Source organism: Tachyglossus aculeatus, chromosome 9 (assembly GCF_015852505.1).
Source record: "Tachyglossus aculeatus isolate mTacAcu1 chromosome 9, mTacAcu1.pri, whole genome shotgun sequence".
NCBI classification, from domain to species: Eukaryota; Metazoa; Chordata; class Mammalia; order Monotremata; family Tachyglossidae; genus Tachyglossus; species Tachyglossus aculeatus.
In genome coordinates, this window is record NC_052074.1 from 11,389,305 (window position 1) to 11,448,005 (window position 58,701).

A 58,701-nucleotide genomic window follows, 5' to 3' on the forward strand; every position below is an offset into this window, starting at 1 on the left:
CCAGTGTGGACTTGGGAGAGTACAGTACAGCAGAGTAGACATGTTCTCTGCCCACAAGGAGCTTACAGTCTAGAGGGGGAGAAAGAAATTAAAATAAATTACAAATATAATAATAATAATGATGATGGCATTTGTTAAGTGCTTACTATCTGCCAAGCACTGTTCTAAGCATTGGGGGAGATACAAGGTTATCAGGATGTCCCAGGTGGGGCTCACAGTCTTAATCCCCATTTTACAGATGAGGTAACTGAAGCACAGAGAAGTGAAGTGCCAAAGTCACCCAGCTGACAAGTGGCAGAGCCAGGATTAGAACCCACGACCTCTGACTTCCAAGCCCGTGCTCTTTCCACTAAGCCACGCTGCTTCTCTACATAAGCATTGTGGAGTGGAGGGTGGGGTGAATATCAGGTGCTTAAGGGGTACAGATCCAAGTGCAGACGCAACACAGAAGAGAGAGGGAGTAAGAGAAATGAGAACTCAGTTGGAGAAGGCCTCTTGGAAGAGAAGTGATTTAAATAAGGTTTTGAAGTTGGGGAGAGTGGTGGTTTGATGTATATGAAGAGGGAGGGAGTTCCAGGACAGGGAGAGTATATGGGCAAGGAGACAGCAGCGAGATAGATGGGATCAAAGTACAGTGAGTAGGCTGGCATTAAAGGAGAGAAGCTCACGGGCTGGGTTGTAGTAGGAAATCAGCAAGATAAGGTAGGAGGGAGCTAGCTGATTGCTTTACAGCAAATGGTAAGGAGTTTCTGTTGGATGTGAAAGTGGATGGACAACCCACTGGATGGTCTTGAAGGGTCGGGGGAGGTGGACAATTTTTTTTAGAAAAATGATCTGGGCAGCAGAGTGAAGTATGGACTGGGGTGGGGAGAGACAGGAGGCAGTGAAGAGGCTAATGTAGGAGTCAAGGAGGGATGAGAAAAGTGCTTGGACTGGCATAGTAACAGTTTGAATGGAGAGAAAAGGATGGATTTTAGTGATGTTGTGAAGGCAGAACTGATAGGATTTGGTGACACAATATGTGGCTGAATGAGAGAAATGTGTTGAGGAGAAAGCCTAGGTTATGGGCTTGGGAAACAGGCAGGATAGTGGTGTTCTCTACAGTGATGAGAAAGACAAGGGAAGAGAGGTTTAGGGTGGGAAGATGAGGAGGCTTTTTTTGTATATATTAAGTTCACAGTGCCAGTGGGACAATTAAGTAGAGTTCTGAGGGCAGGAGGAAACGTGAGATTGCAGAGGAGATGAGAGGCAGATTTGGGAATCATCTGCTTACAGTTGAAGCAGTGAGAGTGAATGAGTTCTCCAAGGAAGTGGGTGTATATGCAGAATAGAAGGGGACTCAGAACTAAACCTTGAACCCCCATAGAGGGTGGGAGGCAGAGGAAGAGACTGCAAAAGAGATTGAGAAGGAATGGCAGCAAATAGTGGCAGAACTGGGATTAGAATCCAGATCCTCTGACTCTTAGGCCCATGGTCTTTATGCTAGGCCACGTGGCTTCTCAGAAACCCTGAGAGGATCTCCCTGCCTCCTTCCTCTCCTTTCCAACCACATAGGTAAATTGGAATCCCCCAGCCCAGCCAAGTCTGCAATTTGAGACCCAGATAGGGGGTATGTAAAGACTGGACCAACCTGTACCAAAGGATTTCTATTCTCAAACAGTCCTCTTGGGAAGCAGCATGGTCCAGTGGGAAGAACCTAGGGCTGGGAGCCAGGAGATCTGAGCTCTAAATCCAGTCTCTGTTCCCAATCTGCTGGTTCATTTTAGGCAAGTCACTTAACCTCTCTGTGCATATTTTTCCTCATCTGCAGAATGGGGATAGGATCTGCCTTCTCCCTACCTCACTGGGCTGTTGGAAAGAGATAAAATGAGATAATTGATGTAAAAGAGGTTTTGGGAGGAAATGCTGAATAAATTGAAGGTAATGATTACAAATAAGGCAGAGCCGGGGGCAGAAAATCACTGCCTTATGGGCTCAATTCAAGTAGAGGGAGGTTTAAGGACCGGAACTACTATAGCAGTTGTTTTGAAACCCTCTTCCTTCCTTCTCCTCTCCAGTCCCCTCCCGCACCGCCCCCTGAAGAGTTAGCTGTACAGCCCACTTTCCACCCACAGCCTTTCCTCCAGCCCCCTCCTCCACCAGACCTCCCACCCAAGACCTAGGTTCTGAGGGAGGGTCTGGGGAAGGTTAAGAAATACAGTCCAACTGCCCCTGGTCCCCACTTCACTGAACCAACAACCTCAACACAGCATCGAACTTCTGATTCAAACCCAAAGACATGCAGCAGTGCCCGTTCTCATAGCAACACGGTTGACTCCCAGCACACGGATGGAGCGTTTTGGATCCCCAGCTAAACTGCTTTTATGCCTTTCATTGTGCAGTACTGAGGCCCCCATCTGTGGAAGCACCTGATTCCTTAGTGATTTCACTGAGGGGGCGGAACTCCTCCCCAGAGACAAGGCTGACTCAGTGGAAGGGGTCATGGTGACTCTCTGCCCTCCATTAATGTGGCCATTCACACTCTTCTTGGCACGAATTCCACCAACCAAAGCTTGTAGAGAACGTAAACACCTCTTTCTTTGCGTTGTGCTCAGAACTGTGCTGGGCACACAGTAGGTGCAGAAGGCAGGCTTTGGATGGAGATTTGCAGGCTCGGTTCTTTAGTCTGTCAGGATGTTGACCAGCTGAAAGTGTGCTTTGCCTGCCCTTAACTAGCCAGCTCTGGCTGTAGCTGCTGACTGGTCTGTGCAGTGCTGGGACAATATATCTAGTTGCATAAATAGCTATTTTAGCCAGCTTCTGGGAGTGCCGTTTTAAAAAAAACAAACTCTGGGCTGGTAAATCTTTTGTACTTATTTGCAAGGCTGTTGCATTGCAGGTCCCCCAGAATGCAGTTCATTTTACAGTGTGATCTGGGGGGAGGCGCTTTGCCCATTTTAATTTGCATTATGCAGCATCGAACAGTTTGCAAGCCACGTCCTAAAAATTATTTAAGGAAGATCCTCCCCAGGCTTCTCATTTCCTTCGTTGAAATTTTTGTCCCTCTCACCAAAAGGAAAAATAAGAAGTACTTGCTAAGGCTCACCATTCTCACCATTCCTTCTCTCCATTAGAGAAAGAGAATGTTCAAAACTAAGAAACTCTGGGTTGACTGGACAGCACGGCTAAGGGACAGTTTAATGCAGCTGGGCAAATTTATGCCTGAGTCTAGGATCTGAAGAAATCAGGCAGTGGGGAAAAACAAATGATTCAATCAAAATGGAAAAATCTGATTCCTCCTTTACTCCTGTCATCCAGTCCCTGGGCAAACACAATAATTGGGTATTTGTTAAGCATTTACTAGGTGTCAGGTACCATATTGAAGCGCTGGGTTAGATACAAGATAATCATGTTGGACACAGTCCCTGCCCCACACAGGGCTTCCAGGCTCAATCCTTATTTTACAGATGAGGTAACTGTGGCACAGAGAAGTTTAGTGATTTACTGTAGGTCACCCAGCAGATAAGGGGTGGAGCCAGGATTAGAACCCAGGTCCTTCTTATTCCCCGGCCCGTACTTTATGCATTAGGCCATACTTCTCTAGGGTTTTTCTATTCCTGTTGACTGAATGCCCTGTTGTCATGACAGTGGAAAGTACAGGGAAAGCTGGGGGACACAGTGCTCTGTACACAGTAAGCACTCCTGATTGACCCTTTGGTAAGCTAATCTACTTTTCAGAAATTTCTCTGCCAAGCTGTCTATCAGGGAGAGGACCTGCCTGTAATAACATTGCTCATTTCCTACCTCCAGATGGCTGCCTCTCTATTCCTGCTTCAAACTGACAGCCTTTCAGACTCACAGGAACCCCAATGTGATGGAGTAGAACCCCAAACTATAACGAGGGGCAAGGTTGGAGCCCCTCACATTTCACCCTCCCCTGCTAGATGCCTCCAAATGACGCTCATCCTATTCGTGTTTCTTCCGACTATAAAAGCTAAAGCTAACCACACCATGGCAGCAATCTGCCTAGACAAACCTGGAGGGCTTCAACTCAAAAGGAAGAGTAAGAGGAATATTTCACATCAATATAACCAGAATGGGCTGGGCTCTTAACAGCCTTAAGGAGAGCACTTGCTTCGGCTCTCATTCAGCTAGCAAGAAAGCAAAATCAAGATGCCAAGCCCACAGAGGCAACTCGGGTGCTGGGGGTGGGGGCGGGGGACAAAGCTGGGAAAAGGGAGCCACATTGTTCCATGATAACCCACTAACTGCTTTGAGTCAATTGTCACTTAAAGGTTGAGTGGGTGGGGAGGGAAAGAAGCCTTCGGTTGGAAGCCATCCAAATCATAATTCTCTCAGCAGCTCTGCTTTTGAGCTTCCTTGCTGTCCCTGTTTAAAGAAACTGTGCGATCCCGACTGGGTTGGAGCAAGGGTAGAGGGAGGAGGTATCCATACCCAACCTGGGCAGGGCCAGTGTGGAATTAGAAAGCCCTACAAAGGAGACTCATGAACATGGAAAAGAGGGGGAAGGAGGCTGGAGGGAGTTGTGTTTCCATTTTGTCCTACTAAAAACGTTGGCAGGAAGATTGTCATCAAAGCGATATCCAAACAGGGCCATGATTCATGTCCCAAGGCACAGCAACCACTGCAAGGACCAGGCATCACTCGTTTTGGAGTCACAGTTCATGTCAGCCCCTCAGGGTAACAGACACTTACTTAAAGGCAAGGTGGCTGCCAACAGATAATAGCTTTAAATGTAGAATTACCAATCAGTATGCATAATACGAAGCAAACTGCAATAAAGGCACTGGCAGTATTTTACTTAGACGGTGTCTTTGCCTTTCTTTCACTGCCAGCCCTATTCAGAGAAACCAATAGAGGCCTCCCAGGCCAAACTTTCTTATCCTTCCTCCTGGGCGAGGGAACGACCATGGAGGATGAATCCCACCCTCTGAAGGCCTCTCCCACTGCCGGGAAGTGTGGGAATTCCAGCTGCCCCCCGGGGTTCCTGCTTCGAACAATGATTTCCTCTTCCAAATGCTATGCGGTCCATGGAAGCCTAAGGTTTCCCTGGGAGTTGGAGCAGGGAAGGTAGATCTTTTTTTCTTCCAATCCAGTCCTGAAGACAGTCACCCTGCTAGCTGCCTGGGGAGAAAGGAGTAAGGAATTCTGGTATCTTTGATTTTAGCCATCAACGGGGGCTTCCTGATGGGGAGGTCAAACTTGTCCCTATGGCTTCTGCCTTGAAGGTGGCTTCAGTGGCAAATTAGAAGAATCGAATTCCTCTTTCTTGAGGTTTTTGGAGAAGTTGGAGAATCAGCTGTCAGTCTCCAAATATTAGCAGAGGCTGCAGAATGCTTAGAAAAAGGATCTCCGTGCTTTGAAATAAGTATTGCCTAATCCCTGCTCCCAAGCCCATGAGATTCCCCCCACCCAGATTCAGCTCTGCAACTGAGAAGCATGGGCCTGGGGGCCAGAAAGACCTGGGTTCTAATCCCAGCTCTGCCTTTTATCTGCTGTGTGACCTTGGGCAAATCACTTCAGTGCTCTGTGCCTCAGTTACCTCATTGGTAAAATGGGGATTAAGACTGTGAGCCCCATCTGGGGCAAGGATGCATTTAGCTTTTATCTACACAGCACTTAGAACAGGGCCTGTCACATAGTAAACACTTTAACAAATACCATAAAAAAAAATTGTCAGGAAGCCTGAAACAAACAAAAGTGAATCAATTTTTACATAAACCTACATATGAAAATGCTCCTCCTCCTCTCCCCCACCTCGAAACCTGATTGACCTTCCTTTACCTGCAACTTTCATTCCCAAAAGTCTGCACTTGTAGCCCAAAGTGTTTCCTATACCTAGAAGAGGTCATCTCTAGGTGATTTTGGAGCGCTAGCCTAGAAAGGAAAAGAGAGTCAGAGGTTCAGGGTCTTGGTCTCAGGACAGGGAGACTAACTTGGAGAAGGGCATCATGAAATGGTAGTGCGCCCCAACCCCCCCCCTCCCGGGGGGCCTGACTGGTAGGCCCCTCAAGGGAAATACAGCCCTTTCCTCTGCCCTGTCAAGCTGGTTCACGAACCAAGGTCCCTGTTAGTTCAGGGAGCTTGGAGCTTATGGGTTTTTTATGCCTTTGGCTTTGAGGGAAAAGAGGAGCTTTCTCTAGGCCTTTACTCTGAGAGATAGAATTAAAGAAGAAGGTCGGATCCTGCTGAACGGAGAGAAAAAAAGAATTGCTCCTTGGACAGTGAGAAGGAAGGAGAGAGCTTGTCTCGTTTCTTCTCTGTGAAACCCTTGGAGAGGGTTGTTCTCCTGGACTACAGGATGGGAAGCCTCTTAAAGGTGGGAAGATCCAATATATCACCCTGTTTGCCCCTCCCTCAGGGTGGCCAGGCCCCTAAGGGCTCTGAACCTCTGAGGATGAGGAGAGGACATTGGAACAAATAGAGCTGATTTCCCAGGAGCTCAAGGGATAAGGAAAGCAGGGACTTCTGGGGCATGAACTCCTCATTCCCCAGTGAAAAGTCTCAGCATGTGCTCTCAGCTCTATTTGTCTTCCTACGACATCCCAGAATGGACTAGAAAATATTGCAAAGGAGACTTGCTGTATTTCTCAAAGAGCCAGCCCTTGACCGCTCACCTTCACAATGAGCTGAACCACATGAACCTACCGTTGACCTGCTTTGTCTAATGAAAGCACACAGTCAATTCCTAACAGTGATAGCTGCCATTAAATCAATAGCACGCATAACCTCTCATTCTGGTGTTTGTCATACGAGCACATGGGTTCATCTGTTAACAAGGCCTGCCAACCCGAAGAGCTGAAAAGCGGCACGTTAGCTGGCTACTTAAGCACCCTATAAGCGATGGGAAGCTTACCACCAACTAGGGCCCGTGGCCATGCCGGGCTATGACATGGCTACAAGTCACGGTGCCCCTGACAAAGATGCAAGGTTTTCAACAGTCATCGGTATTATCTTGTGATGATCTGAGCCACGAGAAGCAGCATGGCTTAGTGGAAAGAGCCCGGGCTTTGGAGTCAGAGGTCATGGGTTCAAATCCCTGCTTCACCACTTGTCAGCTGTGTGATTTTGGGCAAGTCACTTCACTTCTCTGGGCCTCAGGTACCTCATCTGGAAAATGGGATTAAGACTGTGAGCCCCCCGAGGGACAACCTGATCACCTTGTAACCTCTCCAGCACTTAGAACAGTGCTTTGCACATAGTAAGCACTTAATAAATGCTATTTTATTATTATTATTATTCTATCAGATGAACAGATTCATTTTGCTATCGATTGGGATTCTCTCAGAGCAGCCATGAATGAGGCTTTCACACCACTAATCAATCAATCATATTTATTGAGTGCTTACTGTGTGCAGAGCACTGTACTAAGCGCTTGGGAAGTACAAGTTGTCAACATATAGAGACAGTCCCTACCCAACAGTGGGCTCACAGTCTAGAAGCCTGGGCAACTGGCAAGGAGGAGCAGAGGCAGGACTAAAAGTGGGAGGCTTTCACAGCTTAGAACTTTCTCTGCAGAGGTGTAGTTATGCTGGAGAAAAAGAGGGCAGAAGGGGTTGGGAGAGTGAAGGAGAGGGAGGGAGTAGTCTAAGCAAGTTGGAGACTAAGTATGGGTACAGGACATCGGACGCTAACTCCATAGGGGGTTAGGGTTCCCAATCAATCAATAGGTTTGAGTGCTAACTATGAACCGAGCAGTGTATTAAGCGCTTGAGAGAGTACGATATAGCAGAGTCGGTAGACATGTTCTCTGCCCAGTCATTCATTCAATCGTATTTATTGAGCGCTTACTGTGTGCAGAGCACTGTACTAAGCACATGGGAAGTACAAGTTGGCAACATATAGAGACGATCCCTACCCAACAGTGGGCTCACAGTCTAGAAGGAGGAGACAGACAACGAAACAAAACATTTTAACAAAATAAAATAAATAGAATAGTAAATATGTACAAGTAAAATAAATAGAGTAATAAATATGTACAAACATATATACAGGTGCTGTGCGGAGGGGAAGGAGGTAGGGTGGGGGTATGGGGAGGGAGAGGAGGGGGAGAGGAAGGAGGATGCTCAGTCTGGGAAAGCCTCCTGGAGGAGGTGTGCTCTCAGTAGGGCTTTGAAGAGAAGAAGAGAGCTAGCTTGGTGGATGTGTGGAGGGAGGGCATTCCAGGCCAGGGGGAGGACGTGAGCTAGGGGTTGATGGTGGGACAGGTGAGAACGAGGCACAGTGAGGAGGTTAGTGGCAGAAGAGTGGAGGGTGCGGGCTGGGCTGGAGAAGGAGAGAAAGGAGGTGAGGTAGGAGGGGGCGAGATGATGGACAGCCTTGAAGCCGAGGGTGAGGAGTTTTTGCCTGATGCGTAGGTTGATTGGTAGCCACTGGAGATTTTTGAGGAGGGGAGTAACATGCCCAGAGTGTTTCTGCACAAAGATGATCTGGGCAGCAGCATGAAGTATAGATTGAAGTGGGGAGAGACAGGAGGATGGGAGATCAGAGAGGAGGCTGATGCAATAATCCAGTCGGGATAGGATAAGAGACTGAACCAGCAGGGTAGCGGTTTGGATGGAGAGGAAAGGGCGGATCTTGGTGATGTTGCGGAGGTGAGACCGTAAGGTTTTGGTGACGGATTGGATGTGAGGGGTGAACGAGAGAGCGGAGTCGAGGATGACACCAAGGTTGCGGGCTTGTGAGATGGGAAGGATGGTAGTGCCATCAACCGTGATGGGAAAGTCAGGGAGAGGGCAGGGTTTGGGAGGAAAGATAAGGAGTTCAGTCTTGGACATTTGAGTTTTAGATGACGGGCAGACATCCAGATGGAGATGTCCTGAAGGCAGGAGGAGATGCGAGCCTGAAGGGAGGGAGAGAGAGCAGGGGCAGAGATGTAGATTTGGGTGTCATCAGCTTAGAGATGATAGTTGAAGCCATGGTAGCGAATGAGTTCACCAAGGGAGTGAGTGTAGATAGAGAACAGAAGGGGACCAAGAACTGACCCTTGAGGAATCCCTACAGTAAGGGGATAGGAGGGGGAGGAGGAGCCCACAAAAGAGACTGAGAATGAACGGCCGGAGAGATAAGAGGGGAACCAGGAGAGGACAGAGTCTGTGAAACCAAAGTTGGATAGCATGTTGAGGAGAAGGAGGTGGTCCACAGTGTCGAAGGCAGCTGAGAGGTTGAGGAGGACTAGGATAGAGTAGGAGCCATTGGATTTGGCAAGCAGGAAGCTTATAGTCTTGAGTGGGGAAACAGTCATTAGAATTAATTTCAGATGCAGTTTTCTGAACTGGACTGCCAGCCTCGTTCATCCCAAAGTTCAGCTGATAAGACCCCAGCGTTTCCGGTCAGGATTTACAATTCCTAAAATGGCACGTTTCTGGCCTGTTAGTTCTTTGAAGCCTGACTGCTTCCAAACCTCATTCCAGCTAGAATCCCAGACCCCTTTTCAACCTAGCACTCAAAATGAAAGATTTGGTTCAGGGATTCCACTTCCCAGAAACCCCTGCTTGGTTCTTGAGCATGCTCAGGTTGATTCCCTAAAGTTATAATTTTAGTCAGTGCCATCCCCCCCGAAGTCTCCTTAGCTAGAGCTTTTTGGGCTTTTTGATGATGATGCTGCTGATGGTATTTGTTAAGTGCTTACTATGTGCCAAGCACTGTTCTAAACACTAGGGTAGATACAAGATTATCAGGTTGTCCCTCGTGGGGCTCACAGTCTTAATCCCCATTTTACAGATGAGATAACTGAGGCACAGAGAAGTTAAGTGTCTTGCCCAAAGTCACGCAGCTGACCTGTATATATGTATATATACCTGTATATATGTATATATGTTTGTACATATTTATTACTCTATTTATCTTACTTGTACATATCTATTCTATTTATTTTATTTTGTTAGTATGTTTGGTTTTGTTCTCTGTCTCCCCCTTCTAGACTGTGAGCCCGATGTTGGGTAGGGACTGTCTCTACGTGTTGCCGACTTGCACTTCCCAAGCACTTAGTACAGTGCTCTGCACACAGTAAGCACTCAATAAATATGATTGATTGATTGATTGATTGACAAGTGGTGGAGCCAGGATTAGAACCCATGACCTCTGACTTCCAAGCCCGGGCTCTTTCCACTGGGAGGAATAAGGGCTGAAATAGCATGTCCACAACTAGGAGCTCTATGACCCCTGATGCTGGTGAATGAAAAAGCAGGGGGTGATTGTTCAATGTCAGGCGGAGGCCTGGATCTCGGAGTCCCTGGGAGAGATAGAAATAGAGCATGGACGTTGGAAGGTCTCTGAGCATGCCCCAGGCCCCAAACTCTGAGCATCTGGGCTCTCTTGGAGCAGGTTGGGCAGATTTTCAGGGGTTTTCAATCACCACCGGAGAGAGGGGCAAGTATCCATTCATTCAGTTATATTTATTGCACGCTAACTGTGTATGGAACACTGAACTGAGCGATTGGGAGAGTACAATACAACAACAGACAGACTCATTCCCGGCCCACACCCTGCCAATTGCTTCTTTGGGGACTGATGTGCCAGGCCACAAGCTGGGGACTGAAGGATCATGGCCTGGAGTCATTTTAGAGGTGGGTGAAGAGGGCAGGACCCGGGGCTCTCAGGTTGAAGGGGCCAGTTCCTTCTTACAAAGAGCAGAACTGCCTACCTATGAGACCACCCAGTGGTGAGCATTTGGCAGCCCTGGCTCCAAGTTCACAGCCTCTCACTGCCAGAAGGAGGTGTTAGGGGCAGAGATTAAACAGTGGAACTCCCTGCCAGTCTCCCTAAATGGTCCCATTCCTGGACCAGGTCGGAGAGGTTGCAGGCCCTGGAACCAAAGCCTCATCGTCTCCCCCTTTTAGACTGTGAGCCCACTGTTGGGTAGGGACTGTCTCTATATGCTGCCAATTTGTACTTCCCAAGCGCTTAGTACAGTGCTTTGCACACAGTAAGCGCTCAATAAATACGATTGATGATGATGATGATGTTAGTCCGGGGAGGGGAAGCTCAAGGAAGAGTGGGGAGTTTCTCTGACCCTCCTCCTGACTGGGGCCAGGAAGTACAGAGTTGCTCAGGACGGCTTCATCCCTGCCCTGATATATTGCACTCAGCACTTAATCCATGCTGGGTTTGCTGGGGCAGAACCCTGGCATCTCTAGGAGAAATCCTGGCACCCCTGTCCCTTCTCCTTGGTCCTGGAAGCAATAACAATAATTAATAATAATAATGGCAATTGTTAAGCACTTACTATGTGCCAAGCACTGTTCTAGGCCCTGGGGTAAATACAAGATAGTCAGGTTGGATATAGTCCCTGTCTCACTTGGGGCTCACTGTTTAAGTGGAGGGAATAGGATTTGCTCCCCATTTTACAGATGGGGAAACAGGCACAGAGAAGTTCCCCTTCAAAGCCCTACTGAGAGCTCACCTCCTCCAAGAGGCCTTCCCAGACTGAGCCCCCTTTTTCCTCTCCTCCTCCCCATCCCCCCAACCCTGTCTCCTTCCCCTCCCCACAGCCCTTGTATATATATTTGTACAGATTTATTACTCTATTTATTTTACTTGTACATATTTACTATGCTATTTATTTTGCTAATGATGTTCATAGAGCTTTACTTCTATTTGTTCTGACGACTTTGACACCGGTCTACATGTTTTGTTCTGTTGTCTGTCTCCCCCTTCTAAACTGTGAGCCTGTTGTTGGGTAGGGACCGTCTCTGTATGTTGCCAACTTGTACTTCCCAAGCGCATAGTACAGTGCTCTGCACACAGTAAGCGCTCAAATACGATTGAAAGAATGAATGAATGAATTTGCCTAAGGTCATACAGCAGACAAGTGGCAGAGCCAGGATTAGAACCAGGCCATCTGATTCCCAAGCCCATACTATTTGCACTAGGCCATGCTGCTTCCCACACCTGCTAATTGCTGTCCTGACTGAGCTGGGATAACCCGCTTCTAGTCTTTGTTTCGAGAGCCCCCAATGCTAGTAGCTAGGAATCCTAAGAACTTCAGCAACGGGCAGAAGGTAAGGGGGAAGGGAAGCGTAGGTTCCTGTGGAGTGTTTTAGATCATCTTCTCTTCTCCACCACTTAGCCTCACCCCTCTCTCACCTAAATCCAGGCCACACTCTTCCCTCCTCTAATACCAACCAACTGTCCCTCGCTTTCATCCATTTTACCATCGACCACTTGGCACATGCCCTCCCTCCTGCCAGGGCTCCCTCCTTCACATCCTACAGATTGCGGCTTTTCCTATCTTTAAGGTCTTAGTAAAATTACATCTCCTCCAGTAAGCCTTCCCTTGCTAATTTCTCATCCCAAACACTTGAGTCCACACCTCCTAAGCACTTAGGGTCTCACCCTATCCTCACCCCAACACTTCAATCAATCAATGGTATTTACTGAGCACTTACTGTACTATAGTAATCTCTTGAGTGAGTACAGAGTTGGTACATTCCCTGCCCACAAAGAGCTTATACATTCCTGTAATTTATTTTGATGTCTGTCTCTCTCCCTCCTCAGGGGCAGGGATCATGTCTACTTACTCTGTTGTAGTCTCTCAAGCACTTAGTACAGTGCTCCAAATACAGAAAGCACTCAATAAATACCATCGGTTGATGGATTAATTGATCATCTTAATCAGAACAGATTCAACAGAGCACAGTCGACCTGAAGTCATGTAGAGAATAGGCATTATTCTACTCATCTGTGGTATTTGTTAAGCGCTTGCTATGTCAAGCACTGTTCTAAGTGCCGGGGTAGATACAAGTCAATTAGGCGGGACATTGTTCCTGTCCCAAATGGGGCTCGTAGTCTAGGAAAGAGAGGTAACAGGTTTGTCACTTTTAATTCCATGTCATTTACTCCGGAAGTATTCAAGAGGCTAACTCCCCACCAGGACTAACTCTATGGAGGAGTAGAAACAGAGAAACAAGCACCAAGCAGAGAGGTCTTCCAGAGGAGGTTTCTGACCTGCTTAAGACATTGCTCAGCAGCAGCAGTGGCATTTAACGATTAATTATGCAGACCACTGTACTAAGCACTTGGGAGAGCATAAGATTTGGTAGACATGTTTCCTGTCCACAGGGAGTTTACAGTCTAGATGAGACAGACATTAAAATAAATTACAGATTTGTACATACGTACTCTGGGACTGAAGTGAATAAGTGCTTAAAGGGTACAAACCCAAGTGAATAGGCAATGCAGAGGGGAGAGGAAAGCACATAATAAATACCAGTTATTATTAAGATACTTCAAAAAAATATTTCTAAAGCACTGAATTTTTGTAGTGCATTTTTCCAAGGGCTTAGTACAGTACTCTGCACACAGGAAGCGCTCAAATACCATTGATTGATTGACTCATTTCATTTTTTTTTATACAAGACCAAGCCAGAGAGAGTGGTGGGGGGTGGGGATCAGATGTTGAAAAGTATCAAATCCAAACAATTTAAAAAGACAATCAGAATGATCTCAACATTAATAATCCAAATGGTTAGTTAATTGAACAGCGATTCAAGTTCAGATAGCTAGAAAGAATTGGGACTGTTTCTTCTCAAGATCGTGAAGCCTAAATCTTTTATTTGGGGTACAATTCATTCAAATACAGGTCTCCCTTTTGGTATGGATTTAATTCATTCAATCATATTTATTGAGCGCTGTGTGCAGAGCACTGTACTAAGATCTTGGAGAGTACAATTCAGCAACAAGTAGAGGCGATTCCTACCCAACAATGGGCTCACAGTCTAGAAGAGGGGAGACAGACAACAAAACAAGTAGAAACAAAAAACACAGAGCATTTTTTTTTTCCATACCAAAAAGCCAGTGCTTGGGGATGGTGTAGGTCTATGTACACTGTTTGGACCTGGATTTCAGCTGTCCTAGAGCTGCTTTAAATAGAAGTCTCTGCCTATCTTGTGATGGAGCAGTGGATACTCTTTTAAAGGAGGAACTTAGTCCAGCCCCATTAGACTCTCCCTAACCTTTTTGCAGTTGACCTGGTTGGAGGAAAATGACATTTTGTTCTCTTTCTCCTTCCCCATCCCTATGTAAAGCTCTGGTCTATACTCACCCTGCTGTTAGCATTTGGATTTCTGCCAGGGATTTCCCTCACTAACCTAGCTGACTTCCTCTTCCCCTCTCCACTCCACCACCCATTTAGGACCTGAAGAGAAGGAGGGGTGTGTGGGTATATGGCAAGTGAACAGTTTTGTATGAAACAGGAAAAACAAAAGGGCAGGAGGGCACCGTGGCTTGAGAAGCAAAATTTAGGGCTTCTCGCCGCTAAAAGTCCAGCAATCACAACAGCAGCCTCACTGTCTGGTCCCTACACAATGGCCTTCACCTCCTGCTCTCCAGCTTCTCCACACAAGGCTCTTCCACTCCTGGCTGAAAAGGCAGCAAAAGAGATGATATCCTAGGTGCCAGCTTTTTATTTCAAGGGGATAAGTAAGGGATGGAGATTTTAACAGGGAAGGGGAGGGGATGAGGTCCATAGATCTAAAGGGCCAGAAAACCCACATTGCAAACTCTCAGGTCTCATCTAGAAAATCTGGGAGTCAAACTCAAGAAGCTGTAGGGATGGTACCTAGGGCTGGAGTTCTTTCCCTCTTCACCAGTATACTGTTATATTATACTGTCCCAAGCACTTAGTACAGAGCTCTGCACATAGTAAGCGCTCAATAAATACCATTGATTGATTGACTAAGATTACCAGGCTTTAAGTGTTTCCCACAGACATCCCTGTTGGAATGTCTCTGGCCAGGCTCTCTTGTCTCTGGAGAAGGTGGAGTGCTTTGTCAACCTTTTCAGCTTCCGAGACCCTCTTCTTTATTTTTATGTTATTTGTTTAGTACTTACTACATGCCTGACCCTGTATTAAACACAGGGATAGATTATAGCTAGTCAGGCTGGACACAGTCCACATCCCACATGGGGCTCATAGTCTTAATCCCCATAGGTGAGGTTACTGAGACACAGACAAGTGAAATGAGTTGCCCAAGGTCACAAAACAGACAAGTGGCAGAGATGGGATTTGAACCCAGATCCTCAGGCCCATGCTCTATCCACAAGGCCATGCTGATTCTCATCAAGTGACTGTCACTTCAATGCTCTATTCCCAAATCTAAGCCATCTTTCTTCAACGAGATCTTTTCCGACCCCTGAGGCTCTGTGCAGCGCTACTTAATTTGGCCTTCCAGGTGTCCGTTCAGCCTTCTCCACCCCACAGCTGGCCCTTTTTTCCTGGCTCTGGCCCAGGCCAAGCACACAGGGCAGAATTGCTCTTGTAACATGCTCTGACCCTCTGCCCTTCATGGCAGGGTTTCCTGCTGTTCCACCCAGTGCTGGGCCAGACTGATTCCTGGTGGAAAAGAAAAGGGCTTAAGGGCTCCATTCCCCAAATGACATGATCTGCCTCCTCCTTCTCTTCAGTTCTCATCTCTGACCCTTTGAATCTAAAAGCATTGCTCCTCCTCAGGGGGAAAGGAGAAGGAGGGAGGGGTGAGCAAAGGGCCAGGGGATTGTCTGAGGTACTCTTCCAATCATACCGATTCATCAGTGGTATTTACTGAGCAGAGGACTGTACTGAGTGCTCAGTAGATATGATCCCGACCCTTGAGGAATTTATAGTCTAGTCAGAGACAGACATTAACATACATTTCAGTCAGAATGAAATAATAGAGTATAAAGGTCTGTTACATATGAAGATCTGCCTCCAGGCTCTTGCCTCCCCAGAATATACTTCACTCTACTTCTTGCCTAAAATATAGTGCTGTGCCTCATTCCCAACTCCTCAAAATCCTTCAATGGTTGTCCATGGCTCTTTCTGTCAAACAGATACTCCTGAGCTATAAGGCTCTCTCAATCAGCTCTCTCTCCTTGCTTCTCATCCTTGCTTCTCTCCCACTGCATCTCAGCTCACACACTTGGTACCTCTCATGCCAACCTACTCATTGCATCTTGTTCTCATCTCTCCAAAAACCTCCTGCTCACACCCTCTCTTCTGCCTGAAACTCCTTCCCCTCACACAACCAGCAGCCCACTGCTCTCCCTGTCTTCAAGGCTCTTCTGAAATCTCATCTCCTCCAGAAGGCCATCCCAGATCAATATCTCATCTCTCCACCCTATTTCTCCCAAACTGCCACTTCAGCACTTCTGTATCATCATCATCATCAATCATATTTATTGAGCGCTTACTGTGTGCAGAGCACTGTACTAAGCGCTTGGGAAGTACAAATTGGCAACATATAGAGACAGTCCCTACCCAACAGTGGGCTCACAGTCTAAAAGGGGGAAACAAAACCAAACATACTAACAAAATAAAATAAATAGAATAGATACGTACAAGTAAAACAAATAAATAAATAGAGTAATAAATATGTACAAACATATATACAGGTGCTGTGGGGAAGGGAAGGAGGTAAGATGGGGGGATGGAGAGAGGAACGACCTCATTGCACTTATGTAAATATCTTTATGCTTTATTGCTTCCTTCTACCTGTAATTTATTTTTGTGTCCAACTCCCCCCTACTATATTGTAACTGCTTTGAGGGCAGGGAACTGGTCTACTAACTCTATCGTACTTTACCAAGTGTTTAGTATAGTGTTCTACAATGTAAGTCCTTCTAGACTGTAAGCTCCTTGTGGACATGGAAAGTATCAACCAACTCTAGTATACTGTACTCTCCTAAGAGCTCAGTACAGTGCTCTCCACCCAATAAGCACTCAATAAATGATTGACTTTTTTTTTTTAAGGGCTATGCTCCAGGCACCATATTAAGTGCTGGGATAGATACAAGCTAATCAGTTCCACTTGGGGCTCACAGTATTAATCCTCATTTTACAGATGAGGTAACTGAGGCACAGAAGTGAAGTGACTCATCCAAGGTCATAGTGTGGACAAGTGGCAGAGCTGGGATTAGAACCCAGCTCTTTCTGACTCCCAGGCCTGTGCTCTATCCACTAGGCCACAGTGATTGAAGCCCCCAATAAATAATAATAATGATGACATTTGTTCAGCGCTTACTATGTGCCAAGCACTGTTCTAAGCGCTGGGGGAGATACAAGGTAATCAGGTTTTCCCACATGAGGCTCACAGTCTTCAACCCCATTTTACAGATGAGGTAACTGAGGCACAGAGAAGTTAAGCGACTTGCCCAAAGTCACACAGCTGACAAGTGGCGGAGCCAGGATTAGAACCCAAGGTCTCTGACTCCCAAGCCTGGGCTCTTTTCCACTAAGCCACATTGCTTCTCTTAAATAACACTGATGAATTAACTGATTGCTACTCCTAAGTGGCTTTCCCAGAGGCCTTAAGAGGCCTTCCCAGACTGAGCCCCCTCCTTTCTCTTCCTCTCCTCCTCCTCCCCCCACCTTACCTCCTTCCCCTCCCCACAGCACCTGTATGCATATGTTTGTACATATTTATTACTCTATTCATTTATTTTATTTGTAAATACTTATTCTATTTATTTTATTAATTTGTTAATATGTTTTGTTTTGTTGTCTGCCTCCCCCTTCTAGACTGTGAGCCCACTGTTGGGTAGGGACCGTCTCTATATGTTGCCAACTTGTACTTCCCAAGTGCTTAATGCAGTGCTATGCACACAGTAAGCACTCAATAAATACAATTGAATGAATGAATGAATGAAATGCTTTGGGGCAAGGAGTGGGGGAGAGAGCCTACTTAACTCTTCCCAAACCCCAGGGCATACCAAACAGCTTAGTTTATTGAACTCCTGTTCAGCTGAGGAGTTTCCAGGAATCCAGAGACCCCACAATCAATCAATCACAGAGACTTACAGAGGCACGCTGGGACAGAGAAAGGGCTGAGGCAAGAGGAGGCTGAGTTTCCGGTATTGGCCCACAAGTGCTCAGGGCTCAAAACCGTGGGGGAAGCAGAAACGATTTATCCTGGGAGCCCTGACGACGTTACTGTCAAATCACCCTCGGCTCCTCCGCCGCCAGTCTCCTCACCGTACCTCGTTCTCGCCTGTCCCGCCATCGACCCCCGGCCCACGTCACCCCCCGGGCCTGGAATGCCCTCCCTCTGCCTGTCCGCCAAGCTAGCTCTCTTCCTCCCTTCAAGGCCCTACTGAGAGCTCACCTCCTCCAGGAGGCCTTCCCAGACTGAGCCCCTTCCTTCCTCTCCCCCTCGTCCCCCTCTCCATCCCCCCCATCCTATCTCCTTCGCTTCCCCACAGCACCTGTATATATGTATATATGTTTGTACATATTTCTTACTCTATTTTACTTGTACATATCTATTCTATTTATTTTATTTTGTTAGTATGTTTGTTTTGTTCTCTGTCTCCCCCTTTTAGACTGTGAGCCCACTGTTGGGTAGGGACTGTTTCTATATGTTGCCAATTTGTACTTCCCAAGCGCTTAGTACAGTGCTCTGCACATAGTAAGCGCTCAATAAATACGATTGATGATGATGAAATCAAGAATCTCCTGCTTGGTGGGCGGCAGAGAAAGGAGATCCCGTGAGATCACCATCCCTATTGTCGCCTCCCCTGCCAGAATCCATCCTCTCCTTCCCACCTCAGCCACCCAAGAGCCTCTCCTGCTTGGCCTGAACAAAGACCCAGGCTGGACCGGCTAGGAGCTGGGTCTACCAGATTTTCAGGGATGCTTTCAGCTCAAGGAAGCCGTGAGGCGCGGGAGTAGGCATCTGTTGAGGACGCTACCTACAGAGAACTTTAATTATGGCTAAATAATTTATCTGCCTTTGCTCTTCCGGTGGGCCCAGAGGAATTCCTCCTGGGGGGCTATTTCCCTGCATTTCTGTTCTTCCCTGGCTGGAAATTGCTTCTTGTGCATGTTCATCTGGTTTAAAGAGCTATGGACAGGAGACCAAATTTTCTCCTCACCCCCACCCTGAGGGCAAAGCAAACCCAGAGCCCAGACTGGGCACCTGCTGTGCTCTGCTGGGCTTTGGCAATAGAAGCTCTGTGCTTGTCCCTGAGGCAGAGACCTGAGATCAAACCTGCCCCGCTGGATAGACTAAGTTGCAAAGGGACCCAGAGAGCTCATTTCTCCCCCTGACAAAAGAGAACTTCCCTACCTGAAAAAAACCTCAAAATGGTGGCTTTCAAGCTGATTGCTCTTGGAAGCCTGCCCCTTCCAGTCCCATCTCTCCTAAAATCCTGGCCCCTTCTCCCTCCCACAAATGCAAAGTTGGCATCTATGCAGTAGAGCCATATTTTTGGCCTGCTTGTGAGTCAGTGGCTCTCTGATTTTTTCACTGTGGTATCTTTCTGTGAATGACCCTGTGCTCCCCAACTATCCCCCATCTTCCTCCCCTAGCTTGTATCTTTTGTGAGAACCCACACAGGAAGGAAGCAGCATGGCTTAGTGGATAGACCATGGGCCTGAAAGTCAGAAGGACCTGGGTTCTAATGCTTGCTACACCACTTGTCTGCTGGGTGACCTTGGGCAAGTTATTTCCACTGAGCATGGCTCAATGGAAAGAGCCCGGACTTTGGTGTCAGAGGTCATGGGTTCAAATCCCCACTCCACCAACTGTCAGCTATGTGACTTTGGCCAAGTCACTTAACTTCTCTGGGCCTCAGTTCCCTCATCTGTAAGTGGAGATGAAGACTGTGAGCTCCCCTGGGACAACCTGATCACCTTGTAACCTCCACAGTGCTTAGAACAGTGCTTAGCACATAGTAAGTGCTTAATAAATGTCATTAGCATTATTATTATTATTACTATTATTATTTCACTTCTCTATTAGTTATTTAGCCTCAGTTATTTCATCTGTAAAATGGGGATTAAGAGTGAGAGCTGTGTCCAACCTGATTAACTTGTATCTACCCCAGCTCTTAGAACAGTGCTTGGTGGATAGTAAGTGTTCAACAAGTACCATAATTATTAAGGAGGCAGTTTAAACCACTTGTAAAACCATCTAATTCCTGCTGCCACCTCCGGGCAGCAATTCTCCAGCTCATATCTCTCCGGCCCCCAGTCGAAGAAACACCGTCCTAAGCTTAGAAGATGGACTCTCCTTGGGTCTGAGGAGTCTCTGCCTCCTCTTAAGGAATAAAATATTTCTGCATCCCCTCTTGGCTTCTGTGACCTCTAATCATGTGGTCCTGGATGGGCACCACAGAACCCTTCCCTGGATGCACCTAGCATCTGGAAATTTCCACTGGGAACACCCTTACTCCCTGTTGTTGGTGCAGGAATTTGGACCTCAGTTCCATCTCCCCAAACCATGGGTGTCAGCTTTGCATTTGGAGCTCAGGAGCCAAGAGGAGACAGGGGTTTTATTGAGGATAAGAAGAGAATGGATAGACTTCACAGACCAGAAAGCCACCATTTCGGAAACTCTCCGGTCTTGTCAGGGCCCTGGAAAGACAAAGCCTGGGAGTCCAGCTCAACAATCTAGGTGCCATCACCCCCGTGGGAGTGGGAGAGCCATTGCCCCCCCTCCCCCCAACCAACCTCAGGGAGTGGAACCCTCATCTTAAAACCGCTGGACCAGACATCAGAATAAAATCTTCAAGAGGAACAGGACCAGGCCCCAATTGCGTCCCATAAAGCCCCACAACTGAAGCCCAGAACCCACTACCCACAGCTGGGCTTTATTCCCAGTGGAGTAGAACGGGAAGTAGCTTGTGGCCACGGAGGAAATAGCACTGCCTGAGGAATTCCTTTTTCCTTTGAAAATGTACAGAAACTGAGAGAAGCATCGGAGCCTCCCCGGGGGGCCCCTGGTAAGCTGCCAAGATCAATCAATCATGGCCCCCAAATCTCCAGTGCTGCCAAGTTTGGGATCATTTTTCTCTTTCCACCCCAGGCTCCCCTTTAGCAGGAGATATAATTCATTATTCATTTATTCATCATATTTATTGGCTGCTTATTAACCTGCAGGTCATTCTGGCAAGTGTCAGAGGAGAAGGAAAGAGCAGGCCTGCCCTGCTAGCTCACAACCCACAATAGATGACACACAGAAAACAAAAGGCATTTCTGTTTCTTGCTCTCCCAGGGCACCAAGCCCTTGGCCCCTCTCTCCATAGGTGCCTAAAATCCTCTGGACTCAACACTCCTCCAACCCGGAGGTCTCTTTGGGGAAAGGATCCGTACTTCCCACCCCTACCCCTCATCCCCACATCTGCAAGAGACCCCATGCTGAGATAACCCCCCACCTACACTGCATATTTCTACCCTGCCACAGTCCTCCGTGGCAGTGGAGGAGAACGGCAGGAAGAAGAGGAGCGGCTGCCAGAATAAGTAAAATACTTATGAATAGAGCCTTCAGTTTGGCCTTTTTTTTTTTTTGGCAGGTTGGGCTGGTATTGCCCCGTCTCCTGTCCAGCTATTAATCTCTTTTTCTGGGATCTAGCTACTGTACCTGGCTACCAGGAAACGAACATGTTTTCGTGTGAAGAAAGCTTGCGGTCAGCCGGTTCCAAGGAAACGGCCCATGCTGGTTCCTAATAAATGATTCGCATGTACCCGAGTTTTCTGAAACGATTTCTCCTTCCTGGCCAGCGATTTTGTCTGCGGAAGGCTTGGTGACTGAAGGCCTCTGGCACAAAGCTGAATTTGAGGGACAAGAATTTAGGAGGGTCAGGGGCCTTGTGGGGGGGGACTTGGGTCCTCAGCTCTGACTTTCTTTTTGCTTCATGGCTAGAAGGGATTCAAGGTAAACGACAAGGATCATCAGGAACGGAGCAATAAAACTCAGCACCCGTCATTTAAATAACACAAAAATACCCACGCACTGAAACACACCCATGCAATGACTTTTACAGGCTGAGCCATCTGCACAACGACTGCATAGTGCCCCCTGGTGGCCCAAAGGGTAAAAGCAAAGGGCAGCGCACTTTTTTCAGCAGCTAAACCCATCCTGTCGCATTCGCCTTCCCTCTTCCCCCATCTGTGGGAGGGGTTGGAGAGAATAAGGCTGGGCAACATTGCCTTAGAACCCAGGCTCAGGAAACTCTAAAGGAAATGAAATTAAAAACTGACCGAAATTCTAACAACAGTAGCCTCAGTAGGAAGCAGGCAGGGCTTACGGTAAAATGGGAATTAAGACTGTGAGCCCCCCGTGGGACAACCTGCTCACCTTGTAACCTCCCCAGCGCTTAGAACAGTGCTTTGCACATAGTCAGCGCTTAATAAATGTCATCATTATTATTATTAAAAGCTGGATCTGCCATTTGCTCATCCTTAAAATGGGAAGGGTGTTGAATACCTGCTCTCCGTCTAGCTTACATTATAAACCCTGCAGGGAAAGGGATTGTGCCCAATCTGATTGTTTTGCATCTGCCTCAGGGTTTAGCACAGCACTTGGTACAAACTAAGCATGATAATAATGGTATTTGTTAGTTAAGCACTTACTATGTGCCAGGCACAGTACTAAGCGCTGGGGTGGATACAAGCAAATCGAGTTAGACACATTGCTGCCTGGTATACTACATTTGTCCCCACAGGCCTGATGAAGAGGTCCTCAGGGGGAGGGAGGGTTGGGGCAGAGTAGTGCCTTGTATCTCACCTCCCCACCGGGCCCCCTTTGAGCTACCCCAGAAGATCCAGTGTCAGCTCCGACCCCATACACCCTGGTTCAAAAAGTGCCCAATGGGACACTCCAGTCTCAGATAATCAGCCTGTCACTGTACTTTGAACGGCCCTGTCAGGGCTCCTTACTCAACTGACTCAGCAACCCTCCGCACAGTTGGGTGGGGGGAGGTGGATCCTGGAAGTTAGAGGTAAGCGGCGGAAAAGTAAATCTACTCCCTGACTTAATGTCTCGGCTTACCTGACCCAACCAGATTCTATTCACTTTCCCTTACACCAAGATGAAGTTTCTCTTAGCAATACAAAGTTGAGTTCCTGTCTGGCACAGATAGAGCTAAGTTTCTGAAGAAAAAGGGCAGCAAGCAGCAGTCATTTTCTGCTGGATTATGCCATGTTGTGGATCTGGAATGTGACAAACTCTGTAGGGCTGCTCAGTTTGGTGGGCAGTCCTGTTTGATCTGACCTAGTACTTTTGATTTTATGGTAAATCACCCCTGGTTGGTCAGTAGGGACATAAAACCTGTTCTGGAGAAGGCTTCTGAAGCCTTAGCTTATGTAACTTATATAAGGAGCTACTGGTTCACCCAAGCTGGAGAGAATAGAAAAATCTGCTAATTGAACTGTCTTCTTCCACCCCATTAGGATTATATTTCAATAATAATAATAGCAAAAGTAGTATTTGTTAAGGGCTTACTCTGTGGCAAGCACTGTACTAAATGCTGGGATAGATACAAGATCATCAGGTCAGACTCAATTCCTGTCCTATATGGGGCTCACAATCTAAGGGGAAAGAAAACACACTTTTCATCCCCCCATTTTTCAGATGGGGGAACTGAGGCATAGAAAAGTTAGGGTCACAGTGGAGAAGGGATTAGAGTTTAGGTCCCCTGACTCCCACAGCATGTTTGCTAGTGTGGTTGGGGAAAGGTTTGTTCAGAGACCATATGCCTCTCTTTGACATCAGTCATGTCTATGCTTGCAATAGTTGGAACTCCTCAAGCAGTGACTCCCCTGTTCTGAGAGGGTAGTAGTCTCTTTTACAGAGCCCTTGACGTCCCTGAGCCATGAATGAACAACACTCGGTAGGCGTTCAGTTTGCTTGGGCCCTCTGGTTGGTTCATTAATGTCTTCTTCCAGGTTTTATTATTCCCCTGCTGTAAGCAAGAGTTACAATATTGACAGAGAGAGAGGCCAGATTCCTTGAATGGTTCCCAGGTAGTTCAATTCATAAACAAAGCAAATGAGGTTAAGCAGGGATTACTGAGGATACAGCAAACACCGGTTCTGGCCTTACTAGCAGAACCCAGCGGGTGTGAATCCGATCAAATAGAAAAGAATATATCCACTGTACTAAAAGCTTCATCAAACAGGTTAATATCCATTGAAGAAGTGGACCGCAGGTAACGTAAATATAAAATCAGAAGGAGATCTTGGAAAAGTTTCCCAGAAACTCCCCCGGCAGGTTGTCTGTCAGATTCCTGGGGCTGCTGACCCCTCTGTTGCCAGGGGAAGACAAGCCATGGAAGGCCTGAGAGAAGAAGGTGTGAGCTGAGCTGGGGCATACAGATGAGACTTCAAACCAGTGCCCGGAGAATGAAATCAATTGCTGCATCTATAGGGGGTGAGTTTGCCCCAACTGAAGTGCAGTGACCAAAAAGTGTATTTCTTGGGGGTTGGGGAGGTGGTATTGAGAAGCAGTGTGGCTCAGTGGAAAGAGCACGGGCTTGGGAGTCAGAGGTCATGGGTTCTAATCCCAGCTCTGCCATTTGTCAGCTTTGTGACTTTGGGCAAGTCACTTCACTTCTCTGTGCCTCAGTTACCTCATCTGTAAAGTGGGGATTAAGGCTGAGCGCCCCACATAGGACAACCTGATCACCTTGTATCCACCCCAACGCTTAGAACAGTGCTTTGCACGTAGTAAGAGCTTAACAAATGTCATCATCATCATTGATCCAAAGAATGAGCTTCTCCAAAAATAGCTTCTTTTTCTTCCCTGGGGCACTTTCAGGACCACTCCTGATCTCTAGACAGCATCTTCAGGAGGGAAAACCTTTACCTAGCACTTAATTGAGGCTGCCTGACCTATAATTGAAAAGGCATGGGACTGAATGTCACAAGACCCAGGTTCTAGAGCTGTAAGACCTTGGGAGAGTCACTTAACTTTTCTGGGCTTCAGTTTCCTTATCTGTAAAATGGGGATAAAATGCCGGTTCTCCCTCCCACCTAGACTGTGAACCCTGCGTGGGGCAGGCATTGTGTCCAATCTGATTATCTTGTAGCTGCCCTGGCACTTGGCACCTCTTAAGTGCTTAATAAATACCATCATTATTACTATGAATTTGTCTGGGAAAAGTGCCAGGGTGCTGAAAACTGGCAAACCAGCCCCTCTCCCAGTGACAGCTCAATCAATTTCCTCATGGGACACTTCAGAATGGGGAGGAGCTACAGGGGAAGGAAGAAGGGTGAGGGATGGGGAGTAAGTCTGCAACGTTCACCCGTGGCACCTGCAAGGCTCCACAGCTTCTGGCTGAGAGCAGACACGTTCAGTCCCTGTTCTGAGCCTCAAAGGCCCAGAAGCTCTGCCCAATGGCTTGGGGCTGAACCCCATAAGCCCTGCCATCCATTCAGTCCTCCCTGCACTTTCCACCCACTCCTGTAAATAGGGAACATGCGTAAAGGAAAGAGATATTAGTGGCCTGATGTGGTCCGTTCTACCAGAGGCAGAATGGGTGTAAATTTCAGCAGGAGGGATTCAACTTGGATTCAAGAAAGAACCTCCTGACTGTCAGTTTACAAGTCATGCAAGGGAACCAATAAGGGAGGTCATGGATTCTCCTTCCCAGGAAACCTCTGAAATTGAGAGGGAACCGCTATGGGAAAGAGATCGATCTCCTAAGATCCCAAACAGTGCTCCAGGGAAACATTCCTTCCCATCCCCATTAATTTTCACCAGAATCTGCCCATTTCCCTACCATGCCAGGCAGCATAATTCCAGATGACCATCTCTTTAGGGGGGTGAAATATAGAGGCCAAGTAGTTTTTGAAGTTTTCCGGGTTCTGAAGTCAGAATTCAGGAAAATACATCCGTTGATTTAGCTCAGCATGAAGCAGGACCACTAAACCCTCAGGGAAACACACTGCAAAGCCTTCACCAGCCCAAACAAACGAAAGTCAGGCTTTTGATCAATAGGACCCTATTTTCAACTGGGGCCATCACAGAGCAGGAAGACAGAAGGTGAGAGAAAAGTTTCTTCCATATCCACCACTCAAGACCACGCTCAAATGCACTGTGAACCTCAATATACACCTGCCTCCACACACCCCCACACCCCCACCAGCTTTTGTTGCTGTTGCACTGGGTCAAACATTACTGTCTATTCCATCTTTGGAGATGGATGCTGTTTCAATGCAGCTGTCCTGCTCTAAAATCATTTAGGGTCAAAATGCATAGAATTTCCCCATTTCTCTACTCCTTTCCCCAGGCCCAGGTTTTTCAGCCCTCACCCTGATGTTGAAGGAGGAGTTGACCTTCTAAAGGGAAAGGATCTTGTCTATTAACTAAAAAGCAGTGTGGCCTAATGGAAAGAACCTACTTGTCTGCTATGTGACCTTGATCAAGTCACTAAACTTCCTTGTGCCTCAGTAACCTCATCGATAAAATGGGGATTAAGACTCTGAGCTCTATGTGGGACAGGGACATCCTGTCCATCCCCATTATGTTGTAACTACTCCAGGGCTTAGTACAGTGCCTGGCACATGGTAAGTGCTTAACAAATACTTTAAAGAAAACTGCATTGTTCTCTCCGAAGTGCTTAGTACAGTGCTCTGCACACAGTAAGTGGTCAGTAAATACCAGTCTCAGGAATTGCTGGATTTGGCCCCAGTTACCCATACAAATGCAGCCTGGGCTTCTTCTTATTCCTTAAGGCTTCTAGGCCAACTGCAGCCAGTCTCACCTCCGCAACATCACGCCCTCCCTCCACACATCCGCCAAGCTAGCTCTCTTCCTCCCTTCATAGCCCTACTGAGAGCTCACCTCCTCCAGAAGACCTTCCCAGACTAAGCCCCCTCCTTCCTCTCCCCCTCCCCATCCCCTCACCCTACCTCCTTTCCCTCCCCACAGCACCTGTATATATGTTTGTACATATTTACTATTCTATTTATTTTATTTTGTTAATATATTTTGTTTTGTTTTGTTGTCTGTCTCCCCCTTCTAGACTGTGAGTCCGCTGTTGGGTAGGGACTGTCTCTATATGTTGCCAACTTGTACTTTCCAAGCGCTTAGTACAGTGCTCTGCACACAGTAAGTGCTCAATAAATACGATTGAATGAATGAATGAATGCTAGGGCTAGACTCAGTTTCCCAGTCCCCGCTCCTACTGCCTGATGGGTCAGGCCAGACCTCCCAGGGAAAGGCAGGTTAACCTTTTTCCTTGGGCCTGGAGACCAACAGACCAGGCTTTTGTTAGGCTGGGAGGCAGAGGCAATCTTCGGGAATCATCAGTGTCTCCGGGGATTCAGGCCTTTAGCTAGGACTCTCCAGCAGAACACAATTGCCATAAAGGGGTGGTCTCCATGGTAACCAGCCTAAGCCCTCCCCTCCCCCTGCTTCCTGCTGGTCACTCCTACCTAAGGTGGTAGTGGATCCTATTGAGCCCCCTGAGATTTTTTTTTTTTAATCCTCACTCAAAAAGCCCCATCAGTTGCCGCAGAAGCATCTTTTCAAGCCTCCAAGTGGCAAGCAGAGAGAGTTGGAAGAATCCTGCGCTTCTCCTTTAAATCCAAAAGCTTGGGTGCCTGGACATTCTCCGGGCTGCCTCTTCTAGTGTGTAAATAGCCTGTAGAGTGAGGGCTTGCAGGAGCCCAGGATGAAAGGTGGGGATGGCCAGCTAGCCCAAGTAGCCACCAGTGTGGGGGACGGGCATGGGGCGTTGCCATGCCGACAGGGAGTTTTACTTCTTAAAATAGTAAGTGTGCTCAGGCATTTTCTAGGAGGGTGGAATGGGGAGGGCGGAGGATAAACCAATTAGCGAGGCTGAGCCTGGTGACTGGCATGCGGGTGTTCAGGGAGGGGGAGCAGTGATCGAAAGGCAAAGGTCAAAAGGGAAACTTCCCATTCCCATCTCCAGGGGAACGTGGATTTACATTCAGCCCCTGAATGGTTGTCACGACTTTGCTTTCCTCTCTCCCCACCTCCTCACAGCTAAACAGAGGCAGTAAACACCCGCCCTGCCCCGTGGATGGGGCCCGGGTGAGTCACATTCATTTAGGATGCAAAGGCCTGCTGGCCCAGCAGCCAAAATCAGCATGGCCTGGTGGATACCTAGTGGATAGAGGACAGGCCCGGGAGTCAGAGGGTCATAGGTTTTAATCCCGGGTCTGCCACTTGACTGCAGTGTGATCTAGGGCAAGTCACTTCACTTCTCTGTGCCTCAGTTACCTCATCTGTAAAATGGGGATCGAAACTGTGAGGCCCCACGTGGGACGGACTGTGTCCAGCTCAATATGCTTGTATTCACCCCAGCACTTAGTACAGTGCCTAGCACATAGTAAGCACCTAAATACCACAATTTTTGTTATTGATTATTATCATTATTATTATGTGAAACATGGTGCTTTAGGAGTCTCTTTCCTGCCTCCACAGTTGGGAAGGGCTAATAGAGAATGTCCCATCTCCTTCACTCCTGCTCCTTCCCTCTTCCGGACCCTGTGAAGGAAGTGATTCCTGCATCCCTTCCTGGAGTGTCTCCTTTGGTTGAGCTCCATGTTTGCCAGCAGAGGAGGGTGGCAAAGTCCCTGTCGGAAGCAGAGAGAGGCAGCTGCTGGTTCCACAGGCACTAGCCAACAGCTTGTTCCTGGCCAGCCATACCGATTCCTAGCCAGGGAGCCCACCAGCCCTGCACCATGCTGCCTGGAGGAGAGAGGTGTCCTTACCACTCCCTGGTTAAAGACGCACAGGATTGCAGGAAGGGGGAGACAGCCATGGCAACAATGAATGCATGCAGTCTTTAAAGTAACTGAAATCAGTATAACAACAATATCAATATTAACAATAATAATGACATTTGTTAAGTGCTTACTATGTATTGAGCACTGTACTAACTAATCCCAGACCAGCCACCTGTCTGCTGTGTGAACTTGGGCAAATCACTTCATTTCTCTGGGCCTCAGTCACCTCATCAGTAGAAAGGGGATTAAGATTGTGAGCCCCAAGAGGGACAGGGACTATATCCAACCCGATTTGCTTGTATTCACTCTAATAATAATAATAATAATGGAATTTGTTAAGTGCTTACTATGTGCAAAGCACTGTTCTAAGCGCTGGGGGGGGATACAAGGTGATCAGGTTGTCCCGCGTGGGGCTCCCAGTCATCATCCCCATTTTACAGATGAGGTAACTGAGGCTCTGAGAAGTTAAGTCACTTGCCCAAGGTCACACAGCAGACATGTGGTGGAGTCAGGATTCGAACCCATGACCGCTGACTCCAAAGCCCGTGCTCTTTCCACTGAGCCATGCTGCTTCTCCAATGCTTATAATCCCTGGCACATAGTAAGTGCTTAACAAATATCACAACCCCGAACCCACATGGAGCTTGCAGCCTAAGGGAGAAGAACAAGGTATTTAATTCCCAGTTTACAGATGAGGAAACTGAGGCAAAGAGAAAGTAAGTGACTCGCCCAAGGTCACAGAACAAGTGGCAGCCCTGGGATTAGAATCCAGGTCTCCTGTCTCCCAGGCCCATGCTCTTTCCATTTGGTCACACTGCTGCTCACTTCTTTTCTTAGTTGGTAATCATCACTCCTTGGAAGTTCTTCCTCATACCCCGTCCAGATCCCTCCCGCTACTTTTTGTTTGGCATAGGAAGGTAAGGTCACATTTTTCCGTTTATTTTTCAAAATAGCTTTATTGCTTACCTAAGGCAATGATCCAAAAGAGACAGTGCCTGACTCTGGAATTGTTTATTTCCAGGTCTTTAGCCAAGCCATATGTTTTTAAATAATTTGCCATGGGTATTAGTAATCAGAATGATAGCCATTCTTTCCATTTAGAGAGCCTTTTTTCTTTTCTTTCCTAGGAGCTCAGAGTGGTATTCCAACCATAGCGTGTGCATGCTATCCCCAACCACACTCCACTGCAACAAACGGTGTTTCTTCAAGACAACATCTCCAAGTCCTCTACCAGCAGAGAATTGTCCTCACTCTTCCTATTTCCAGGTGAAAAATAAGAACCCAGCTGCCCTGAGTTGCTTTCTCCACCCTGGACTCTGGACGCTCAATCCATTGTGCTAAACAATAGCTCGTGCTGCTCCTCCTGCCACTGAGGAACAAAGAGCAGCTAATTGAATTAACCAGACCTATTATTCCTCCACATGTGAAGGGAGCTGGCTGTCCCGAGGAGACATAAGGAGCACGTCTTACTTCCCCCCCAACAAGCAATCTCGTCTCTCCCTGCCTCCATGCAGAACAGCTAGCAAGCAGCACCACACTGGGAAAACAAAAACCCTTAAAAGGGGCCAGATTGGGGGTGGGATGATTACGACCACTGAGGCCAGTCTCCCTACTAGCATCTTTGCTATGGATAGCTCCTAGCTCCGCCAAGCTAGCTCTCTTCCTCCCTTCAAGGCCCTGCTGAGAGCTCACCTCCTCCAGGAGGCCTTCCCAGATTGAGCCCCTTCTTTCCTCTCCCCCTCGTCCCCCTCTCCATCCCCCCGCCTTACCGCCTTCCCCTCCCCACAGCACCTGTATATATGTATATATGGTTGTACATATTTATTACTCTGTTTATTTATTTATTTATTTATTTTACTTGTACATTTCTATCCTACTTATTTTATTTTGTTGGTATGTTTGGTTCTGTTCTCTGTCTCCCCCTTTTAGACTGTGAGCCCACTATCGGGTAGGGACTGTCTCTATGTGATGCCAATTTGTACTTCCCAAGCGCTTAGTACAGTGCTCTGCACATAGTAAGCGCTCAATAAATACGATTGATTGATTGATTGATTGATAGCTCCTGCTGCAAGGCCAGGGGAGCGAAGGAGATGAAATACAGGGGGTCTCTGCTCCTCCCCCCGCACCCCCATACTCAGGACGAATCTAGCTCTCCTACTCACCAAAGTGAAAAGGTAGAGCATTCACAACACTAGATAAGGAGTCCAGGCACCGGAAATACAACACTCATTCGAGATGGAATGAAAAACTGAGATAAAATCCCAAATAAATATCTGGCACAGTACTAATTGCGTTTTAAAAGCTGCCACCGGAGAGCAGATAAAACGGTGGTGTATTTCATTAGTGGCTCCCCTAATTCACCCTGTTTATGCCAGCCGGCTCTGTTAAATCGCCCTGTAATTAAAGACCAGTTCTTTGTGTCCTGTAATTTAGAGCATTATCAAAATATGGCAAGTTATTAGACATAAGGAAATGGAAACACACACTATTTTCAAAGGGTGTTTTTAGGTGGAAAATGGGAGTTTTAAAAGCGGCTCAGTGCATGAGCCGAGAGGGTAGGTTCCCAGCAGGGGCTTCAGTCTGACTCAGGGACCTGGTGACTTTTCATTATCGCACGGTGGCACCGATAGAGACGTGACTTTGTTGTGAGCTACCAGAAGAAGCTGCCTTTTGGCCTTTGCTCTGACACTGGCGTAGGGAAGCTGTTTATCCTCCCTTTAGGAAGGCAGCACAACACAGTCACCGCCTGCACCCTCAACCCACCCAGGCCAAGATCACTTGTTTACCATGCGCTGGACTGACCGGGTGGAGTCAATGAAGAGAGACAGAGGGCACACGATGAATGCATAATCAGGAAGAAATAAAGAACCGGCTTGTACAACATTCACAACTATCTGGCCTACCAATCCAGGGAGAGATGATGTTACCACATGTAAATCTACATACCCAAATCATCTGGATAAACCAGGCCTCTAAAATGCACTTTGGGCTACAGTCATCTGGGTATTGCCAATGGATCCTGGCTTGAAAGAACTGGTTGAAGTTTAGCACAAACTGTATTTTTAGGACCCAATATTTGGACACTCTGGATATATAGATCCTGTTTCTTTTTTCATATGGCATTTGTTAAGCGCTTACTATGGGTCAGGCACTGTACTAAGTGCTGGGGTATATAAAAGCTAATCAGGTTGGACACAGTTCATGTTCCACATGGGGCTAACAGGATTAATACCCATTTTACAGATGAGGTGAGGGAGGCTCAGAAAAGTGACTTGCCCAAGGTCATACAGCAGATAAATGCCAGAGCTGGGATTAGACACATTCCCTGCCCACACTAATCTCCTGCCTGAAATCATCTCCTCTGGACACGAGAAGTCCTCAAAAAAAAAAAAAAATGATACTGATTGATTACAGGCAAAATTCTGAATGCTGTCAATTTAGACTGTAAGCTCATTGTGGGCAGGGAATGTGTCTGTTACACTGTTGTGTTGTTTGCTCCCAAGTGCTTAGTACAGTGCCCTGCACACAATAAGAGCTCAATAAATAAGATCGATGGATCAATCAGTAGTGTTCCTTGATTATAGAGAAGCAGCGTGGCTTCTAATCCTGACTCCGCTACTTGTCAGCTGTGTGACTTTGGGCAAGTCACTTCACTTCTCTGTGCCTCAGTTTCCTCATCTGTAAAATGGGGATTAAGACTGTGAGCCCCACGTGGGACAACCTTGATTACCCTCCAGTGCTTAGAACAGTGCTTGGCACATAGTAAGTGCTTAATAAATACCAACATTATTATTATTATTATTATTATTCTTACAAGCAGCATGACAGTGGAAAGAGCACAGGCTTGGGAGTCAGAGAACTTGAGCTCTAATCCCAGCTCAGCCACTTGTCGCTGCATGACCTTGGGCATGCCGCTTAACTTCTCTGTGCTTCAATTACCTCGTCTGTAAAATGGGGATTAAGACTGTGAGCTCCATGTGGGACAATCTCATTACCTTGTATCTACCCAGAGCTTAGAACAGTGCTTGGCACATTGTAAGTGCTTAACAAATACCATTATTATTATTATTATTATCACCTTTACGCACAGCACTTTACTGAACACTAGGAGAGTACAATAGAATTAGTAGATGTGATCCTTGTCCTTAAGGAGAGATATGAAATTGACACTACAGCTCTTTCCCTCCAAATGGAATTAGCGCACAAGTAGCTAAATACTGATTTAGAGTACTTTCCAGTCCTTTAACTGTGATTGTCATCTTAATTACCAGCGATTCAATAACTGTAACTGAATTTCAGAAAACTCAATTATCCAGAAGATCCTCATATCCCCATTGGCCCCAAGCTTGCACGTTCTGGATAACAGGGTTTTTTTTTCTTTAGAGGGTGTGAAAAATACTCAAATAATGTCACTCTCTTGCCAAAGTAAGTTGGTCATTAGCCCTTGTGAGAAATGCCGCCGAAGGGCATTAAATCGCTCCGGATTGCTAGGGAGGGGCTACGCTAGGCCCCTTCCTCAAGAGTTACTCCCTGAGTATGTATGTTCTGGGCAAACTGGTCCGAGCAACGTCAGGTCTCGGAAACACCCAGTGTGCAGATTTCCATGTGAATGGCTCTCACATTACTGCTGCTGAGAGACTCCGAATGGAATCGCTCCGGGGTGACTTGACGTTGCAGATGGCTTGCTTGGGCTTTCCAGCTGCTGCAGCCCCTACACTAATAGTCATCTGCAGCGACGGCATTTCCAGCAGTTCCACTCATTCATTCATTCCTCTACACTGTGAGCCCGCTGTTGGGTAGGGACCGTCTCTCTATGTTGCCAACTTGTACTTCCCAAGCGCTTAGTACAGTGCTCTGCACACAGTAAGCGCTCAATAAATACGATTGAATGAATGAATAATAATAATAATAATAATGGTATGTGTTAAGTGCTTACTATGTGCAAAGCACTGTTCTAAGCGCTTATGATGATGATGGCATTTATTAAGCGCTTACTACGTGCAAAGCACTGTTCTAAGCACTGGGGAGTTTACAAGGTGATCAGGTTGTCCCATGGGGGGCTCACAGTCTTAATCCCCATTTTACAGACGAGGGAACTGAGGCCCAGAGAAGTGAAGTGACTTGCCCAAAGTCACACAGCTGTTGCTACTTCTCCATTAAGAATGAATGAATTCATATTCTTTAAGCGCTTACTATGTGCAGAGCACTGTATTAAGCGCTTGGAAAGTACAGTTCAGCGACAGAGACAATCCCTGCCCACAACGGGCTTACAGTCTAGAAGGAGGGAAGACAGACATCAAAACAAGTAAACAGGCATCAGTAGAATCAATATAAATAGAATTATAGATATATAATGTACACATCAAAACAAGTAAACAGGAAATATAAATAGAATTAGATATGTACATATATACACAAGTGCTGTGGGTCAGGGGTTAGAGCAAAGAGAGCGAGTCAGGGCAATGGCAGGGGGAGGGAGAGGGAGCTGAGGAAAAGGGGGGCTGGGAAGTCTGGGAAGGCCTCCTGGAAGAGGTAAGCCTTCAGTAGGACTATGAGGGGGGTGGGGGGAGTATGATTGGCAGATTTGAGGAGGGAGGGCATTCCAGGCCAGTGGTAGGACCAGAGGTATGACCCTGGGTGGGCCAGGGGTCAATGGTGGGACAGGTGAGAATGAGACACAGTGAGAAGGTTAGCACAGGAGGAGCGGAGTGAGTGGGCTGGGATGAAGAAGGAGAGAAGGGCGGTGAGGTAGAAGGGGACAAGGTGATGGAGAACTTTGAAGCTAATAGCGAGGAGTTTTTGCAAAACAAAGGTTTAATACAGGCAAGGTTTAATACAACTTCCCTGTTCAGGAAGGAGAGGAACCAAGGGCCTAGTCAGTGGTCACTGATGTGAACTGGAGAGGTTTTTTTTTAAAAAAAGAAAAAGGTCTCGAAGGGAGGGAATGGGAAGGAAAAAAAAACCAGAGGTCCCAACACAGAGACACACACGAGAAGTAGTGTGGCCTACTGAATAGAGCATGGGTCTGGGAGTAAGAAGGACCTGGGTTCTAACTCTGGCTCCATCACTTGTCTGCTGTGTGGCCTTGGGCAAGTCACTTAAGTTCTCTATGCCTCAGTTACCTCATCTGTAAAATGGGGATTAAGACTGTGAGGCAGGGACTGTGTCCAACCTGATTAGTTTATATGTACCTCAGTGCTTAGTATAATGACTGACACAGAATGTGCTTAACACACACACACACACACACACACACACACACACACACACACACAGAGTCCCTTCCTCACAGACACAGATGCATACACACAGAAACCCACAGAGAGGGAGAGAAAGAGAAACGGCCACACATTCACAGAGATCAATTGTTCATATTTATCGATGCAACTCCCCTCTCCATAAGCACATAAACCACATTTGACCATCTCTGGATATTCTGCTCTGAGTCTACCCCAGGGTAAACATACACTGATAAATATGGTCATAGGAATGAGTGCAAGGAGAAAAGGGAGTGGAATAAGAGGCAGTGGGCTGTGAGGAGAAATGAGTTCCATACCCAGCTGGTGGGTCCCTGTTTGTCAGACAGCGCACAGCAGAGAGAACAGAAAACAGGGGTTCTCGGGCTGCAGGGGAGAGGATTGTCAAACAGCTCTCAGGGCCCAGACAAGAAGAAACGAGGCCCCTTTATTGGACAGTCCCAGACCAGACAGGGCAGGGCCCAGGACAGAGCCTTAAAGAAGCATTCTCTATTATAGACTTGGATCTGGTCTGAATGAAGAACATGGGGCAAAACCACGGGCTCCTCGTCCAGCTGTGCTGACCTTCCATTCACAGCTCATATTCCCAGTTTCTGGGTACAGCTGCCCTTCACTAAGGGGGCAGTCAGTCAATCATATTAATGGAGCGCTTACTGTGTGTAGAGCACTGTACTAAGTGCTTGGAAGAGCACGATATAATATGACACTTTCCCTGCCCATAGGGAGCTTATGCTCTAGAGGGAGAGACAGACATTAACATAAATAAAATTAGAGATATGTACATAAGTGCTGTGGGTCTGGGAGGAGGGATGAATAAAAGAAGCAAGTCAAGGCGACACAGAAGTGAGTGGGAGAAGAGGAAAGGAGGTCTTAGTCAGGGAGGGCCTCTTGGAGGAAAGGGGAGGCAACAAGAATTTAGTGCTGCTAGTAGTTTGAAACAGTAGCAGCCGCTGCCACCACAGGCATTGCTGGTGCAAATGGATAGAAGTAGGGCAAGGACTCACTTCACTCATCAGAGAAGAGACAGAAGCAGCAGTTGTCCCAGCAGGACTTCATTAACAGGAAGCAACTGGATGTGCAATTAATGAGTTAAAGGAAATTCAGCTCAACCTCATTCTCCTGAGCTAGCTGGGCAGTAATGAGAGAGGGAGAGACGAGGAGGGGGGAAAAAAAGTCGGGGGAGGGGAGGAAAAAAAGGAAGAGAAAAAAAGACTGGCAGAGGGAGAAAGAAAAAGAGAGAGCAAAGTGAAGTGAAAGGTAGTAGGTTAGGGAAATAATGCCACCATTCTGACATATCAACATTCCCTTCAGTTGTTTGTGCAAGAACAAGGTGATGAGAGTAACTTGCTATAATAATAAATGTGGTATTTGTTAAGCAGTTACCATATTACATACTGTAGGTACAATGCAATAAGGTTACATGGTCCCTGTCCTTCATAGAGAAGCAGTGTAGCTCAATGGAAAGAGCCCGGGCTTGGGAGTCAGAGGTCATGGGTTCAAATCCCAACTCTGCCACTTGTCTGCTGTGTGACTTTGGGCAAGTCACTTCACTTCTCTAGGCCTCAGTTACCCCAACTGTAAAATGGGGATTAAGATTGTAAGCCCCACATGGGACAACCTGATTACCTTGTAACCTCCCCCATGCTTAGAACAGTGCTTTGCACTTAGTGTTTAACAAATACCAAATTATTATTATTATTATTTAACCATCAAAAGGGGAGGCAGAGCAGGTATTTAATCCTCATTTTATGGACAAGAACACTGAGGCCCAGAGAAGTTTAGGTTACTGATCCAAGGTTACATAACAGGCAAGGGACAGAGCTGGATTTAGAACTCAAGCCCTCTGACTCCCAAGCTCGTGCTTTTCCACCAGGCCATGTTGCTAAATAGGAAAACATGATAGATACAAGTTGGACAATATAGAACCTGAGCAAAGCTTGGACACCAAGGTGGCAGGGGATCTGAAGAGGGAGCAGTGGGTGTGAAGTGAGCAGGGGGGACTCACGGGGATGGGAGTTGGGGGGGGGAGAAGGAGAGAGACAGAGAGAGAGAGAGAAAGAGAAAGAGAGAAGAGAGAGAGACACAATTATAGAAATGGGGATGCTAAAGGACTCAACCCCACAATGCTTATGTGAATAGTCATTCATTCAATTGCATTTATTGAGCACTTACTGTGTGCAGAGCACTGTACTAAGTGCCTGGAAAGTACAATTCGGCAACATATATAGTCTCTACCCAACAATGGGCTCACATCTATAATCCATAATGGATATTAGTGTCTGTATCCCCCTCTAGACTGTAAGCTCTTTTTGGGTACAGAGCAAGCGCACCAACTCTGCTGTATTGAACTCTCCCAAGTGTTTTGTGTAGTGTAAGCACCTAGTACCACTGAGTGAACTGGGGAAGTATTTTATGGAAGTGATGGAGAACAATCAGTCAGTAAATCCTCAATATGGATTTGATGGACTAACCTCTCCCCAGAGTTTCACCATCTCCCCAGGTGCCCCATTGACTTTTATTCTCCTCTTGATTCTTTGCCTTAATAATGGTGGTATTTGTTAATCACTTACTGTGAGCCAGGCACCATACTAAGCAATGGGGTAGATTTAAAAAACAAAAACAAAAAACAATCAAACTCCTCTCCCATCCCAGAAGGTCTTCTCAAAAAGGCCCTCAGGACAGCTTGCAGGAAAGGAGAAAGTGGCAGTAATGATAGATGTGGGCATTTTTGGACAGAATTGTAAGCTCTTTGAGGGAAGGGAGCATGTCTAACTATTTATATTGTACTCTCTCAATAATAATAGTAATAGTGGCATTTGTTAAGCACTTACTATGTGCAAAGCACTGTTCTAAGCGCTGGGGAGGTTACAAGGTGATCAGGTAGTCCCATGGGGGCTCACAGTCTTAATCCCCATTTTACAGATGAGGTAACTGAGGCCCAGAGAAGTTAAGTGACTTGCCCAAAGTCACACAGCTGGCAATTGGCGGAGCCAGGACTTGAACCCATGACCACTGACTCCAAAGCCCAGGATCTTTCCACTGAGCCATGCTGCTTCTCCATTGTTTAGTGCTCTGCACACAGCAGGCCCAGGACTGGGAATCAGAAGACACAAGTTTAGTTAACCAATTATATTTATTGAGCACTTACTGTGTGCAGAGCACTGTACTAGGCACTTGGGAGAATACAACAAAATTGGTAGATTCGTTCCCTGCTTACAACAAGTTCACGGTCTGGTGGGGGAGACAGATATCATATAAATTACCAGTACGTGTGTAAGTACTGTGGGGCTAAGGGAGGGGTGAATAGAGGATGCAAATCCAAGTATGGGTGACACAAAAGGGAGTTGGGGAGAGGAAATGAGGGTTCGATCGGGGAAGATCTCTTGGAACAGATGTACATTAAACAAGGCTTTGAAGGTGGGGAAGAGTGATTGTCTGTCAGACATCAGGAGGGCGGGCTCCAAGCCAGAGGTAGGATGTGGATGAGGGGCTGGCGGTGGGATAGATGAGATTGAGATCCAGTGAGTAGGTTGGCATTAGAGGAGTGAAGTGTGGGGGCTGGGTTGTAGTTGGAAATCAGGGAGGTAAGTTAGGAGGGGCAAGGTGGTTGAGTGCTTTAAAACCTCTGGTAAGGAATTTATGTTTGATACAGATGTAGATGGGCAACAGATGGAGGTTCTTGATGGGGGGGGGGGGGGGGGGGGAACCTGAACTGAGCAGTTTTGTAGAAAAATAATCCAGGCAGCAGAATGAAGTATGGTCTGGAGTGGGGAGAGACAGGAGGCAGGAAGGTCAGGAAAGGGGCTGACCTTGCTTAGGTCAGCTCAGTCATTTGCCTGCTGTGTAAACTTGGGCAAGTCACTTAATCATTGGCATTTACTGAACAATTACTGTGTGCAGAGCATTTGGGAGAGTATAATACAATAGAGTTGGTACACATGTTCCGTGTAACCCGCCTTAATTTCCTCTTTTGTAAAACGGGGATTCAATTTTCCCTGCTATAGTCTGTGAGCCCCAGGTGGGACAGGTATTATGTCCAACCTGGTTATCTTTTATCTAGCCCAGCACTTAGTATAGTGATTGGCACATAATAAATGCATAACGAATACCACAATTATTATTCCTATTTTCACTGGATGATTCCAGGAAGCAGCGTAACGTGGCATAAACCGCAGATGGTTCCCCCCATCTCTGCAACCAAACTTTACTTGACCCTTTCTAGAGGAGCAATTTGCTGGAGGAAGCAGGCATTCTTGGGAGAACCACAACGGTTACCCAACTCAAAAGACTGCTCACTTCTGGTGCGTGGGGAAAGATGCTTTGGGACCACAAGGAAGGTGTGGCAGCAGAACTTCGTGGACCCTCTCCTTTCCCCCTCCCCAGCTTCCTATGAGGAATGGGTGCCAGTGAAGGGAAGAGACAGGAAGTTGGAGTAAGAAAAATGACGAATGTAGGTTAAAGAAGGATGGTTTTGACTGTAGAAGAGGAAAAAAATAAAATAAAGTCAAGGCAGGACAGATTTAAAGACAATAAAATCACTGTAGAAAGTTAGAATCATTGGTTACGGGACAAGTGAATGGATGAGGTTAATAGAGAGAAAAGCAGCATGGCCTAGTGGATAGAATATGGCCAAGGAGTTAGAGGAATTGGGTTCTAATCCTGGCTACACCACCTGTCTGCTGTGTGACCTTGAACAAGTCACTTAACTTCTCTGTGACTCAGTTACCTCATCTGTAAAATGGGGATTAAGATTGTGAGCCTCGTGTGGGATAAGGATTGTGTCCAACCTGATTAGCTTGTATTTATCCCAGCACTTAGTGAAGTGCCTGCCACATAAAAAGCATGTAAGAAATACCACTAAGAAAAAAAAAAAAAAGACATAGGGGAGGCTGCCTTCCAAGACATCACTTAGAGCAGACAAGCTCGACTGTCAGAAAAGGTCGTGAATCTCCATGAGATGGTGAGTAATTGGGTCTCCCCATCCCCCATGGTCCTTGGCATCTCCCCCAAGGCCACCTCACAAGATACTGTTGCTGCCCAAATAACGAGTCTGCCTTGCCCCATACAGACACACTGGCCTCTTTTCAGAAAGGACCTTATAAGCAATCCCAGGCTGTTCGAGGCTGGATTGGAGCTCAGAAGAGGCTCCATTATAAAACCATTTGGAAGCTCTGAGAATCTCACCATGGGCAAAGAGCAGAATTATTTTTGAGTGGTAATGTCTCTTTTCAGATCTGATGCCAACCTGGGATCTGCCACCCTAGAAAGCTCCAGGACAGCAGTGGTGGTCCTCGCTAGGGCAAGCTTGGAACTCAGCCCCACAGGGAGGTGGACCTTCATCTGCTGAGGCTACAGGATGCTGTCCAGAGTCCTACCTGCCAGAAACTTGCCCCACCTGACCTTGGGTACCAGCAACAAGGGCACGGCCTGACTCAACTGTGTTTTTAAATGGACCCAGCCCACGTCCTCCCCCCGGCCCACGTCCTCCCCCGGCTTGGAACGCTCTCCCTCCGCACATCTGCCAAGCTAGCTCTCTTCCTCCCTTCAAAGCCCTACTGAGAGCTCACCTCCTCCAGGAGGCCTTCCCAGACTGAGCCTCCTCCTTCCTCTCCCCCTCCCCATCCCCCCGCCCTACCTCCTTCCCCTCCCCACAGCACCTGTATATATGTTTGTACAGATTTATTACTCTATTTTACTTGTACATATTTACTATTCTATTTATTTTATTTTGTTAATATGTTTTGTTGTCTGTCTCCCCCTTCTAGACTGTGAGCCTGTTGTTGGGTAGTGACCGTCTCTATATGTTGCCAACTTGTACTTCCCAAGCACTTAGTACAGTGCTCTGCACACAGTAAGCGCTCAATAAATATGATTGAATGAATTTGAGTTAGAGGGAGAGGGGTAGCCAGCAGCCGTAAAACAGAGCAGTCTCCCAACAAAAAGAGATAGGTTATGGAGACCAGCTGTTAACACCTCCACTAAGGATGGACTGAGAAGAACTGGACCCAACCTGCAACATTAGACTTAAGAAAATTCCCCAGTATTAATTGCAGTATTTGTTAATCAATCATATTTATTGAGCGCTTACTATGTGCAGAGCACTGTACTAAGCGCTTGGGAAGTACAAATTGGCAACATATAGAGACAGTCCCTACCCAACAGTGGGCTCACAGTCTAAAAGGGGGAGAAGTGCTTACTATGCACCAAGCACTGTGCTACATGCTAGGCTAGATACAATGCAGTCAGACCTAGTCCCTGTCCCACTTGAGGCTCGCAGAACAGGCACTGAATCCCCATTTTGCAGATGAGGAAACTGAGGGCCAGAGAATTTAAGTGATTTTCCCAAGGTTACACAGTCCCAGGTCCTCTGACTCCCAATCCTGGGCTTCTTTCCGTTAGGTCATGAGGCCTGTTCTGTTGCATATAGTTACACAAGGAAGGTTGTGCTATCTCTGGGACTTTGCCTCTGGGAGATATTGTCTGGTTAGGTATAAGCCTGAGGCCTGCCTGAGGGGCAAGGGATACATAGATAACTTCTTTAGTCATTTCTGGCCTTCAGATGCAAGTCTATCTCATCTGAAGCAAGGATTTTAAGGGTCGAGCTGCTCTGCCACTCACTGCCACAGAGCGGCACCGTCATCAAAGTCTTTTTCTCTCTACAGAGCAAAGCAGGGCCCTGCTGACAAAAACCTAGTTTTCCCTGAGATACGCTAATGGCTCTTTTTTATATTACCAAACAAAGACGTCAGCCCTGATACCGATCAAAGCATCCAAAGACAAATAATGTGAAAACAAGTCCTGGCATTGTCTACAAACAGAATATAAAAGTAAGGTCAGAACACAGGGCTGAGCAAAGCTCGTGTGAAAGTCTTGTTGGAAACAGAAAGCTTCTATAAAACGAGAGCGAGCCGGAGGGGATGATTTTTGATTTTGCACATTAGACTCTGCATATCTTGTCTCCCTAAACCCATGGATTCAAGCCCAGGCAGGATCAGCTTAGCTGGGAGAGAGATGGAGGGAAGATGGGGAAGGGGGGAGGGAGAGAGAGGGAAGGAGAGGGGGAGAGAGAGGGCACTATGCTAAGCGCTGGGAAAGAGTACTCCTTAATAAATGATCATATTATTAGTCATGCATTGTTACTATAGTAGTTATCACTGTGTGACCCAGTTACTCCAGATCAAAACCATTTCTAACTGGGGCAAGGAATCCCAGCTGCTATCAAGTTGAGTGTGTGTTTCCACCTTTTAGGTTAGACAGCCCACCAGAAATTTGTTTCAGCATTTTTACAATGAATTGAGAACCAAGGGACTCCCGGATTTATGGGCTCCTATTAATCATAGTTCTGGATGGACAGGGAGAGGGGTCAGAGTTAAGTTTGGGAATACACCCACCCTTCACCCCTGCAAAACAATATTTGAGTTTCTCGTGTCTGGGATAGTTATTCATCCCCATCAGATCTCTTTGAGAAATAAGAATGCAACAATGAGAAAGAGGGACAATACTTTCATATTCAGGACATTTGACAACAACAAGAGTGGTTGGCTTCTCTTCTGCCCAAATTACAGTGCTCTTCACTCCAATAGAATCCCAGTTAGGTTGGTGCACAGCTTGCAGGGGACCTGTGGGGCAGGGTAGTCATCTAGATAGGGCCCCCAAGATAGGATACACATACCGGGAAGGCTGGCAGGGTGGTGGAAATCTCAGAACCATCTTGAGCTAGCCTTCTCCTGGAGATCATTCCAGCCCAGACCAAAGAGCTGTGGAAGCCATCTTGGAGAAGATCAAGGGAAACAGAAATGGGAGGAAGATGTGCACCTGCTAGAGCTCTTGGCCTATGAGAAAGTTAATTGACTCAGGAAGCACTTTGCCCCTTATACCTTAGCAACCTGATTCATTCATTCATTCATTCATTGAGCGCTTACTGTGTGCAGAGCATTGTACTAAGCACTTGGGAAGTACAAGATGGCACCATATAGAGACGGTCCCTATCCAACAATGGGCTCACAGTCTAGAAGGGGGGGAGTCAAACAACAAAACAAAACATGTGGACAGGTGTCAAGTCATCAGAACAGATGGAATTAAAGCTAAATGCACATCATTAACAAAATAAATGGAATAGCAAATATGTAGAAGTAAAATAATCTGTGCAGCCGCTGGGTAAAACAAGTAGATTTCAGAGTCCTAGGACACTACACTGTACCATAAATATTTGGCCCAAAGTAACATGGGTTGGGGCCTCTGGCAACACCTCCGAACAAACAAGCAACATTTCGTAACAGACTTTCACAGAGATCATATAGGAGACCCAAACGCTAGGGGGAAAAAAAAGGTTTGGAAGCAAGATTAATGGTTGTCAAGGTCTCTTGATAAACTTGGGCTTGGCATGTTCAGAAAAAAAAGTAGTGCTACTAGTGATCCACAATGTCCTCTAGGAGAGGGTATTAGTATGACCATTTAACAATGGCTGGAGGGAGGCCTATGAGACAGTGCCCAGTCAACTAATAGTATTTATTGAGCATTTACTGTGTGCAGAATACTCTAGTAAGCACTAGGGAGACTACGATTAGAGTTGTTAGACATAATCCCTTACCACAAGGCACTTATAGGCTAGAGGGGAACACAGACATTAAAATTAATTACAGATATCAATGATATTTGAGTGTTTTCTATAAGCAGAGCACTGCAGTAAAGTGCTTGGGAGAGTACAATACAACAGACTTAGCAGAGTCTATGTGGTTTAGAAAGCTTCAGAATAATGTTAACAAGTATTCTGGTGCTGTTTTCATTGTTGCGTTTTGCTATCACTTACCTGGGCATGGGGTTTCATGAAGCACTGAACAAAGCACTTAAATGACCTCATCCTTGCCTTCTGAGAGCCCCCAGGGTAAAATGAATGTCACTGTGGAAGAACATATCACAGGCTAGATACACACCCACTAGATAACCATTATCCCCTTCTCAGACATCCCTTCCTTTGAAACTCTTCTAATAGCCATCCTCCTCCCCCCCACCATACAATTGTCTTAGATTATCACCACCTGAAACTAATCACTTTCATCATTTCAGCTACTCCTACTTATACCTCTCCAAGAGGCTTCTACTATTTCTTCTTTACGTTATGTTCCTGAAAGCATCTTTTTGAAAAGCACTTCACTGCTTTGAATGTTAACTTCTGTGAGGCTTTCATTGTTTTTATTTTTAATAGCAGCAAATAATAAATTTATAGTAGCTGGGATTTAAAAACCTTAATCCTAGTGAAGTTCAGCAGGTAGTTGACAAAAGTCATATTACACAAAGAATCAGTGCTGGATGTCAGTGTAAGAAAATTCCTCAGCTTCTGATTTTCTCTTTTACCTCACTTTTGCATCACAGCCAATATGACACCACTTTTTAAAAAATGGAATTTGATAAGTGCTTACCATATGCCATGCCACTATTCTAATTGCTGGGGTAGATACTAGGTAATCAGGTTGAACACAGCCCACATCGCCGAAGGGGCTTACAGCCTTAATTCCTGTTTGGCAGATGAGGTAACTGAGGCAAAGAAAAGTGAAGGGACTTGCCCAAGGTCATATGGCAGAAAAATGGCAGAGCCAGGACTAGAACCCATGACCTTCCGGCTCCCAGGCCTGGGCTCTATCAACTGCACCATGCTACTCCTGTATGTGTTTCTGGGAGTCAGAGGTCACGAGTTCGAATCCCAGCTCTGCCACTTGTCAGCTGTGTGACTTTGGGCAAGCCACTTAACTTCTCTGTGCTTCAGTTACCTCATCTGTAAAATGGGGATGAAGACTGTGAGCCCCACGTGGGACAACCTGATCACCTTGTATCCCCCAAGCTCTTAGAACCGTGCTTTGCACATAGTAAGCGCTTAACAAATACCATCATCATTATTATTATTATTACACATATGCATGATATCAATCGCTGAACCAATGATCTGATATTCAGGATATTTTCATACACGTGTGGTGGTCTCTGGGGGCAGAAGGGACCCACCACTCCACATGTATGAAAAGCAACTCATCCCTGGAAGCTGCCTTGAGCAGGAAACCTCTGGAATGGGGTTATGGGGTGATGTTCAAAGTTGTCCTGTGCAGAGCCCGGTTCAGTTTTATGCTTACTGTGGGGCCAGCCTGCACCAAGGCCTTCAGGCTGGTCTTTGCTTCTGTATAAAGTAATTTCCCCAGAATTCACATGAGAGTCAGGCCCAGGGAGCAACAGTTTCCCTCTTCACCCTGAGGGCTTCTTCGAGGGACTCAGCCCAAGCAGAAGAGGCAGGCAGGTCTGGGAGCAGGAAGGGGAAAAGGAAAAAGGCGAAGTATCTGACTAGAAGACTAGAGCTATGCAACACATAGGTCGCTCCATGGCCTGCTGTTTGTTTGGCTAGTCCACTTCTAGGCAAAGTCCACCTGTAAGGACTTGAATCAGGTTCAGAAGAGGGCGGAACAAACATTTTGGATGTCACAGGAGTATGTACAGCACTCCGGCGATGGAGGCCCTCAACAAGTTTGGGGAATAGACTCTCTGAACAGGAGGCAGAGGGCTCTCAGTTGATCTACTGGATTTGGAAGCAAATCAAAGGTTTTTGTCCTGGTTTAAGTCAACTTTGTCCGTCTCATACCCAAGCTGCTCTCAGGTTGTCAAATAGCACAGTGACAAACCAAGTGTGCTCTGCACACAGTAAGTGCTCAATAAAAACCACTCGTTGATTGATGTAATTATAATTGGCATAATTATTAGATTTGCCAAGAATGCTGGGGAAGCAGGCTAGAGTGAGGGCTATTTGAGCTCACAGTTTAACTAAGAGGGAGAACAGGCCTTTAATCCCACTAGACTGCAGGCCACTTGAGGGCAGGGATCATGTCTACCAACTCTACCGTAATGTGCACTCCCAAGCACTTTGTCCAGTGCTCTGCACACAGTATGCACTCAACTACCACTGATTGACTGAGTTGGATCTGTAAGCTGGGTGTTTGTCATTGTTAAGATTGGATCAGGCTCCAAATGGTTGTTAGATTTTTGTTGGACGTTAGAAGTAGCATTTTCTGCTTCTTTTATCCTAAAAGGTGAATAAGGAAAAAGAAGCAGGGAAAAAAAGTCTTCCAAACCCCATTCTGGTGACTGCACAGGATGAATAATATTAATCATAATAGTTCTTGTTAACTGCTTACTATGTGCCAAGCACTGTTCTACGCACTGGGCAGATATAATTTTATCAGGTAGGACAAAGTCCCTATCCCTCATGGGGCTCACACTCTTAATTCCCATTTTGCAGATGAGGTAACTCAGGCATAGAGAAGTTAAGTGATGCCCAAGATCACACAGCAGACATGGCGGAGCCGGCATTAAAACCCAGGTCCTTTTAACCCAGGCCCATGTTCTATCCACTAAGCCACGCTGAATGTGGTGGCCTAGTTGGGCCTGCCATCAATTAGGGAATCAAATCCTGCCAAGACAACATCACAAATCAGGGTCAGTAATTTAACACCCTCCCAAGTCGTCACATGACCAAGCCTCCTGGGTAACGGTTACTATGAATTTCAGTCACGTACCACGATAAGGAGCTTATTGATACACCCATGTACAGACACACCCACTAACCTAGAAAAATCAGAAAGCATAAAGAGTGACATGCCCAGCTCTTCAATAACTGGAACCACACATGAGACCCAAAGGCAGAGAAGAAGAGGCAATGAAGGGCAGGGTGTTACTAAACTGTACCTGTAGTCATTAAGACCCACCTCAACTTCCCCTCATCCCCATACGTCTTCCCTTTCTCACCCTAGATTGGCATGATCCTATGACATTTGACAGGCTACATCCACATTTAGGAATTCTAGAATTAGAATTCTGAATTCTGTCAATAGTCCTACTTCTGGAATCCCTAAATATGGGTACAATCAATCAAATGAAATAGGATCATACTTTGAATGTGGTTTTGTGCTGGCTGTTCTCAAGTTAAGAGATCATGAGACCCTTGAAGCAGGCTCCTGGATTATTGTTGGGACTAAGTAGGCTTCGCTGGGCAGCGTTCATTTTGAAGGGAAGCTGCCCATGTATGCTTCGTGGTTCAAAATGATATATTTTTGATTGGAAGCCCTAAGTCTCTAATGAGTATTTGAAAAATGTGGTTGAATGTACATTGCAGATAGGGCTTCTTTTGGAAAATCTGGGGAGTAGCTACACCTATATGCCCTGGTAAACTTGAAAGAAAATCCTATTGTATTTGATACTTCGACAGATGGACTAAAAAAAAAATCAACTTTATTCCCAGACTGAATCTTTTAAATGTCTGATGGGAGAGTCTAGAGGCCCAAAGATAATATAATTCGCCTGGACCTCTGCACAGAGATGAGTTGATGCTGAACCTTATGCAGATTATGGGGAACAACTTTTCCCTTTTTTTCTCCTGGAGTGGCAGATGGGTCACATCAGAGAAACAAAATTCAGATTAAGTGGCACTTGCTCTTTGCTGGCTTTGATTATTAATGACACTAGGCTCGTGCTCTGGAAAAATCCCTGGGCAGTGTCTGGCATTCCTGTTCCCTATCCAGGGCAATTCCCAGATTTCCCACCTGCTCCTGATGTATCATGTGGGCTTTTCCTAGAGACTCGGAGACTTCTCCTTGTTCTAGGCTATTTCTGCCCATGGTTTCTTCATCCTTCATTATTACCTTTCCCCTTCATCTTCCCCTTGGTTTTTCTCAGCCTTCATACCTTTTGCTAACAGACACAGCCAAAGGCAGGGTGACTGGTACCCTTGCCCCATGTTTTATTCTAAGTGAGATCTTCATGCCATCTTGGGGCTGGTAGAGACTCCCAAGGCCAGGGCAGTAGAGTTTGGAGTTCTGCTCTTTTTTGCCCAAGGTGATACTGAAAGGGGGCAGAATTATTACAGTCCAGAGATATTTCATCGGGCAACCAGGAGCAAGGTAGAGTGAAATCCTCGAAATAGATCTGGAATATTACAAAGCCAGAGACCAGAAGATGCCCAAAGGAGAGACGAGTTGAGGAAATGGGAGAGGAGCATAGAGGCTCACAGGACTGGAAGCTTAGGGGGGACCTAAATCCTTGGCATGCCACATATCTCTTTTGGATGATACAAAAAGCATCAATCAGCTTGAGCCTTTCCTACCTTACCTCATGATCTCCTACTACAGCCCAGCCCACACACTTTGCTCCTCTTACTCCAGCTTGCTCACTGTGCTCTGACCTCATTTCATCTCACTGCTGACCTCTTTCCTACCTCCTCCCTCTGGCCTGGAAATCTCCCACTCCCCCACCTTCATATATGTCAGACTGCCACTCTCCCCACCTTCAGAACCTCTTTTAGCTCACCTCTCCAAGAGGTCTTCCCTGATTAAACCCTCTTTTCCCCAGCTCCCTCTCCCTTCCATGGCATCTATGCATTTGGATCTGTTACCTTTGGGCATTTGATATTCATCCCACCCTCAACACCACAGCACTTGCGTACAGATCTGTAAATTATGTATTATAAAATATTTATTGTATTAATGCTTGTCTCCATATCTAGACTGTAAGTTCATGTCTACCAACTCTGTTCTATTGTCCTTTCCCAAGCATTTAGTACAGTGCAGGAAATACCACTGATTTATTGGTGTAACCCCCTAGTAGAATCACAGTTGAGACATGTTCCAAGTTGCCCAGTTCAGTGTTGTCACCAGGTGCAACTGGTTACCAGTTCTTTTTAAATCCTTTCTGTGGGGTCTTAGGGATCTTGATAGAGGCTTTGTTTCTCGCCTTGCGAAGGTTTTCACCAGACCCATATGTCCACTTTGAGCAGCAAGTGAAAATTGTTGCTTTAATGGTTTGCTTGGGCTCAGCAGGGTTTAGTTAGCATCTGTCTTAGTGCCTGATTGACGTCTCTAATTAACAACAGTCTGGTTTCTGGAGGTATTTTTCCAGGTCATTATGCTCTTTTTCCTTCCATTCTTCTTGTGTGCTTTTAACGGTTTCATTACATTCTTTGCTCCCCGGAGACCCCTCCAGCTCTCGTCACATTTTGCATGATAGAGTGAATCTCACAGTGATGACTCCAAAAGGTTTAATGCCATGCATTCTTCCTTTTCACTCATCAGGGAGTTCTGGGACAGATTAATCAGATCGGGAGAATTGTCTTCCTTTGGAAGGCTTGAGCTGTGAAGTTGCTGTTCGTAATAATGGTGGTATTTGTTAGGCACTTACTATGAGCCAAGGACTAGGGTAGATACAGTTCAATCAGATCAGACACAGTTCCTGTTCCATTTGGGGCTCACACTGTAAGAAAAGGGAGAACAGGTATTGAATTCCAGTTTACAGATGAGGAAACTGAGGCACGGGGACATTAAGTGATTGATTGATTAAGCAATTTGCCCAAGGTCATAGAGCAAACAATTAGCAGAGCAGGAATTCGAACCCAGGTCCTTTGACTCTCAGACCTATGCTCTTTCCTGGTTTGAGCTTGCCAGGACTCTTAGAGTGGCACTTTGATTGGGGTCAGGTTGAAGATCATCTTGATTGGTCTGGGGTTTTCCACACCCCTCAGAATGACCCCGCTATTGACAAGGAAAACAGCCACAGGAACCCTGTTGAAAGCCTTCATCATCCTCAAAGAAGAGTGGACAGATGAGGGTCAGTGAGATGGAGGAAGGAGATTTTAGGATGATGCAGAGAGGAAAGGGAAAGTAACTGTCACTCGGAAGAGAAATTGAGGGTATGGAAAGGAGGAAATAGAGGATGGAGAGAAGCAAGGAAACTCAAGGGAAAGGGGAGCAAGGAGCAGAGAAAGGCCCTTAGGGAAGGAAGAAAAGGAAAGTGAGCCAGGATCAAATTAGAGGTAGGTAACAACAGAGTGGAAGAAAACGGTCCATTTGGCAGAAGTGACAGCAGAGTTCAAATTTTAGATCTCACCTGGATATCGTCTGGCTTAGGCAGAACATCTGAGTTTTTGGCTTCCCTCACATTATTAGTAAATCTACCCGATTTACTCAGAGAGGACTCAATCCTGATAAGGCTGCCTTCTCAGTCACTCTCCCTCCTCATTGATAAAAGGTCACTAGCACTGGGGCCACTTGGCAGAGAATCGATGTTGATATAAAATTGGTTTCGTAATGAGGTCTTGTGGGTACCACCCATCCCTCCAAGAAGATTCCCCCTGAGGGTCCAGCACTTGGGTAGCTCCTTCCAATCAATCTATCATTGGTATTTACTGAGCAAATTCTCTGTGCAGAACACTGTGCTAAGCCCTAAGGAGAGTACATTAGAGTTAGTAGGTATTGTCTGAGCCCTCAGGGATCTTGCAATCTAACAGGGGACCCAAACATTAAAATAAATTAGAGGTCAATCAATCAATCAATCATATTTATTGAGCACTTACTGTGCACAGAGCACTGTACTAAGCACTTGGGAGAGTACCATATAGCAGAGTTGGTAGTCCCATTCCCTGCTCACAATGAGTTTACAATCTAGAGGATCAGGTCATTTAGGTTCCTCCTTCTTCTGGGAGCATCTGTAGCCATTTTAACGGAAGGGCTCTAAAAGAGTGATCCTGGAATCATTATAATATTTGCATATGGAGTAATCAGAGGAAGTAATTGAATGTACATTTGGATAACACACATATGAAAGTGCTCAGGCTGGGTAGAAATAAGTATACAAATTCTGGAGATTGCTTATAATAGTAATATTTGTTAAGTGCTTACTGTGTGCCAAGTACTGCGGTAAATATGAGGTAATCAGGTCAGACAGTCCAGTCCCACATGGGGCTCACACTCTTGGAAGGAGAACAGGCATTGAATCCCCATTTTACAGATGAGGAAACTGAGGTACAGAGACTTTAAGTGACTTGCCCAAGGTCACGCAGTAAAGAAGTGGCAAAGCCAGTTTTAGAATCAATCAGTCAATCAATCAATCGTATTTATTGAGCGCTTACTATGTGCAGAGCACTGTACTAAGCGCTTGGGAAGTACAAATTGGCATCACATAGAGACAGTCCCTACCCAACAGTGGGCTCACAGTCTAAAAGGGGGAGACAGAGAACAGAACCAAACATACCAACAAAATAAAATAAGTAGGATAGAAATGTACAAGTAAAATAAATAAATAAATAAATAAATAGAGTAATAAATATGTACAACCATATATACATATATACAGGTGCTGTGGGGAAGGGAAGGAGGTAAGACGGGGGGATGGAGAGGGGGACGAGGGGGAGAGGAAAGAAGGGGCTCAGTCTGGGAAGGCCTCCTGGAGGAGGTGAGCTCTCAGCAGGGCCTTGAAGGGAGGAAGAGAGCTAGCTTGGCGGATGGGCAGAGGGAGGGCATTCCAGGCCCGGGGGATGACGTGGGCCGGGGGTCGATGGCGGGACAGGCGAGAGCGAGGTACAGTGAGGAGATTAGTGGTGGAGGAGCGGAGGGTGCGGGCTGGGCAGTAGAAGGAGAGAAGGGAGGTGAGGTAGGAGGGGGGGACCTTAGAACCCAGGTCCCAGGTCCATGCTCTTTCCACCAGACCACACTGCTTCCCTGGAGGGCTTGTATGATTTACAGTGCTGGGAACTGCATGTCTCCACAGCTGTAGAGTCTCTGAAGTTTTCCCCACAACTGAGGCAGAGCACTTTATCATTTCATTAACTCATTGCCGGTTTAGGACGGCCTTCTCTCTTCACCCTTTCATCCAGACTGTATTGCCTGCCAGGCCTTTCCCCACCGGGGCAGCAGTTGGCACTCAGCTAGTTGGCTTGGGACACACAGTGATGAAAATTCTCATCATTCAGTAACTGACAACACTAACTTCCAAAAGCATTGCTTGAGCACATTCCCTCTCCCAAAAATTCTAATGGAACAGGGTTTAAAAAACAAGAATGATTCCTGGAGAGGAAATGCCAAGGCCTGGGAAAAGTTTCCGTAGTGGAACTCCCACCTCTTATTCTCATTTTTTGCTTAGGGAGGAAAAATTGTGGGATTCGCACCTGAAGTCCCACAGTCCAGAGGCAGAAACCGCATACTGGGAACTTAAAAAGGTCAGCAGCCAGCCCTCTGCCAAACTACCTGGTCCTCCCTTCCCAAGCCTCCAGAACCCTGGAGAGGCAAGCTCAAATCCCAACATTTGTTGTTCTTTTTTTAGAAAAATGGTATTTGTTAAGCATTTATTAGTGCTAGGCACTGTACTAAGTGCGGGGGTAAATACGAGCTAAATGGATTAGACAAAATCTGTCGCCCCTTCCCTCCCCTCCTCCTTAACTTCCATCTTCAACCACTCACTCTCCACTGGTTCCTTCCCCTCTTCCCTCAAACATGCCCACATCTCCCCCATCCTAAAAAAAACCCTCTCTTGACCCCACCTCCCCTTCTAGTTATCACCCTATCTCCCTCCTACCCTTCCTTTCCAAACTCCAAGAATGAGTCGTCTACACCCGCTGCCTCGAATTCCTCAACGCCAACTCTTTCCTTGACCCCCTCCAAACTGGCTTCCATCCCCTACACTCCACCGAAACTGCCCTCTCAAAGGTCACCAGTGACCTTCTTCTTGCCAAATCCAACAGCTCTTACTCTCTTGCCAAATCCAACAGCTCCTACTCTCTTGCCAAATCCAACAGCTCCTACTCTATCCTAATCCTCCTCGACCTCTCAGATGCCTTCCACACTGTGGACCACCCCCTTCTCCTCAACACGCTATCCAACCTTGGCTTCACAGACTCCGTCCTCTCCTCGTTCTCCTTTTATCTCTCCGGCCATTCATTCTCAGTCTCCTTTGCGTGCTCCTCCTCCCCCTCCCATCCCCTTACTGTAGGGGTTCCTCAAGAGTCAGTTCTTGGTCCCCTTCTGTTCTCTATCTACACTCACTCCCTTGGTGAACTCATTCGCTCCCATGGCTTCAACTATCATCTCTACGCTGATGACACCCAAACCTACATCTCTGCCCCTGCTCTCTCTCTCTCCCTTCAGGGTCGCATCTCCACCTACCTTCAAGACATCTCCATCTGGATGTCTGCCCGCCATCTAAAACTCAATATGTCCAAGACTGAACTCCTTATCTTCCCTTCCAAACCCTGCCCTCTCCCTGACTTTCCCGTCACTGTAGACGGCACTACCATCCTTCCCATCTCACAAGCCCGCAACCTCGGTGTCATCCTCGACTCCGCTCTCTCGTTCACCCCACACATCTAATCCATCACCAAAACCTGCCTGTCTCACCTCCACGACATCGCCGAGATCCACCCTTTCCTCTCCATCCAAAACGCTACCTTTCTGGTTCAATCTCTCATCCTATCCTGATTGGATTACTGCATCAGCCTCCTCTCTGATCTCCCATCCTTCTATCCCTCCCCATTTCAGTCTATACTTCACTCTGCTGCCTGGATTATCTCTGTATAGAAACACTCTGGGCATGTTACTCCCCTTCTCAAAAATCTCCAGTGGCTGACCGTCAACCTACGAATCAAGCAAAAACTCCTCACTCTCGGCTTCAAGGCTCTCCATCATCTTGCCCCCTCCTACCACACCTCCCTTCTCTTCTTCTTCAGCCCAACCCACACTCTCCACTCCTCTGCCACTAACCTCCTCACCGTACCTCGTTCTCGCCTGTCCCGCCGTCAACCCCCGGCCCATGTCCTTCCCCTGGCCTGGAATGCCCTCCCTCCACATATCCGCCAAGCTAGCTCTCTTCCTCCCTTCAAAGCCCTACTGAGAGCTCACCTCCTCCAGGAGGCCTTCCCAGATTGAGCCCCCTTTTTCCTCTCCTCCTCCCCATCCCCCCACCCTACCTCCTTCCTCTCCCCACAGAACTTGTATATATTTGTTCAGATTTATTACTCTATTTTACTTGTACATATTTACTATTCTATTTATCTTGTTAATGATGTGCATATAGCTTTAATTCTATTTGTTCTGACGACTTTGACACCTGTCTACATGTTTTGTTTTGTTTTCTGTCTCCCCCCTTCTGGACTGGGAGCCCGTTGTTGGGTAGGGACCATCTCTATATGTTGCCAACTTGTACTTCCCAAACGCTTAGTACAGTACTCTGCACACAGTAAGAGCTCAATAAATACGATTGAATGAATGAATGAATGTCCTGCATGGGGCTCATAGTCATAACCCCCATTTTTCAGATGAGGTACCTGAGGCAACTTGCCCAAGGTAATCCAGCAGATAAGTGGCAGAGCCAGGCTTAGAACACAGATCCTCTGACTCCAAGGTCTGTGCTCTTTCCGCTAGGCTACTCAGCTTTCCATCCTTGATCCAAACTACCAAAGAAAAGAAATCAGAAGTCACATGTGCGGATTCTCCTTCTGTTCACTGAAAGCTTCATTGAGTTCCCATTCACCACACTAGATACCTATTTTTTTTTTTAATGAGATGTGCTGGGACTGTAAGCAATTGCATAAGTTCATATTTTGTATTAGTTAAGGCCAAATGTGCAGTGGAATCCTTGTCAGTAATTATCATCTCTCCTCTTATCTTCTCCACTTGTCTACTATTTGACCTTAGGCAAGTCACTTCACTTCTCTGCGGCTGTTACCTCATTTGGAAAATAGGGATTGAGACTGTGAGCCCCACATTGGACAGAGACTGTGTCTAACCCAATTTGCTTCTATCCACCCCAAGGCTTCAGAACAGTGCTTGGCACATAGTAAGCACTTAACAGATACCATTATTATTGTTATTATTATTATTATTATCGTCCCCAGACAAAATCTTGCTAGGGCCATGGACTGTCAAACCCAGAGAAGCCAGAGCTGTGCCCCCAAGCCCTGGCACACACTAAAGGAATTTCAGAGTCAGTGCACCCTCCCTTTGAATGCACTTAAAAGAGGCAAAGTTGCTGAGGTGGTCAAAAACTTTCTTAAGGAAACAAGGCTTCCTTTGGGGACTTGCTGATGTGGTCAAAAACTTTCTTAAGGAAACAAGGCTTCCTTTGGGGACCAACAGCTCAGCTTTCCCTGGAAACCATCAAAGAAATGTCAGTCCTTCGTCAGTCTCAACTAGGAAAGAGTGAGCTGGTCTTCAGGACTAAACATTACAAGGGAAGATATGTCAGATGGCCCAACTGATCCCACAGTAATAGTGATCATCCTGACTCTTGAGTTCCCAGCATTTTTCACTGTGTGACAGAAGCCAACATGCAATAGTCAGTTGCTGATCCTCCAGTGGCTGGAATGTGTTATTTTTTCCTTGCAAAAAAAGTCAATAAAATTAAAGTTTTTCATTTTTCAGAAGTATTTCCATCCTACTGCAAGAAGAATGAGAAACTAACTGCATGTTAGCTTCAAAGGTGGGGTGGATTTGAAGGCTGCCTCTTTGATTTAATCCTTTCTTGGGAAATTAAAATGTAAAGGAGGGGGTGGTGTCACCTTCTTCCTCTGCTTCCTGTTGAAGTCAAAGCCTTTGACTTTGGGACTTTCAGATCACTTTGTGGAGAGCTTCTCACTCTCCAATCATTCCCTTCTCCGGCTGTCCAACTAAGACATGACAGCTAATCCCCACTCTCAAGACAGTCCCTCAACTTGCCTTAGTGTGCCTGCAGTTTATATGCCCACAGGTCTCCAGATACAGCTTTTCTCCTAGTTTTTAATAGTTTGAGAGAATCCAGTTCCAAGCCTGACTTGGAAAGGAAGAAGTGAGGAGTAAGGGAAGAGATTGCCATTAGCATTTTAGGTGCTTCCCAATCACTTCTGTTCATCTCAGATTTTCAGATCCAGATTTTGGGGTTTATTCCTATATACCATTCACACTTCCTTCACCTTGTCTTCTTCCCCCTCTCTAGCAATGGCTGCTACAACTGGAGAAATGGCTTGGACACTGGACCTTGGGCCAGAGGTCCGAGTGGCTGACCAAACTCCTCATGTTGCTGTTTCAACATGTGGGTACAAAACACCCTGAGCTTCCCAAATGACCTCTGCCCAAAAGGGTCTTCGCAAAAGACTTAGTAATTTTCACATCGCCTCACTGCTGAAACTCCAGGCAGGCTTCCAATGCCTTTTAAACTGTTTTCCTTAGCAATGAAAAGGCCCTTTGGTGTCAATATAATGGCAGGGTTTTTTTTCTCCCATTAGCTCTCCAAAACTCCTTTTCAGCCTTCTCCAGCTGTTCTCCCTAAAACTCAGCCTGCCCATCAGACCTGCTTTAGAACTTTAAGGCAACAGCCCTGATCAGAATTTAATGTTTTCTCCTGCAGACATTCTTTTCCTCTAGCTTTAAAAGGCTTTGGCTTTGCAAGTTTTTATTTTCTAAAGACTCCTTCGCCAGCCTCCTGATTTAAGAAGGATTTTTGAGAGAGGACTTTTCTTCCTTTTCAGACTGCCCTTTGAATTAGAAAGACACTACCTTTTGAATTTTAGACTTTTAATTGAATTGTGGAACATCCACTAATCTCAGTAGTATAACAAATGAAATGGACTCTTCATTCTGTTTAGAAATCTAGGATTTATATCCAGTGTGCAGGCACATGCATTGGCAAAAACTTTTTTTTTTTTCTGGTATTTGTTAAGCACTTACTATTTGGCAGGCACTGTACTAAGTGCCGGGGTAGACACAAGCTAGTCAGGTTGGACACAGTCCATGTTCCAAATGGGATTTACAATCTTAATCCCCATTTTACAGATGAGGTAACTGAGGCACGGAGAAGTTAAGTGGCTGCCCAAGGTCACACAGCAGAGAAGTGGCAGAGCCGGGATTAGAAACCAGGTCCTTCGGACTCCCAGGCCTGTGGTCTCTCCACTAGGACACGTGGCTTCTTTTGTTGTGAAGAGATATCACTAGAGAGCTTTTATTTTGCTCGAGACATAAAACAGTGAGTTCGAGTCCTGGGACTTGTGCTTTGGAGTAAACCAGGACAGCCTACATCCCATCCCTCAGGTGCTTCAGATGGCCCCAGGCCTCAACCCCTCTACTTGGCTTCCAAACCTGGGTTAACAGTGACATTGGGAGCGTGTACACACTTCTAATCCCCAGGTTGGGAAAAGAGGTCACACGTTCAGTCGATGAATCAATCTTATTTATTGAGTGCTTACTGTGTGCAGAGCACTGTACTAAGCACTTGGGAGAGTACAACATAATAATAAACAGACACAGTGCCTGCCCACAACGAGCTCATGTTCTAGGGGGAGACAAAGGTGGCTATTGAACTTTCTATAGGCAAGAAATGTGTCTTCTAATTCTACTTTATAGTACTTTCTCAAATGCTCCACATATAGTAAGTGCTCAATAAATACCATTGATTGATTGATTGATTGATGTTCTTTGCAGCTGGATGGAAAGACAGCTCGAAATGATAAAAATGATGATAAAAATGATGAAAATGAGAGCTCACTTCCTCCAGGAGGCCTTCCCAGACTGAGCCCCCTCCTTCCTCTCCCCCTCGCCCCCCCTCCATCCCCCGTCTTACCTCCTTCCCTTCCCCACAGCACCTGTATATATGTATATATGTTAGTACATATTTATTAGTCTACTTATTTATTTATTTATTTATTTTACTTGTACGTATGTATTCTATTTATTTTATTTTGTTAATATGTTTGGTTTTGTTCTCTGTCTCCCCCTTCTAGACTGTGAGCCCACTGTTGGGTAGGGACTGTCTCTATATGTTGCCAACTTGTACTTCCCAAGCGCTTAGTACAGTGCTCTGCACACAGTAAGCGCTCAATAAATATGATTGATTGATTGATAAAGTGGATCCTGCTTATCCTTTTCCTAAGAAGCAGTGAGGTTCAGTGGATAGAGAGGATAGAGTGGATAGTTGAATGTGGGAGTCAAAAGAACCTGAGTTCAAATCCCAGGTCTGACAGTCTGACACTTGTCTGCTGTGTGACTTTGGGCAAGTCGCTTAACTTCTCTGTGCCTTAGTTACCTCATCTATAAAATGGGGTTTAAGAATGTGAACCTTATGTGGGAAATGAACTGTATCTAAATTGATTAGCTTATATCTGCCCCAGCGCTTAGATCAATACCTGGCAAATAGCCCTTAACAGATACCATAAAAAATGTCCTTAGAAGCCCAGCTGACATCATACCAGAGATATACTCTGCTGTTACCCTGATCATTAACGTAATTAAATGCCTGTGTCCCCACTAGACTGTATGTTCCCCAAGAGCAGGAATTGTGTCTACCAACTCATCGTAATGTATTATACTCTCCCAAGTGCTTAGTACAGTGCTCTGTACCCAGGAAGCACTCGATGAATACCACTGATTTATTGATTTAGTCAAATACCAACAGTGGATTGAGGTACAAATTTAAGATTACAAAGCCTTTGTGCTGCTTACTTCTTTACGGTCATGAGAACAAGACCTGATACTGTCACGTTTTTACTTATTGGGCGAATTTATCAATCAATAATATTTATTGAGTGCTCACTGTGTGGACTTTCTAGTATTCATTCCTTCATTCATTCAATCGTATTTATTGAGGGCTTGTGCAAACTACTATACCAAGCACTTGGGAATACCAAACAAGTGCTTAGAAAAGCAGTGTAGCATAGTGGAAAAAGCACGGGCCTCAGAACCAGAGGACCTGGGTTCTAATCCCAGCTCTGCCACTTGCCTGCTGTGGGACCTTGGACAAGCCATTTAAATTCTCTGTGCCTCAGTTTCTTCAGCTGTAGAATGGGGATTCAGTACCTGTTCTCCCTTCTACTTAGACTGTGACAGTTCCACATGGACTGTCTCCAGCCTAATTAACTTGTATCTACTCAACATTTAGACCAGCATGTGCGTTGTAGTAAACGCTTAGCAAATACCATTAAAAATAAGTAAAAATAACAAAAAAAAAAAAACAAGGAAGGCAAGGGAGCAGGGCCAGGAATAATAGCAGCAACATCAACTGCTAACCACCACAGGAAGCTTCAGAAAAATAAAAGAGCAGGGCAGGAAGGGGCTCAATCAATCATCAGTCAATCACGTTTATTGAGAGCTTACTGTGTGCAGAGCACTGTACTAAGTGCTTAGGAGAGTACAACATAGAGTTGGTAGACAGTTTCCCTGCCCTCTA

General features: G+C 46.3%; 1 long non-coding RNA gene across 2 annotated transcripts; it reads left to right on the top strand.

The window, feature by feature from the left end:
- The first annotated feature begins 27,159 nt into the window (after positions 1–27,159).
- On the top strand, positions 27,160–40,179 carry LOC119932478. 2 transcript variants are annotated; one of them, XR_005452320.1, is made up of 4 exons: positions 27,160–27,474; positions 29,584–29,722; positions 31,224–31,388; positions 39,946–40,179. It is a non-coding gene; the product is annotated as an uncharacterized LOC119932478 (long non-coding RNA). The 2 variants fall into 2 exon arrangements; XR_005452319.1 differs by lacking the exon at positions 39,946–40,179 and having other exon boundaries at positions 31,224–31,618.
- Positions 40,180–58,701: the final 18,522 nt, after the last annotated feature.